The sequence below is a fragment of the Eschrichtius robustus genome, chromosome 5, assembly GCF_028021215.1.
Source record: "Eschrichtius robustus isolate mEscRob2 chromosome 5, mEscRob2.pri, whole genome shotgun sequence".
In the NCBI taxonomy this organism is placed as follows: Eukaryota; Metazoa; Chordata; class Mammalia; order Artiodactyla; family Eschrichtiidae; genus Eschrichtius; species Eschrichtius robustus.
In genome coordinates this window covers 50,786,056-50,858,144 of record NC_090828.1, presented here as the reverse complement: position 1 = coordinate 50,858,144, position 72,089 = coordinate 50,786,056, and the positions used below count along the sequence as shown (strand labels likewise).

At 36.5% G+C, this 72,089-nt stretch overlaps 2 protein-coding genes across 4 annotated transcripts in view; both read left to right on the top strand.

Moving 5' to 3' along the window:
• DUSP19 (dual specificity phosphatase 19) overlaps window positions 1-4,950 on the top strand; it is an 18,981-nt gene extending 14,031 nt beyond the window's left edge. The window contains exon 4 of the mRNA XM_068543873.1: window positions 3,900-4,950. Coding sequence (XP_068399974.1) covers window positions 3,900-4,157 — 258 coding nt within the window. The 3' untranslated portion in view covers window positions 4,158-4,950. The remainder of the gene's footprint in view (window positions 1-3,899) is intronic.
• A 20,120-nt stretch (window positions 4,951-25,070) lies between these two features.
• On the top strand, window positions 25,071-60,850 carry NUP35 (nucleoporin 35). 3 transcript variants are annotated; one of them, XM_068543870.1, is made up of 10 exons: window positions 25,081-25,155; window positions 27,022-27,127; window positions 28,253-28,423; window positions 30,184-30,311; window positions 32,855-32,915; window positions 54,335-54,476; window positions 57,080-57,149; window positions 57,909-58,037; window positions 59,100-59,264; window positions 60,237-60,850. In XM_068543870.1, the coding sequence occupies exons 3-10, from the start codon at window positions 28,264-28,266 to the stop codon at window positions 60,312-60,314; spliced, it is 933 nt and encodes a 310-aa protein (XP_068399971.1). In that variant the 5' UTR covers window positions 25,081-25,155; window positions 27,022-27,127; window positions 28,253-28,263; the 3' UTR covers window positions 60,315-60,850. The 3 variants fall into 3 exon arrangements, with proteins under 3 accessions (XP_068399970.1, XP_068399971.1, XP_068399972.1); XM_068543871.1 differs by lacking the exon at window positions 25,081-25,155 and adding an exon at window positions 25,366-25,486; XM_068543869.1 differs by lacking the exon at window positions 27,022-27,127 and having other exon boundaries at window positions 25,071-25,155.
• Window positions 60,851-72,089: the final 11,239 nt, after the last annotated feature.

Here is a 72,089-nt window from a genome sequence, read left to right as displayed (position 1 = left end):
AGCTGATGCTTCATTTGAGAGGTGCAATCCCTAGGCAGTGAGAGTGAGAAGAAAGGGAAGTGACTCAGGTAAGGATGAGAAGCAATGTAAGATGATGTGTTTACCTTGCTGAGCACAACTTCACAATGAGTTGACAGTGAAATAGCTGGGTACTTGGTAGGGTGGTGCCCAAGACATCCCCAGGCAGGGAGTCCAAAGAAACTGCACCTCAGTACAGATTTTGGGAGGGAGGGAAGAGAGAGAATTTATCTGCCTGGCCATCTGTCAGCTCCTATTTCCCATTGGTCAAAGTTTACCCATGGAGAGGTAACCAACCTCACAATTCCAGGTTGTAGCACCCCACCCCTTCAGCGGCCACCTTGAAGCCAAACCCAGTGCCCTGTGCTGTGACTTGCCATCCAAGTTCAGAAGCAGCAAGAGAATGCAGAACTCAGGGTGTACCTGTCTATGCAGAGACTGCCCTCGGGGAAGAGCCAGGTTTCTTAGGCAAGCAAAACTTAATAGGCTTCAAGGCACAATAGGCAGTCAGCCACAGAGGTTGTAGTTGAGGTGGAGCAAGCTGAGGGTGAGATGATGGCATTAAAGGAATCCGAAAAGATGCATAAAATGTTTCTGCTACAAGATGTATTTGAATTCTGTAATAGGTTCTAATTTCTCAAGCCTTATGTTTTTTACTGAAATCTTAGCCTCAGCCAATATTTCCTTACCCTGAAAACTCTTTATTGTTTAGATAAATACATATTTAGTTTTAGCAACAGAATTCTTGAATTTTCTTCATTCATGTTTTTCTAGAAGAGATCTCTTCATGATTTTGCCTATTGTATATGCAAGTATTATTAAATGTGATTACTCAGTGAATTGCATATTTCAAAACTACCTTTCTAGGTCCTAGTTTGTTGTTTTCATCATTTTACATACAGCTGCCAGATGGAATGTCTTCCATTTTCCCACGTCTTTCCTCATTTCTCTATGTACTTATAAAACCCTGTTTGTTTGGTTTCTCTGTCCTTCCTCTATCTCTGCCTAATGCATTACTTGTCAAGTTTATGCCCAAAGGGACAGAAATACACATGAGAGGGAAGTAGTAAGGTAACCTCCATAGCCTCAAGAGTTCTCTTAGGAATATTTACTTGACCCCCTTTTTTTATGTGCAAAAGGTTTTGTTTGTTAGTATGAAAATGTGTATTTGATATTCCATGTTTACTTTATTATTTATAAGATGTGATTTTAAAAACATGTAATTTATAACATTGTAGAAAAATTGGAAAATATAGATAGGTAAAAATTAAGGTCACCCACTTCCACCATATAGATATAACCACTGTTAGTATTTTAATATATTTTTCTATATATCAAAACACCTGAACTTGACTCAGTTCATCTGTCAAAAAATATGAATTACTTACTCTGAGAAGATACAAGGGATGTATATTGCTGCCCTTAAGGAGCTGGCAATCTAATTGAAAGGCTATTCATGACAACACGGGAACAAAGCAAGCTGCATAAAATGGAAATACTATAACATAATTCCTATCTGCCCATAGCAAAATGGTGATTTGATTTTTTTAAGAGAATGTTTTCTCAGAAATGCAGAACAAAATTAATTTGTTTGCTTAGCAAACATTTTTGGAATACCTGCTATGTGCCCAAAATTGTACTAAGTATTAGGCATGCAAAGATGGCTTGGATATTCCTCCTGCCCTCCTCTCATGCAGAGAGAGACAGCCTTCTTAGAACAGAAGCCAAAGTTAGCTGGACCAAGAGAGGAGCAAAGGCCTTTCAAGCAGAGGACAACAGCAAGTGCAAAAGAAAAAAATTGCTTTATAAATTATTTAATTGTCACTACTTTGAGTTCTGGAAAGGGGATATGAAGCTAGTAGTTTGTTTGGAAATACTTTCAAGGGCAATATGACACCCAAGGAATAATAAAAGGTAAATAGGTAAATTCAAAGGCTGTGGAAACTAACAGAAAAGTAGCTGTTATATAAAGAATGTAAGAGGGGAGAAAATGCTAACATTATTAAACATTAGCTAAAACTGATTGCACAGTGTATGAGATTGAAAATAAAGCTAGTTTCATTTTCAAAATTGTATGTATGGATCATAAAATAGAGATAACTAGTATACAGTCAGGAAACATTAAAAATGACATGAGGGCACCTCTTATTAAGCCTATGATTCCAAGTTTCTTTGGAATATCTAATTTGTTTTGAGTTAAAAGAAGTTCATTAATAGTTTTCATTGGTTACTGTAATATGATTTTAAAATGTCTTAAGTCTCATAAAAAAGCCATTGTACAAAGTGAGAAAAATTCTGTATATGTAGAGTGAATATTTGAGTTTTGCTTTTCTTGTACAGAAAGTTAATATCTGGAAATGGCTCTGAAATATATAAATAGACAATCTTATTTACAAAGCAGAAATAGAGACAGACGCAGAGAACAAACGTATGGATACCAAGGGGGAAACGGGGGGTGGGATGAATTGGGAGATTGGTATTGGCATATATACACTATTGATACTATGTATAAAATAGATAACTAATGAGAACCTACTGTATAGCACAGGGAACTCTACTCAGTGCTCTGTGGTGACCTAAATGTGAAGGAAATCCAAAAAAGAGGGGATGTATGTATACATATAGCTGATTCACTTTGCTGTGCAGTAGAAACTAACACAACACTGTAAAGCAACTATACTCCAATAAAATTTTTTTTAAAAAAGGAAAAAAGAAAAAAATATATATATAAACAATTGAAATTGTCTTTTTGATATGAGGATTTAAAATATTAACTAATTTTCTTGTGAATCATCTGTGTTTCTTGAAATGAGTTACGCTTGCAAACTTGTTACAATAGACCTAGGAAAGGAATTTTGCAATAGATTTATGCACCTAAGAAAACTGCCTTGTAAAAGTAAAATAATCCAATAAGCCATAAACATAGCATTGTTAATGTGTGCTTTGGGCAGAAAATTTTCAGTTGTAAGGTTTTTTCCCTGTTCCCATCTTTCCTGTGTTGTAAGAAAAGAAGAATCAAGAAATGAAGTAATTAAAATGTCTGGTTCTGTTGGGTGTGCTCACTGTTCACTACGTTTCATTTAGATCATTAACTTTTTAAAGGCCTGAGATAAACTAACCTGTATCAATGCTGATCCATCAGATCTATCACATTCATTATTAATGCAATATTACCCCCATCAGCATTGGCCTTGCACTGTGTCCCTTTTCACTTGTAAAGTATCATTTGCAAGTTACCTGAAACGTTTTTCATTTATTGACCTCATGCTGGTGTCTGATTACCTTTTCCACTTTACATTGTCGTGAGCTATTTGTGTCATCATTTTACTACCTCATAAGTTTAACTATGTTTTAAGTCACTTCCCTCCAGAATAAAATATATCCAAGGGAAGAAAATTTTTTTCTTTACTGATCATTTTACACATAGATTTCTAAGCCAGTGATACTAGTTTCTTCATGGGAGCGCTATGTGTACCTAGAATGTCCCGAGCTTTCTGTTTAGTTTATGATTATGGTTTTATTTATATTTCTACATATATTTCCCGTGATTTTTCTCTTATTTATAGACTTGTGGCTACTAAGTTACTAGGCTTTTATGTGTACTTTACTAGATTACTTCAGCTTAATAAAAGGTAGCTTCAGAATTCCAAATATATCATCACAGCATTTCAATTCTGGGAGGTGGGAAGAGAAGGTGTTGGTTAATTGATTGATTTTTTCCCATTCATTCCCTACAATGAATTGTATTTTGATGATTGAATAGATGGAATCAAATAAAGCAATAAAGTGAATATTTTTATTTTATAATCTTAAGTAGTATAAGATTATGTTATGGTCTTTCTTAAAGGAATAATGAAGATTTTTGTTTGGTTTTATTATAGGATGGAGTGGTTCTTGTTCACTGTAATGCAGGAGTTTCCAGGGCTGCTGCAATTATGATAGGCTTCCTAATGAATTCTGAAGAAATTTCATTTACCAGTGCTTTTTCTTTGGTGAAAAATTCAAGACCGTCCATATGTCCAAATGCTGGTTTTGTGAAGCAGCTTCGTACATATCAAGAGGGCAAAGAAAGCAATAAGGGCGACAAAATACAGGAATTAGAAGAAACAACAGTTCCTGAGTTACATTCTAGCTGTTGATGGACAACTGTAATTTCTGAGTTGGTCTCTAGAGCCACCTTTCCCCTTTTTGAGAGTAAACTAACAGAAACTTCCTTTTCTCATGCTTTTTTCAAGTGGAAATAGAGGTCAATTGATTGTCCTAAGTTAGGGTATAAACAAATTTTTTAAAATTATATCATGTTTTCTTTAGTATTATAATGTGTGATTAAATGCTTCTTTGATTTGCTAAGGGAAAATAACAATGTATTACCAATAATTGATTTCTGTAGAAAGAAAAGGTTTAAATTTAAAATCTATATCAAAGCATGAAAGATTAAATTAGTTGATTAAAACTTTTGGTAGTTTTCTCTTCCAGCAACTGTTTCCATGAAGGAAAAATCTTGAAGTGCTACTTGACTTACTATTTCAGAGGGAGGTAAATTTCTTTGTGAAGAATTTAAGATTAAAAAACAATACCTTAAACCTCCCAAAAGAGTTAACCAAAATCTGAAGGTTTACACAATATTTATGTAGTAGTTACGATATTCACAAAATTTTTATGTCCTTTTATGAAAATGTACCCACTTTTCATTTTGATTCTTTAATTTAACTGTATTCCCTGTGTTTATTATTTTTAAAGTTTTTTGTATAGCTACTCTCTCTTACTGTATTGTGAGCTTATGGTTCTTTTATTAGGTGATCTGGTCTCTTACATTGTATGCTTTTTATTCTGGGTCCCTAGCACTCTGTTTTTGGGTCTGACGTCATAATTTTCTGATCTCCTTGGATCTGTGGGAAAGTGTTTTATATTAAAAAAATCACTTTTAAAATGCGGTTTGATTAATGATCTGTTTTCTAGTTCAGTATTCTACTAGGGAACATATTTTTAAGGAAAGAACAGTTATGGTTTTGTAAGAAATTTTACATACATTTTTAAAAAGCCCAAAATCATTTACAATTTTATTTCTGGCCAGAGGCTTTGATTAGTTTTTGTTTTTTTTTTTTATTAAGTCTCCATATTAGCAAGGCTGAACTCTGTACATTATGAATTTGCTTAAAGATATTCTTTTAATTATTCAAAATAAAACGTACTTAAAATTAATTTTAATAATTAAGATAGAATTTATTTAATAGCTTTCAAGTAGACTTTCAAGACTTAGAAAATATCATTGCCCTCTAGATTTTTATTAAGAAAGTCCTGAGCTCTTCTTAATTGCACATTATAGAGAGCAAGCATTTCCCTATACATAATTTGGAAAGTGCACACTGAGCACATCTGTGCATTTGAGAAAGGAGGCTTTCTTAATGCTGCCAGGAGCAAAAAGTGGAGGTGATAAATGCAAATTATGTTTCAGGATTGCTTATAGCCTGACAAGATGCCATCATATGCAAAGCTATGAACTTTGCTTCTATTAAGAAGCAGCATAAATGTAATCAACCTTCTGTGAGCTGTTTGAAGCCTAACAAGGCAGACAGAATCCTCTTAAATATGAGACTGGTGTATAATACTGTCTTTATGGTCAATATTGCTGAGGGTTTGCTGGGTGAACCTTTCCCTTCACATGAAAGCATTTATTTAAATACATTTTCCTTTGTTATTGCTATTTGGTTTTCAGCCATTAAATGTTGTAAATATGAAGCCTTAAATTGAACTTATTCCTTATGGATAGTTTATTATTTTTGTCTGTAGTTTGTGTAGTTTTTTCCTGTAGTGATCTGGTTACGGTGCAAACATGTATCTTCTGTATCATCTACAGAAGTGCTTTGAGCATCAATTTTGTTTTGTCTTAAATGATAATAGTTTGCTGTATGCAAAATAAGTCAGTAAAGGTAATTCAGTCTTTTAAATTAGGGGTACTATGTAAGGCAATGATGGGTCATACATGGAGCATGTTTATTGGGCTTCTCATGGATATGTCACTGTGTCATGCCTAGTTATTTATAAAAAGGAACTTTATCATTATGATTCTCTGTCTCACATATTATAAACAGATCTCGAATATACATCTGTTTCAAGGGAGTGGAAAAAGTATTTCAAGGATTTTTGGCCTCTATTTTAAAATAGATTTTCCTATTTTAGGAAGTCCCCCTCAAAGGTAATTTCTCCAAAGATTCTGGAATGTAACAAGTGTAAATCAGAGTATTGTCTTAAAACCTTACCCAGTGAATTAACTCAATGAACTAGCACCTTTATAAGCAAAACCACAATACATTAAAAAAACAAACAAACAAAGGTAGCACAGTGAATTAATTGATTTTGCCAGGTGACTTTAACTAGTTGCTTTTTCTGCCCAAAGCATCCCGAACATATTTAGTCACCCTGTAGTTACTTAAGAATTTAAACAATAAGATTTTAAAGTTTTATATTCTTGTGATACATACAATGGCATTTTATGATTAACACATTTATGGTTCGTTTCCTTTGATATACTTTTTAAAAAGCTTATAGTTAAGCTTTTCTACTTCAAGTGGAACTTTGACTTACCGTTTTGTATCCATATTTATAACGTGCCCCTTATTGTTTCTAGGTGTTGATATACTTTAATAAAAATAATAAATTTACTATTTCTCCCATTAATATCTTTAATTCTTTGAGGTTATTTGTTTTAAAAGACTTAACAATTATTTGCTGTCAAATCCTGGATTAAACAAATCTGTTGGCAAAACACAAAATTATACATTTTGGAACATAAATTAGTTTAAGGTCTGTGGAGATTTGATCCTCAGCCACCTCAAGAAGTGAAAAGCTAAAGTCAGATCGTGTAATTGGCATTACTGTGGATAAATTGGCAGTGAAAATTCAATAGAATATTCTAGTAGTTTAAGTCAAGAGATACTGAATTACTCTCAGATTAAACTGAGATTTACTATCTTAGTAAAGCCTTCCCTGACCACCTTATTTCAAATTGCTCCCATCCCTAACACTTACATCTACCTTTCCTGTTTTATTTACTGCATATCCCTAATTATCACCAAAATTATATATTTTATTTATTTTGTTGCTGTTCCCATCAAAACTTGGGCTCCCCATGAGGGCAGAGATTTTTACTATGTTGTTTATCTATACTAGTGTGTACCCCATAACAGGCATTCAAAAATTGCTTGTTAGAAGGAAGGGAGGGAGGGGGGAAGGAAGGGAAAAACATTGATGCATGTTGTGCCAGCTTAATGGTACCTACTGCAGTTCACAGTTCATGCTTCAGCAAATGAACCACAACGTACATCTGTAGCCATGTCTGACAGTGCATGAGGGTGACAGCAGTGAATGTTAGGTCTGAAACAGGATCCACATAGGACCCTACGCAGCAGAAAACATGAGTACCCTTTTTAATTTCTGAATAATTTTCTTCCTTCCTTCCTCCTTCCTTCCATCCTTCCTTCCTTTCTTACTTCTTTCTTTTTTTTTTTTTTTTGTAACACCGCACAGCTTGCAGGATCTTAGTTCCCTGACTAGGGATTGAACCTGTGCCCCTGGCAGTGGAAGCGTGGAGTCCTAACCACTGCACCACTAGGGAAGTCCCTCTGAATAATTTTCTACCAGAATTATTTCAAAATTAAAAAGCTGATCAAACAACCAGCAAGAGTATTCAGCATACGGTATTTTGCTTTCACTCAAGATATGAAAGAATAATGGCTTATGTGCCAATTATCCATTCATTGTCTCAGCTCCAAATCCACTCTTCGTTGTGTCTATGAAAAGGAAGATGGGCCATTTAAATATCTTTCCTTCAACAGCCGGTGTGATGTTGAGCTTTGTCAGTAGGAGGCGCTGTGTGTTGGAGAGCCCTTTCAGGAGGCAGAAGCATTTCCACCGGCTTGGTGTGCTCTCGAGGCAGGCTCCTGCAGTTCAGACCGCCTCCTACAGTGCTCACAGCTTCTCCCACCACCTAGTCCTGGGAGCCAGGCTTCTTCAGCACTTGGCTCCTATAGCGCCCAGTGGGAGCAGCTTTCCTGGATAATGCCCTGGGGTGGTTTTATAGCAGAATGCCTATGGTGAGACACCTCCCTGTCAACAGTTTTGCCTGGCATCCTAGAGGGTGGATTTCCAGCAAGTTCTTCCATATCTCTGCCATTCAGTGAGCCATAGCTTCACTCTGCAACAAGATCCAGATTTCAACCCTGGGAGTCTCCTTCCCTGAACACTCATCCCCAGGAGTGGTGTGCTCTTTATATCTGCTATTCCTATGTTGTTTACTTCTTCCTTTCTTACCAATCCCTCATTACTCCAATCCTATTATGGTTAATAAACTTTTATATCAAGCTTTTCCGGCCCAAGTTTTTGTGTGGTTTATCTCTCCTGATGGACCCAGACTGTCTAGCCTATAATTTACAGTCAGATTTTTTAATAATTGTCCTTGTGGAGTGTTTCTGATAGCAGGTCAAGCTGTGTTACAACCATGTAGATTATATAATAAAAGCTGAAATGGCAACTAATGTTGTAGGTATATTTTTTGAGAGTCTAATTCTATCAATATAAACAGTGTTCAGTGTAAAGTATAAACACAATGACCTGATTTTGTTAGTGCTTCTTGTCTACAGAGTGATGAATTCTTCAAAGTTAAATAAAAAGCACACAAATAGTGCAATTTGCTATTGCTCTTATGTTTTCACCCACTCTTCCCATTTGTATATCATACCAGCAGGAGAGGAAATTGCTTTCATTGCTTGCAAGGAGTTCCCACTCCCCTCTTTCCACAGTTCAGTTATTCTACTAAATTTGTGAATCTACTAAATAATAGTTGTAATTACTGCTAATGCAATTTCATGAACTCTGGGGGGTAAATGAAGACAGCTAATGTCTCACCACTAGAGATTTGTTTATACATACCTTTTATAAAAGCAAATGCAAGCTTTTATAAGTGCTCACAAACAAAAAGTTCCGTATGTTTTCCCCAGGATTGGCATACAGCTTGCTGTGTATAATTTATAGCATTCTCCCTTTCCCCTTTAACAATTCTGGTATAATAATTGCTCATCTTCGGTTTTATGACACATAAGCATATCTTAAATATGACTGATCTTGCTTTGGGGATATCATTAGCAGTTTTTCTCAGTATTTCTTCAACGCATAAAAAGAACTTTTTTTCACACTCAGGGGCTCCCCTGAAGACTCTACTTTTTATGCAACAACTATTTTTTTTTTAACATCTTTATTGGAGTATAACTGCTTTACAATGGTGTGTTAGTTTCTGCTGTATGACAAAGTGAATCAGCTATACATATACATATATCCCCATATCTCCTCCCTCTTGCGTCTCCCTCCCACCCTCCCTATCCCACCCCTCTAGGTGGTCACAAATATGCAACAACTATTTATTGATCATCTACTACATGTCAGACACTGTGCTAGGTGCTGGGGATATGATGATAAACAAAACAGTCAAAAATCCCTGCCCCCATGGATCTTGCATTCAAAGTAACACCACCGTGTAATAACCAGACATATCTGCATTGCTCTCTCAGTCTTCTGCTGGTTAGATTTTCCCCTGTTTTAAAATGTCTGAACCATGGAGGTCTTTCTTAGGAGAGGTGGGCAAATGACCAAGGGCAGGGTTTTCTAAGGATCTCCCAACACGACTGCTCCTGGTCCTACTGAAGTAAATAGCAGCTGTAAGAAGTACAAAAACTCCTCCTCACTAGCGTCTACCTACAATGATAACATTAATTAACAATAAATACCAAAGTTTAAAGAAAACAATTTCCTAGAAATCACTAGAAAAAAGTTGTCTACAGATACCAATTGTGTATTCTTTTTGTTATAAGACAGAGCCCTAAAATTATATTTCAAAAACTTCCTTCCCCAACGTGCAGCCTATTTTTTTTTTTTTTTTAGTTTTCATCAAGCTACACACACACACACACACACACACACACACATTCCTTTAGGCAGTGAATGTGTTTTATAAGTGATTTTCAAAAGACCTTTATTCTTTTTTTTTTCTTTTTGGCCGCGCCACGTGGCATGTGGGATCTTAGTTCCCCAACCAGGGATTGAACCTGTGCCCCCTGCATTGGAAGCACAGAGTCTTAACCACTGGACCACCAGGGAAGTCCCAAAAGACCTTTATACTTTAAAAATATTAATCAAGCTGATATTTAAGGAAATAATTGATACTCTTTTCTGTTCTGTCAAGGTATAGAGTCCTTGGATAACTGTATCTGTATGGGTAAACTGTTAACTGTCCTCACAAGAAAGTTGAAAGAATTAGCAATAGAATGTTTATAAACTTTTTTGTTTCTTTGAAAGTTGTTGCAATTATTATTACAATAGGATTAAGTTGCAAACATTGAAGAAGTTACAGTGATAGCACCTAGCTTAATAGTGGGCACTTGATTTAAATAAAAAATTGATGTACATTTCCAAATGATGAGTAGCTTAGGGATGAAATTTTCTCACTATATAGTCCATATCCTTGGAATAGGTTAAGCACTTATTTGTATTTCAAGAAGATTCTTTTTTTTTTTTTTTTCGGTAAGTACTAATATATTCTACAATTCTCATTAATTCCAGACAAAAGAAGCATTCATTGAAACTTTACTTAAGTAAATTTCCTTTTCAGTAGAGTTAAGAAATTGGGAAATCACTAGAATTCAATTCTGTGATCTCTTTCCATTCAGCAAGGATGGACAGCTGTGGACCTTGTTCACAAATAATACAACAAGCTGGCCAAATGCCACAAGTGTATGGCTCCTTGACATTGCAAATTCATGGTCAAGTTGAGGCTCAACTCCACTCAGACCAGTCAACGATTGGTCTTCCCATTGCAATACTTTGGTCAGAGGAACCTGGAGCAATTAAAATCATTCTCTTTTATTATCTGTTAACTTGATATCATCTCCCCTAATCAATGGCTCTACAACTGAATTGTATGAAAATGTGTTTTCTAAAACTGTAAAGTGCTATACTACTAATATTATTATTTTGTTATTCTAAATTGATCAGGAAAAACCTTTTAGTCATTCTGTACATACTTCAGAAACTTCTCTGCTTTTGTAAAATATATGTTGACAGCACAGGATATGTTAGTCCTCCCCTGTAACACAGAATGTACCAGCCTCTCCTGATTCTGTAGCAGAGTGTACTAGGTCTCTCCTAGCCCATAGCACAGGGTGTACCAGTCTTCCCTCAGTCTATAGCATGGAGTATTCTAATCCTCCCCCAGTCTATAGGATAGTCCCTTGAATTATCTTTACTTTAAATAATAAAGTGTTAAATTATATAATATAATTCATAGTTAATGAACATGCAGATATTCCAAACAACAAAAAAGTTTTTTTTTATTAGTGTTAGAATTTTATTGTAATTTATAGAACCTCATACAATGCAACCCAAAGTAGACTTAGAACTAATGCTCTTAACAAATGCTCTTAATAAATATTGGGCTTCTTAGGACTATTGGGTTATGCTTAGTACTACATACATACTATTTGAATGGATCTCAAGTAGGATAAACTGAAAGAAATACACACCAGGACACATCATAATTAATCTTCTGAAAACTAAAGGCAAAGAAAAATCCTTGAAAGCAGAGAGAGAAAACACCTTCGCTATAAAAGGAAAGCAATTTGAATGACAACAGATTTTTCTTCACAAGTCATGGAGGCCAGAAGGACATGGTATCATATTTTTCAAAAGCTGAAAGAGAAAAACTGTCAACCTCAAATTCCATGCCCACCAAAAACATCCTCTAGGAATCAAGAGAAAATCAAGACATTCTCAGATGAAGGAAAACTAAGAATTTTTGGCCGACTGAACTACCCTAAAAGATTGGCTTAAAATAATTTCTCTGAACAGAAACAAAATGATAAAAGAAGAAACCTCAGGAAAAAAGAATATGATAAAAATATGAGTGAATACAATAAACTTTCCTTCTCCTCTTGAGTTTCTACATTATATTTCATGGTCGAAGACAAAATTATATCAAAATCTGATATGCTTCTAAATATATGTAGAGAAACAATTTAAAACAATTATATTATAAATGGGTGAGGGTAATATTAGCTACTTTTGCCTGATAAAATGGTGGACTTTACTGATTGATTTTCAAATGTTGAGCCAAGGCCTAAAGGTTTCTATAGTTCATTTGAAATGGTATATTATGACAAAATTTAACACCCATTTAGCATAATCCCAGAAAAATAAGAAAAAGAGAAAACATTCTCAACTTGATAAAGAGCAGCCATAAAAAAAAACCTATGTCTAACATTATACTTAATGGTGAAGGACTAAATGCTTTCCTGCTAAGATTGGTAACAAGGCAAGGATGTGCATTCTCACTATTTCTTCAACATATTGCTGCAATTTCTAGCCAGAGCAGTAAATCAAAAAAAAAAAAAAAAAGGAAATTAAAGGTATACAGATCAGAGAGGAAGAAGTAAAAGTGTTCCTTTTGCAGACAGCACTATTGTCTACATAGAAAGTTCCTAGGAATCTACAAAAATCTATAATTAATAAGTGAGTTCAGGAAGGTTGCAGGATACCAGATACATATAGTAAAGTCAATTATGTTTCTACATACTAGCAATGAACACTTGGTCACCAAAATTAAAAATACAATATTAGCTACAATCACTCCAGGGTGGAGAGAGAGAGAGAGAGAGAGAGAGGGAGAGAGAGAGAGAGAGGGAGGGAGATAGAGGAGAAGTACTTAGTTGTAAATGTAACAAAACATACATAGGACTTATATGCCAAAAACTATAGAATGCTGATGAAAGAAATCAAAGATCTAAATAAATGGAGAAATATACTGTCTTCGTGAATTGAAAACTCACCATAGTAAAGATGCCAATTTTCCCCAAGTTAATATACAGTTTAATGCAATTCCTATCAAAATTCCAGGAAGAATTTTTATAGATATAGGTAAGATTATTCTAAAATGTATATGGAAAGGCAAAGAACAAGAATAGCTACAACAATTTTGAAAAAGAAGAATAAAGTATACTTTATATAAAGTACTAGCTATAGTAGTATTTATGGCATAGCTAAGAGATATTATACAGCTACAGTGATCAAGACTGTGTAATACTGGCAGAGAGATAGACACATTGATCAATGGAACAGAATAGAGAACCCAGTACTATACTCATGCAAACACTCTAATTTTTAACACAAGTTCAAAAGCAATTCAATGGAGGAAAGATAGCCTTTCAACAAATGCTGCTGGAGCAATTGGACACCTGGATTTCTGTAGGAAAAGAAAAAAAAAAAAGAACCTTGATGTAATCTCATACCTTCAACAAAAATTAACTCAAAATGGAGTATACACTTAAATGTAAAAGTATAAAACGTCTAGAAAAACATAGGAGGACATGTTTGGGCTCCAGGGCTAGGCAAAAAGTTCTTAGACTTGACACCAAACTCGTGATCCATAAAAGGAAAAATTGGACTTAATCAAAATTAAAAATTCTGCTCTATGAAAGCCCTTGTTAAGAGGATGAAAAGATAAGCTAGAGAGTGGAAGAAAATATCTGCAAACCACATATCCAAAAAAAAGACTAGTATATAGAACATATTAAAAACCTCTCAAAACTCAATAGTTAAAAATCCATCTAGGGGCTTCCCTGGTGGCGCAGTGGTTGAGAATCTGCCTGCCAATGCAGGGGACACGGGTTCGAGCCCTGGTCTGGGAAAATCCCACATGCCGCGGAGCGACTGGGCCAGTGAGCCACAACTGCTGAGCCTGCGCGTCTGGAACCTGTGCTCCGCAACAAGAGAGGCCGCGATAGTGAGAGGCCCACGCACTGCGATGAAGAGTGGCCCCCGCTTGCCGCAACTGGAGAAAGCCCTCGCACAGAAACGAAGACCCAACACCGCCAAAAATAAATAAATAAAAAATAAAGAATTAAAAAAAAAATCCATCTAATTAGAAAACGGACAGAAGACATGAAGAGATATTTTACAGAAAAGGATACACATATGGCAAATAAGCACAGGATAAGATGTTCAACATCATTAGCCATCAGAGAAGTGCAAGTTAAAATCACAACCAGATATCACTACATACCTATCGGAATGGGGTTTTTTTGCTTGTTTTGTTTCATTTTTAGAAAATTGTTTCCATAACTTATTTTATTGTATTTTTTATTATTTTTTGGCTGTGTTGGGTCTTCATTGCTGCGCGCGGCCTTTCTCTAGTTGGGGTGATCGGGGGCTTCTCTTGTTGTGGAGCATGGGCTCTAGGTGCGGGGCTTCCGTAGTTGCAACACGCGGGCTCAGTATTCACAGTGCACGGGCTCTAGGACACGTGGCCTTCAGTAGTTGTGGTGCGCGGGCTCTAGAGCACAGGCTCAGTAGTTGTGGCGCACATACTCCGCGGCATGTGGGATCTTCCCAGACCAGGGATCAAACCCGTGTCCCATTGATAGGCGGATTCTTAACCACTGCACCACTAGGGAAGTCCTTGGAATGGTTAAAATGAAAAATTGTGACCACACCAAATGTTGGTAAGGATGTGGAGAAACTGAATCACTTATATGTTGCTGGTAGGATTTTAAAATGGTACAGCCACTCTGGAAAACAGTTTGGCAGTTTCTTTAAAAAGTAACCATGCAGGGCTTCCCTGGTGGCGCAGTGGTTGAGAGTCTGCCTGCTAATGCAGGGGACACGGGTTCGAGCCCTGGTCTGGGAGGATCCCACACGCCGCGGAGCGGCTGGGCCCGTGAGCCACAACTACTGAGCCTGCGCGTCTGGAGCCTGTGCCCCGCAACGGGAGGGGCCGCGATAGTGAAAGGCCGGCGCACCGCGATGAACAGTGGCCCCCGCTTGCTGCAAATGGAGAAAGCCCTCGCACGAAACGAAGACCCAACACAGCCAAACATAAATAAATCAATAAATAAAGTAGTTATTAATTAAAAAAAAAAAAAAGTAACCATGCAACAACCATATGACCAAGTAACTGAAATCCTGGGCATTTTCCCCAGGAAACAGATGATGTATATTAATACAAAAACCTGTGAATCGATATTAATAGCAGTTTTATTTGTAGTATCCCAAACCGGAAACAACCCAGATGTTCTTCCATGGAGGTATGTTTAACCAAACTGTGGTGCATCCATACCATGGAATATTTATTACTCAGCAATAAAAAGGAATGAACTATTGATACCTGCAAAAGCCTGGATGAATCTCCAGAAAATTATGCTGAGTGAAAAAGCCAATCCCCAAATATTAACACTGTGTTATTCCATTAATACAGCATTCTGATATGTTGTATTACATATGTATCTACAAAATTATAGAAATGGAGAACAGATTAGTGGTTGTCAGGGGTTAAGAAGGTGGTTGCAACAGAGAGGAAGTGGGCGTGGTTATAAAAAGGCAACAGGAGAGATCCTTGTGAAAATAGAAATATCCTGTATCTTGATGTATCAATATTCAGTATCCTGGTTGTGACATTGTACTATATAGTTTGGCAAGATGGTACCACTTGGGGAAAGCCAGGTAAGGGGTATATAGCATCTCTCTGCATTATCTTTTACTTCTTGTGAATCTACAAATATCTCAAGATAACAAAGTTTAATTTAATAAAAACCTTAACAAAAACCTCCAAGTACCTGACTTCATGAAGCTTACAAGCAGGGGGGGATAGATAATAATTTTAAAATTACAGAAGTATATAATTCAAATAGTAACCTTGTCTAGTTATAAGGGAAAACTTTCCTGACTTTTGAGTGACGTTTGAGATCAGTGCTGAAAGATAAGTAGGAGTTAACTAAGCATGGGGGAGTGGGTTGTTGAAGATCTTCCAGAACTGAGGGAAGAACACATGTAAAGACCCAGGGGTGGGAAAGAGCATGACACGTTGGGAGTAATGGGAAGAAGGCTGAGAGGCTGGAGCAGTGAACAAGAGGATGTGAGGTGGTGTCAGATGAGACTGAGTGGTTAGTCCAGATCAAGCAAAGGCTTGTGGGCAGTTTCAGGATTTTGGTCTTTTAGAGCAGTGGAAGAAATGGAAAGATTTTAAGCAGGAGAGCAATTTGCTCAGAATGTTATTTTTAAAGGATAACTCTAGCTATGCTTTGGGGCGTGGATTAGGGAGGGGGAGTAAGACTAACCAGGAAGCTAATTCCGGGTATCAGATGGTAAAGCTGGGATTTGGTTAAAGCAGTAAAAGTGGAAAGAAGTGGACGCACTTGAAAGGTATTTAGGAGGTAGAATTCACAGGACTGGATTGCTGTTGAAAGAAGGTTTTAAAGACCATTTCAAGATTTCATTCTTTAAAAGCTAGATAGCTGGTGGTGCCATTCTCTGAGATAAATATTCAGGTTTTACATAAAAGACCACAAGTTTGGCTTTTTATATTTGATTTTGAAGTGCCTTTGAGATATCCAAGTGGAGATGTCCCATAGACAATTGGATATATAAATTTGGACGTCAGAGAATGATTTGGGTTGGTGGTACGAATTGAGAGTCATTAGGGCAATGGATGTAAATGCCATCATATAGAGAAAGAGTTTAGAGTAAGACCAGATCATAAGACTAAGCCTTGGGAACAACATTTCTAGGCTAGGTAGGGGAAGACAAGCCAAGAAAAGAGACTTAGCCACATGGTCAGAGAGGTAGGAGGGAAACCAAGAGAATCAAAGAAATTAGGGAGAATTTCAAAGAGTATTTACTGTGAACTAATGCTACTGTGAACTAATGCTGAAAATCTTGGATTTAGCCTTATGGAGGTCTTTGATGACCTTGGCAAGAGCTGTCTGGTGAATTAATTGGGGAAGAAGACAAGTCAGTTTGTTAAAAGCTATGTAGTAAGCTGAATGACATATAGGAGCATTAGGATAAGTTTCAGTTATTGAATATATATTATATATAATATATATCACTGGGTGAATAAGTCAATGCATTGTAGCTGCTATTATTTCCGCTATTTGGATTAAAAAACTAAGTCCTAGAGATGTTAATGTCATATAACTATTAAGTATTTAAAGTCAAGATTTGCACCTGTCCTCAGCAAAATGCTACTTCTCTAAATGAAGACATTATCAAGTAAGAAAAGATGAATTTTTTCATTGATTTTTCACTCTCCTTTTTTCACATAAGCTGGGACAGAATGTATGACCTTTGAATACCCTAGAATTTAGGCTTATTGATTTAAAAAAAGAATTTAATTATGGAAAATGTCAAAATACACAAAATTATAAAGAATACCATAATCAATTAGCCATCAACAATTATCAATTCATGGCTTTTCTTGTTTAAAGGATACCCTCAGCTATCATGCTCCTCCCCTGCTCCTGCCCTCCCTTATCCCAGTAGATTATTTCAAGGAAAAGAAGAAATAATCTTCTTTCTTTAGAAAAAGACAAAGCTTTTTCTAAAGTCAATCCTATTTTTTTTTCAGTGTTGCCCATTTTTCCTGCTGAAACTTCCATGGGGCTTTCAAATATCCGATTAAGCCTATCTGATAGTTCAAATATAAAAGCAGAAAATAAAATTTTATATAACATATTTATACTCACAAAATATAATATAGAACACCTGAAAGTTATGTTTTTTAGAGCAGTTTTACATTCATAGCAAAATTGAACAATAGGTACAGAGATTTCCCATAAACCTCTGCCCCCACACGTGGTTAGCCTCCTCCTTTATCAACAAACAATGGTGCACTTGTTACAAGTGGTGAAACTGAAATATCATTATCACCCCAAATCCGTAGTTTACATTAGTTTGTATTCACTCTTGGTGTTCTACATTCTATGGGTTGGAACAAATTTATAATGACATGTATCCACCATTATAGTATCATACAGAATAGTCTCACTTCCCTAAAAATCCTCCATGTTCTGCCTATTCATCCCTCCCTTCCAAAGTTATGCAAGTTGTGATGTTACCTTTTTACTTCCAACCGGTGATAAAAACCATTTAATTGATTAAAAGACAACAAGTGAGTCAGCTAAACTGACGTATCTTATGATGTTTCATATACCCTTTCTGCCAGCTGTTTATTGTAATGAAGTGATCAGAAAAAACTCATAAGTTTCCAAATGTATTATTTATTTTAATTTATAAAGACACAGCTTTGGTCATCACTACTTATAGCGGTGAGATAATGCTAATAACAAACAATGTATTTGTATTTTTCTGGGTATAATCCCTACATCTTAAACACCACGAAGCTCTTTTGGAGATCACTTGTCCGTGGGCCCTAGGAAATCATGGTTCCTCTGTGTGCTTTGTGTGACATCACAGTCTATGTGATGGACAGCCCATGCTACACCAGCTGCCAAAGGCTGAAATGATCAGAACATGAGTGAGAAGATGTGGCTCTCCTCGCTCTCTTTACAAAGGTGACAAACTCTATTCTTTCTCTAAATTCTTACCAAAAGTGGATACCGTTTTTCTTCACTTCAATTAAAAAAATTCTTTGCTTTTATTTTTAAAATAGTCTAGGAGTGGGATTTAAGAATTTAGGTTTATATACAAATACTGCATATTAATAGACATTTATAAATAGGTTGATGAGTATTCAGTATGTATGATAGATATACAGCGGTTTGACTGAAAACATATCAAATATATTGAAAATAAATAAATTTTGAGATTTCACATATTTCTTACTTTTAAAAAATTTGTTTTGTGTTTAGAAGAAAGTTGAAATATATATAGCCCAGAGCTAATTTTCAGGTTGGACTCTCTATAGCCCTAGGTACTTTACCCAAGTGTTTCAGGGGTTACTTGGAGGCGACAGTCGACAGTTTGGGGGTAAGAACACTGAATTAGTGGGGCTTGCATTTTTCCTGTTTTTCTCCCCCCAGCCAGAGTGGTTCTATTGTATGTATTAAGTATCTGCGCAATACCTTGTTAAGTGAAAGCGTTCTCCATCTAAGCTTGAAAATCAGTGGTCTACAAAAATAGCACTTTGATGGAATCATATGTCACTGGAAGGCAGCATTCAGGGAACCACAAATCCAGAATAGAAATAGGGAACAGGTGTTCCACTTTATGTGACATTTTATTTACTATGTTCAGAAAAGAAAGTAGGAAAACAAGTATTGCAGTTAAGACAATAATATTCATGTACAGAAGACTATGATGAACGTGCAATATTTCTAAAGAGTGTAGTTTAACAAGAAACACAAAAAAGTAAAATGGTGCCATACAATGTTACTCAGTCAAGATAATCCAAGTTATAAAAATCTCATTTTACCAGAAAAAGGATAAACAGAACTACAAATAGGTCTTCATTTTATAATATATATAATAAGCCCTTCTAATAGAATTAATGTGCAAAATTGTTATTTTAAACATCTGAAAACATGCAACATTGCATCAAATATGTTATATCAGATAATTACATTTTATTCAATGTTTATTATTATTTATTTAGACCTTATCATTAATTTGTTCATTTATTTACTTTTTCAACATAGATTTATTGTAAAGTGATAGAAATACAGAATAGAAAAAGTTATGATCCTGTCCTCAAGAAAATTCATCTAACGGGGCTGAAAAGAAAACTTACAAAACAAATATCTTGGAGCAAATGAGTTGCAGAAATGTGTTGTACATTTTGAAATGAAATGATGATTGAGGGCTGGCAGGGCTGGGGGAAGTTTCATGGTGGAAGAGAGCTGCTACTTGTGAGAAGGACAGGGATTTGCAAATTGTGGTGGAAAGCAAAGTGATGCTAGGCAGGGAGATTGCTGTGAGCAAGGAATACAATGTGAAGATCTTTCACAAGAGGCTGAAGGCTTGCAAGGGGGAATGATGGGAGAATTGATTGGAGCAGAAGGTTAGGGTGAGAGGGTGAAGAGACTATTTTCGAAGCCATGGTTCTCAACCTCCCTTGGTGAAGGCAGGGTGACAATGTATATTCCTTTTAGGATGCCTATTGAAATCACTAAAAAAGATGCTCCTACCCTCCTGTCTCAGTTTGTTTGGGCTGTTATAACAGAATGCCATAGACTGGGGGACTTATAAACAACAGAAATTTATTTCTTCACAGTTCTGGGAGCTGGGAAGTTCAAGATCGAGGCACCAGCAGATTTGGTGTCTGGTGAGAGCCTGCTTCCCGGCTTACAGACAGCATCTTCTTGCTATATCCTCACATGGCCAAAGGGGATGGGGAGCTCTCTGGGAACTCCTTTTTTAAAAAAATTTATTTATTTATTTATTTTTGGCTGCGTTGGGTCTTCGTTGCTGCACGCAGGCTTTCTCTAGTTGTGGCGAGCGGGGGCTACTCTTCGTTGTGGTGCATGGGCTTCTCATTGCGGTGGCTTCTCTTGTGGAGTATGGGCTCTAGGCGCGTGGGCTTCAGTAGTTGTGGCATGCGGGCTCAGTAGTGTGGCTCACGGGGTCTAGAGCACAAGCTCAGTAGCTGTGGCGAACGGGGTTAGTTGCTCCGCAGCATGTGGGATCTTCCCGGACCAGGGCTTGAACTCGTGTTCCCTCCATTGGCAGGAGGATCCTTAACCACTGTGCCACCAGGGAAGCCCATGGGAACTCTTTTATAAGGGCACTAATATCATTCATGAGGACTCCACCCTCATGACCTAACCACTTCCCAAAGTCCCCACCCCCAAATAACATCATACTGGGGGTTAGGATTTCCAACCTATGAACTTTGGGGGACACAAATATTCAGTCTATAGCACTTTCCACCCCAAGAGATTCTTTATTTTTAAAAAAAAATTTTTTTGGCTGCAGCCGGTCTTAGTTGTGGCACATGGGATCTTCGTTGAGGCATGGAGGATCTTTCATTGAAGCACGTGGGCTCTTGGTTGCAGCGCCCGGGCTTCTCTCTGGTTGTGGTGTGTGGGTTTTTCTTTCTCTATTTGTGGCGTGCGGGCTCCAGGGCGCCTGGGCTCTGTAGTTTGTGGCACTCAGGCTCTCTCGTTGAGGCATGCGAGCTCAGTAGTTGTGGCATGCCAGCTCAGTTGCCCCGCGCGCGGCATGTGGGATCTTAGTTCCCTGACCAGGGATCGAACCTGCATCCCCTGCGTTGGAAGGCGGATTCTTTATCACTGGACCACCGGGTAAGTCCTCCCATCCCCACCCCCAAGAGATTCTGATTTTCCTCTTCCGTTGCTGCCTGGGTGAGAATGTATATAGTGTAATGGAGGACACTATTGGTTGGCATGTGCTGCACACGTGAAGTTTGTGGCATTGAAGAAAATGAGGCTGCTGTAGGGAATAGGAAGACAGTGAGGGTTTTGGACAGCTGACTAATGTGTACAAGGAGGGGAGCATTGGTTAGTGGTGTGTTAGATTTGGTGGGAGAGACTGAAGGCAGGGAGATGTTAAGAGTTGACTGCAATTGTCTAGGCATTGAGGAGAGAGAAAGAATAGGACTTGGTATTTGAATGTTTGATGGAAGGGAAGGTGGAAGCCAGGAAAAGCAAAGTGGACCAGGCACTGTACTAAGCATAACTACCTTTCAAAGTAGGTATTGTTTCTATTTTACACAAAATAAAATCTATAGAGATGTAATACAAATTGAAGTAATACAGGATTTAAGTGGGAAAGTCAGGCTTTGAATTCAGGTCCGTCTTACTTTAGATTCTGCTCTAACATACTGTGCTTTTAATTTTGGATTTCTGAGACTAATGGAAAAAGGGACAACTGGAATGGGGCTGATTTTAAGGATAAGATGAGTTTGTTTTTGAGGTTTGATGTGCTGGTAGATTGTTCATCAAGCATCTGGAAAAGTATCATTTGGTTTAGAGACAGCTGGGGCATACAATATTGGGGATTTTTTTCATAGATGTGACAATTGATGAGGACTCCAAGAGAGCCTATAAAGAATTGAAGAAGAGAGAGAGGACAAAGACTTGACTACTAATAATTAATGTGTCCAGGTTAGAATGAAGTAGGATCAGGTATAGAAAAGCCAGAAAAAGAATAGAAAGTTATGAGGTGAAACAGGAAGTGTAGTACCACCAAAAACAAGGAAAACACTCTATAGAGGAAAAGACTGTCAAAGCTGTTGAATACTGCAGATGTCAAGGAGACAGGCTTAATCTAGCCATTAGGAGAAAAATAGTTGGGGTCAGTAGTTTCAGAAGAGGATTCACACAGGAGCCAGTGTGTAATGAATTCAACAATAAGATGGTGAAGTTAGGGAAATAGACCATCTACTAAAGTCTGTAGTCTCTTATTTTGAGATCTTGAGAAAAAGAGAGAAAATGTGAGAGGAATTAGTGTATGGTCACTAGAAAAAAGAGCAGTGTCTAGGGAAGGTTTTTTGATAGGGAAAACTGGGCATCTTTATAACTTGGTAAAGAAAGAGACAATTGAAAGAGTAGAAGTTTGAAAGGCAAGTGAAGAGAGGAAAATGACTTTCTTAAAGAAAAAAATGTTTTAATTTGAAGAATACTAAAAATAGTAACTCCTATAATCAACCACTAAAAATTATATAAGGTAAATTGAAGGCCCTTCTTAAGTCCTCTAATTTACAAACCCCTCTCCAATTTTACCTTCCCTGTTAATAGTTTGGCAGAAATGTATTCTAGGCTTTTCCTTTATTTAAACAAGCATCTCTCTTTCTCTTTGCATCTGTTCCCAAAAGTATACTTTTTGTTAAATTAAAATAGAATGATGCTGTATAATGTTTTCAAATTGCTTCTTTCATATCAATCATGGAGATTTTTCTAGGTCAATACACACAGTCACATATCAAATCCATCTTATTCTTTTTAACAGGTGCATAATGCTCTTTTGTTTGGCTAGACCATAATTTATATCAAAATCCCTTCATTGATGAACATTTTTTGGTACATTATTTCTAGAAAGCGGGTTGCTGGGTGTGGTGGGCTGAATGGAGCCTCCAAAGATATCCACACTCTAATCTCAGGAATCTATGAATGTTACTTTGCAGATGTGATTATTAACTTAATCACTGCAACTGGATATTGCAGTGGGGAGATTATCCTGGATTATTTGCGTAGGTCCTAAATGTAATTACAAATGTCCTTATAAGAGGGAGGCAGAGGGAGATTTTACTATAGAAGAAAAAGGCCATGTAATGACAGAATCAGAGAGAAGCAGTGTCAGAGAGATAGAAGATACTATGCCACTGGCTTTGAAGCAGGAGGAAAAGAACAAAAGCCAAGTAATATAGTTAGCTTTCGGAAGTTAGAAAAGGCAAGGAAACAGATTCTCCCCGGAGCCTCCCGAAGAAACCAGCCTTGCTGAAACCTTGATTTTAGTCCTATAATACTCATTTCAGATTTCTGGCCACCAGAGCTATAAAAGATAAATTTGTGTTGGTTTAAGCCACCAATTTTGTAGTAATTCAGTATGACTTCATGTGAACTTGATTACATCTGCAAAGACCCTATTTCCAAATAAGGTCATATTCATATGTATTGGAGGTTAGGACTTTAACATATATTTGGGGGGACACAGTTCAACCCATACACCTGTTAAAAAAAAAGTCACTTCATCTGTAAGTGGTTTTACATTTTGATTTCTGGGAACTTGTCATTTAAAGCTGGAATTATTATTGCCTCACAGAAATTACAAAATTCTTGGCTGGATTTGGGATTTCAGGAAATCCCACAGGGAATAGGGAGGATGGGTGGGTATTTTGAGGATAATGAGTTTGGTATGGATCAGAGAGCGTCTCAGAATATATACATGTAGCACATCACTTTTATAAAATTAGTGAGCAAAACAAAACAACATTTTTTTTCCTTTCATTTATTCTTGTTTGTTTTTTTAATTTTTATTCTATATTGGAGTATAGTTGATTAACAATGTTGTGTTAGTTTCAGGTGTACAGCAAAGTGATTCAGTTATACATATACATGTATAAATTCTTTTTCAAATTCTTTTCCCATTTAGGTTATTACAGAGTACTGAGCAGAGTTCCCTGTGCTATACAGTAGGTCCTTGTTGGTTATCGATTTTGTTTTATTTTATTTTATTTTTGGCCACCCCACACAGCTTGTGGGATCTTAATTGCCCGACCAGGGATTGAACCTGCGCCCTCTGCAGTGAAAGCGCAGAGTCCTAACCACTGGACCGCTCGGGAATTCCCTATCTATTTTAAACATAGCAGTGTGTACATGTCAATCCCAAATTCCCAGTCTATCCCTGCCCCGCACCCTTTACCCCACGGTAACCATAAATTTGTTCTCTAAGCCTGTTTCTGTTTTTTAAATAAGTTCATTTTTATCATTTTTTTTTTTGATTCTGCATATAAGTGATATCATATGATACTTGTCTTTCTCTGTCTGATTTACTTCGCTTAGTATGATAATCTTCAGGTCCATCCATGTTGCTGCAAATGGTGAAATGACATATTTTCACACACACATATATAGAATATGTGTGTGATATTTGAATACGCTCTAAAGAAAAGCAGCAAAATAGGGGGAGGAGGACAGCAGGGATGGCAGAGGGAGGAACACAGAGGATTCTGCAGTGTGGTGAGTTCACGGGTGTTTATTATTAGCCTTCATTATTTAATACCTTTTGCATGTATTAATATATAATAAAACAGCAAGTATGTTACGCTTTAATGTAAAATTGTGCGTATGTAACACAAAATTTTAAAAAATGGCATAGAGATGGTAGAAAATATGTTTTGAGAATTGAGTTTCATGCAACTAAGGCCGGAAATCTACATTGGAAAGCGGCCCCCTCTGTTTCTTCAGGCCAACTTTTCCAGGTGGTACTTGGAAAAGCTGACGGATGACAGAGCACTGGGTAAACTCACGCTAATTATGAAATCGTGAGTAAAATAACTTGTGCTTCTATAAAACTCAAGCACCAACAAATCAGGAGGCTCACAAGGTGAGCAGAAGAATTCCTAGAACCGCAGTTTCCACATTGTTTCACCACCCTACCAGTAAAGACCCTCTCTGAGACGTTGCATCTCCGAAAAGACTGTTTTCCCATTCCAAAATGGCGGCTCCGGCGCCACAACTTAGGTATAGCGCATGTCCGGAAGTTACGCAACACCATAAGGTAGCGCGCCCCTACCCGTGGGGAGAATTTCCGCCATTTTTGAAAATCGGGGAGGTGTGGGGCTAAGCGTCGCCGCTGCTGGGATGGCAGCCTTTGCCGTGGAACCCCAGGTGCCCACGTTAGGTGAGTAAAAAACTGCTTTTCCTCCCTAGCACTGCGATGCACACCGTAATCTTGGAAGCGGGCAAGCCTGAAAGGCAGTAGTCATAGGGCTCTCGTCTGCTAATTTCAGCCGCAGAGGGGCAGGCTCTGGCTCGTACCCAACTTCTTAGTGCGCCCCCTACTCGAGGAGTCTCCACCCAGCCGCTACCAAGGCGGCTCCGGGAAAATGCGGGCCCCGAGGAGGACGAAGAAACGGCGGTCTTGTGGTGACTAAGCTGTTTTGTGCCCCCATACGCCGGAGCCAGACCTATCCATACCTGGGATTCCGCCAGCGCGGGAGACGCGATGCTAGGTTCAGGGATCCGGGGAAGCGTTGGTGGGAAGGAACTCACCTGTGAACACCTGGGTGGGCAGTGCCCTGGGGTGTGGTTACCTTTCACCTCTGTTTGGTCACCTAGGCTTTTAGTTCCTGTTTGATTCCTTCCTTCTCTCGGGCTTTGCAGAAGAAATCTGTTTTTGAAGGAAGCTTGAATCGTGCGACATTTAATTAACCAGGTGATGGCAGCCATTGAGGTATTAGCCTTAATAGGAAGCCAGGAGTTCGCTCGATTTCCCCTGCCTTTATCTTGGGAAAATGACTAAGTATTGTAGGAGGTCTTTTCCTCTAATCGGTCACGTCATGATTTTTTTTAAAAAATTCATTACCATTATTTAATGGGGAGGGGCATTGCTGAGATGTGTTGTCTTCAGAAAATCTTGCCAAGTTAGCAGGATGTCGATTTTGTGTGTGTGTGTCTGCTGAGTTTTGGGATTTGTGAGAACCGTCGAATATCTTAGAACAGAAAATAAATCGTCTACTGTCATAGAGATGTATTTGAAAGTTCGGTTACAACTTTGAGTTTGAAAGGAGAGCAAACAGGATATGTATCTGTAGAATGAGTTTTATTAGAGTTGAAGGATATATAATGCTTGCCATGTTTTGTGCAAAATAAGCTTCTTTTGAGAATAGAGTAACTTGTTTTAGCATTAGTTATAAAAAACTAAATGCATAATATCAACAGAGATACTCAGCTACATTTAAAGTTGGTCTAGGTATTATGTCTTGTATTATTTTAGAGGTCAAAAACTTTTCATTCCAGTTCCAAAGTTTTCTACTCAACAAAAACATTTTGGAGTGTATGTTTTTTGGGGTTACAAATATGAATAAACCTCTGGTCAGAAATCTGACATTAGTTGTATTAATTGTTCAAGTCCACATATTGCAGATATTCCAGATGAGGAATAAACATTTTCCCAGCACCTAATGGTATTGTAAAACTAATGGTTACTTCAACAAACAGTGCTAGCCGAGTAAGACACCGTACTTAACATGTTAGGAGTACAAGACTGAAATGGAATTTAAGACTTGCCAGATCCATTGGTATAGCTCTCTAAGTGAAAGGGTTGGGTGGTAACTGACAGTTCAGTTAAGAGCCCTTTGTGCCCTTCTCACTCTGCTGCTTTCTACTCTATCACAATATACATTCGGATGTGTCAGAAATTTTCGTGACTTCATTATTACTATACTTGCCATATATGTTTTTTTTTTTTTCTTTTGGGGCTGGGAGAGTGAAGGTAGTTGGTGGTACCTAAAGCTTTGTAATACATTTATTACTGTGGGTTTATAAATATATGTTCATAATATGCTTTTATTTAGACTTTTGGTTTGATTTTAGTGTTATGTTCTTTGGAAATATGTAATAGTACTGTGGTAACATCGTAACTAGCACTTTGAAGTAATTACAATGTAATATAGCTCTTCACACCTTATTTCAGTATTTGCTTTATTCTTTTCCTGAATTTCTTTTCCTTTTTCCTTTTTTTATGTGTTTGCATTTTAATATCTAGGTCTACTATGATTAGAAATAAGAGGAAGAGTAAATAATTGACAGCATTTGGATAGCAAGAAACACATTTTTGAGGCTGTTTAGAAGTTAAGGAATAGTTAATAAAGGTAATATAAATAACATACCAAATGTTTGACCTGTCTGAGTGCCATGAATCACATTCAGGCTTGTCAGATAGTTGAAAAATTAAATTTTCGTAAGCAGAAATTGCAAATTCTACATATACACATCAGTCCCTCAGTTTTGGCTATTGTAAGATACTATTAGAATAATAATAATAACTAATATTTGGTGAATACTTACTGTATATTAGGCACTTGAGGTAAGTGCTTTACTTGCTGTTAAGTCTAATCAAAGCTCTGTGGGTGGGTGCTACAATTATGTCCATTTTGCTGAGACTGGAACCGAGGTCTCTTCACTCCAGAGCCCATGTTTTCCTTACTGGGCTATTTTGTCCTGAAATTAGAGGAAGTTATAGCTTCCTTATTTTCATAGTTGGAATAATAATAATACCTACCCTATAAATTGTGAAAAATAATTTTGAATTGATGATCCTGAAGTATCAGTTCTTAAATTGGTTTTTTGTTAGGGAGACTTTTATTGGTTATTCCTCACTTTAAAATGAATGGTTTTAAAAAATGACCCAAAAGATAACCTTTCCAAATCTTTTCAATATAATTGTTAGTTGGTATGCTAATCATCACATTATTTCATATGTGCTTTAATGTGTGCATGATTACACTTTTATTACAAAAATGACTGACAGTTGTATATGGGGAAAGAAAAGCGGGACATACAGCACGCTAAACCTATTGTGTTTGATTTGCTTAGACTTTGTGTAACTAGTGCACCTTGTTCTTGCTTTCGGTTGTTACATAGTAGAAGCTGATCCAGAAATGGAAAGAAATTATTCTGTATGTATTAGGGATTTTTTTTTTAGACAATAAGCTAAAATGTAAAAATTTTAAAATAAATGTTCATTCTTAAATCTATGAAGTAATGTAAACAAAAACAGCTGTCAAATATTATTTGGTTAATACAAAATATTTCACATTTTTCTAGAAATAATTTTTATTGTTTTTTAAAATAATAAAATTAACTATGGTTCTGTAATACTTAACAGTTTTGATGAAATTCTCAAAATTGTTTATGCTGGATTCTTGCATCTTTTTGTTAGATATTGTTACATTAAAGTCCTTTCTTTGTATTATTTTATTTTCTGATTCATTTAGGATCTGAACCAATGATGCTGGGTTCACCCACGTCTCCAAAGCCAGGGGTTAATGCCCAGTTCCTACCTGGATTTTTAATGGGGGATTTGCCAGCTCCAGTGACTCCACAACCTCGATCAATTAGTGGCCCTTCAGTAGGAGTAATGGAAATGAGATCACCTTTACTTGCAGGTAGGTAAATTGCTTAAAATAGTTTTATAGTACTATCAATACATGTACTAGAATTTTAAAAAGGGTAGTGGTGCAACGTTCACCCTCAAACCACATTTATTTAAAAAAATTAAGCAGTGTCTCTATTTTTTATTTTAAGATTATTGGAATAGCGGTGTAAGCAATATAAGTTACTATAATTCCAAGAACCACTCACTAAAAATATGTATACTACATTTTATTCAATCTAAGAGGCCATTGATTGTAAAACTCACCATTATTTTAAGTACCACTAAGAAAGAAAAACACTAAATATGATAGAACACCATTTGCCAATTTTTGTAAATTATCCGTTTCAGAGATGTTAAAGTGTGTGTGGGTGGGGGGAGGGGAATATGGTCGTTTAACTTCAGCTGAATTCAATTTAAATAATTCATCTTAAATATAATAATAGCAAATAGTCAAAAGAAGTGTAATTTGAAAATCTGTAGATATGAATTCTACTTCTAGTCATAGTGAATTAAGAGTCTCACTTATAGTGTGTTTAGTGAAAGGACTTACTCCACAAACTATGATTTGCAGTTGCCAGCCCAAAATGTTATGTAAATGAAACGTATCTTTTACAGGACTCTTTTAGCAAACAGATATTTTAAAAGATAACTTGAAAGTTTTGACTGTGACTAGTGAGAGCTACAAAAATGGTTGAATTCCAGATGTGAGCTAATATCCTTTTAATAGATGTTTAAATGAAAATTCTTCTTACTTTAATTGTCCTTAAGGTATTATTTCGGTTAAAGTGGTTTATTATCTTTTTTTTTTTTTTTTTTTTTTTAGGGTTGATCAGGGAGAATTATAAGTTATATTCTGGACAGATTTTTGTTTTTTACATATTTCAAGTGTATTATTTTATTACTGTAGCTACCATATATTGAGTGTTTATGAGCCAGGCAATATGCTAAGCATTTTATATGTTATTTTCATTCTTTTGTCAGTCCTAAAGGGTGGTTAGTAGTATCCTCCATAAGAGGAAACTGAGGCTAAATGCAGTATAGAACTTGCTGAAGCTCACTGGTTAGTGACAGCAGGAGGTTAAAGCCCAGGTCAGTCTTGTTCTATAGCCTGTGCTCTAATCTAAATACCTTATGCCGTACTGTCTAGGCTCAGACATTAGTCTTACAGAGGGCCTGGACTGCTTCGCTACTTGGCATTGTTGATTCTCTGACTTAACGAAGATCCCTTTGTATCCCCCAATGTTGGTCCTTTTCCTGTATGTTTATTATGTACTTAAATATATTTCTACTGTGAGAAACACGAATAGGAATTTGACAGTCAAATTCCACATTAGGAGATTATATTCAAGTGTATACAAACTGCAGCTGTTTAATACCTACTTTCAAGTGAGAAATAGGATCAAATTTTGTATTGAAATGTTAAGCATCTTGTAGAGAAAACAAAAGTTGCATGTGTTTACTAAAAACTAAAATTTCTATTTACTTATTCTGGAACCTTTTATTCAAAGTGCAGTCTATGGATCACCAACATTGGCATCACTGGGAGCTTGTTAGAAATTCATAGTCTCAGGCTCCATCTCACATGATCTGAGACATAACCTGAATTTTAACAAGATGCCTAGGTGATTCTTATGTGTATTGAGGTTTGAGAAGCGCTGGGAGACAGGAGTTGAAGTCATTATTTTAAAAATATTAATTTAAAAGATCTTACCAGAAAGATGGAGGATTTCTTTATTTTCTCATCTGTCTATATTTTTTGTACATTGTTAGGTGGGTCACCACCACAGCCAGTTGTACCAGCTCATAAAGATAAAAGTGGAGCTCCACCAGTTAGAAGTATATATGATGACATTTCCAGCCCAGGACTTGGATCAACACCTTTAACTTCAAGAAGACAGGTGATATACATATCCTCATTCATGACTATACATATCCTCGTTCATGACCATACATATCCTTATTTCATGTTTTTATGTGGTTATACAGGGAGGGTCAGTAATTTGAAGTGTTTGCCTGAGGTCTGTTTTAGTGTAAGTTTATTGCACAGAATAAGCATTAGGGACAGTTATCATAGAGTCTAATTAAATTGTGTTTATCATGAAATGTACTTAAAAATGTAATAGAACTTAGATAATTGTCTCGTATAGGTAATTCTGTGGCTTTTAAAGGTGTGCCTCTTCACCTGTCCATGCCCCCAACCTCATTAATAAACATGTAGAAATGATTATCATTTAAATTGTTCATTGTTTAAAAAGTTCAATATTTATACATAATTTTGTGAAAGAACAAGTGAAGATTCAGGGTTTATCCAGATCTAAGGCACCTTGTAATGATTTGAGGTCTTTATTTTAGGGATAGTTTTATTAATATAAGGCCAATATCCTTTTAGAGCTGTGTTCACTGTTTACTTATTTTACTAAAAACGCTTCCTCCTGCATGTTTATGAGCTGATGGTTTAGTGTGTTCCTGGTGTAGGTGTTCTGATGGTGATGTTAAGTTTTGGTTGGTGTAGATGTAGGTGTTCTGATGGTGTTATTTTCAGTCAGATTATACAAGTTAGGGATTCTCTGTTTTAATGGTACTGATAGCACAAAAAAGTATGTAATACTTATGAAGTACCTACAGTGTACATGGCCTAATCTTATAACTTCTCATGTATTGTCTCATTTAATCCTCACAATGAATCTGTGAGGTAGCCCTTACAAGCTTTATTTTATCATTGAGGAAACTAGGACACCGAAAGCCTAAGTAATTTGTCAAGGGTAAGTCAGCTAGTCTAGTAGAGCCAGATTTTAAACCTAGCAATCTTGAATCTAGAGCCAGTGTTTACAAGAGCAGTGTTCTGCTAATACATACTACTGTGATTACTCTTGATTGTCAGTTGAAAGGTAGTGTGGATTTTTCTTTTATGTTGGAAGTTTAGTAGCTTTTATAGTCAAAAGTTTTCTCTCCTATTACTATTATGCCTAGAAGGATATATAAACAAAGTGTATCAGCTAAACTGGTAAGTTCTTTATATAACAACATTTCTGCTGTTTGATTTGGAGAAATATTTTATGGCCTTTCCCTAAATCAAATATAGCATGCTTGTTGGCAAGTTTAAGAAAAGTAGAAAAATCTTTCAGTAAACTTTGATTATAGGCTTGATATGCATGGCATACTAGGCCTGTTTGTCAAGGCAAAATTAATTCATTGTGTTAAACAGATTACTTTCTTTTTCCAACACTTCTACACGTGCCCTCCTGTCAAGTGTAGCAGCTACTAGCCAAGTGTGGCTGTTGACACTTGAAATGTGGCTAGTCCTATACTGAATTGAGATATACATGCGTACTAGAAAATTAACAACTACTTGTGTGGTTTGTGTTATATGTGGACAGTGGTGTTATAAACTTAACTATGTCCAGAATATTCTGGTCTGGAGTATTTTTCTAGAGGTTGATAGATATATCTGATGTTTAGTTTGATATGAGGATCTCTGGCTTATAAGTTTATGCCAGTTTTCATTACTTCTCTCATAATACATGAAAAGAAAGGTAGTTTATAGTTATTGCTATGTTCAAAATGTCTAAAAATCTTGTGGGTCATAATTTGTAGAGAAAATTTTTGATTTGGAAGTTGGTAAGAATATTATTAAAGTCCAAATTAGTTTTGCCGCCTGACACTTCAGTCAACCTCTCTCTAATCAGGAAAGAAGTTATCATTAAGAATTGAACAATGCATTTTGTATCACTTCTAACAATCTCTCAGCATTTGGTCTGGTTGCTGGATAATAGCCAGATTTTAGATTTTCTTAGTTTAGTCAGAATCTGTTAAAAAAGTTTCTCTCTATATGTTTACTTCTAGAGAAAGAGTCTGTTTCTCATTCTGGATTAGATATTTTTGTTTTTGTTTATAGAAGGACTTTTAACTACTTTAATCTCTAGTTTTCTCACATTTAAAGGAATTAGTCTTTGTTACTTTCTACTAGTAAAGGCAGAGATATGCTGTCTTTTACTGTGTAGACTGATTTGAATCTATAGTATTTCATGGTTTGTAAATGTCAATTTAGAAATATAGTTTTGCCATCTTTCTATTTTTCAATGTGAACTTGATGATTTGAGGAATCACCATTATCTCTGTTATTTCAAATATTGTATCTTAGGAACTAAAAACAAATAGCAGTGTTACTGTTTACTAAAAATAATGTCTTTTTACCTAATGCAACTTTTCTTATATTAAACATATAATATGCTAACAAGTCTGGCATTTTAGATTAATACTGTTCAGCTTAAAAAAAAAACAAAACTTAGAGAGTACTCTTCAATTGTGAGCTAATAGGCATTTCCAATACCTAGTAGACATTCAGTTGTCTGTTGAATGTAGTTTTTCAACACTTATTGTGTTTGTGTTTTGGTTAGAACTTTGCATTTTTACTTTAACACTTTCTTCTGTTTTCATGTAGGCAAACATTTCAGTAATGCAGAGTCCTCTTGTCGGAGTTATGACAACTACTCCTGGAACAGGTAAGCAATGCCTTTTAACACCAATGACTATTCTTTACTCTTTGAATGAAGATAATATAAGACCTTTGTTGGTCATTGCCAAAATTTTGTCTTTTATATTTCAAACTTGGAGACTTTCTCAAATGTCAGTAACTTCCTTCAGCAAGGAAATATTTATCTGTATAGTATTCTTTTCTGAACTTATAGATAAGATGTGATATTTTACTGAAAAATATTAAGAATTTTAAAAATTATGTATTTAATAGTGTCTCCTGAATTGTTAAAAACTGTAATTTTAAAAAAAGTGGTTGCAATTGAGAAGAAGAAGAATACAGAGACTGAATAATAAAGATGTTTTGAGAGATATTAGTGCATAGCTATAAATCTAAATGTCATTGACTACAAACAGCCACTGATTATATCTCATTTTTCTTTAAGATTAATGGTTTTTTTTATCACGGTTAGCATCATCATAAGCACAGCTCTTCTAACATATTTGTATATTTATAATTTATCAAATGTTCACTCAGTAAATACTTGAGCATGTAACCAAGTATCAGGCCTTGGGAAACTGAACAAAATAGATAATCTTTGCCTTTATGGAGCTTACATTTATTTATAGAATTCACATTTATAAATAAAATAGTTTGTTAGAAGGTAATATATTTTATGGATGAAAATTAAGCAGCAAAGGGAAGTAGGGAGTGAGGGCTTATATTAACTAAGGTAGTGTATTAGTTTTCTTTTGCTGCCATAACGTATTACCACAAACTTAAAAATGGTTTAAACAGTTCAGTGTACTGTTTTACAGTTCTGGAGGTGGGAAATCTGAAATGGGTCTCAATGGGCTAAAATCAGGGCATTGGTAGGCTGTATTAATTTATGGAGGCTCTAGGGGAGAATCTGTTTTCTGCCTTTTCCATCTTCTAGAGACTGCCCACATTTGTTTGTGGTCCCCTTCCTCCATCTTTAAAGCCAGCAACATTGTATCTCTGACCATTCTTCTGCAGTCAAGTCTCCCTCTCTCTCTTTTAAGGACTCTTGTGAATACTTGGAGCCCTTCTGGATAATCCAGGATAATCTCCCTATTTTAAGGTCAGCTGATTAGCAATCTTAACATCTGCAACGTTAATTCTCCTTTGCCATGTAATATAACACTCCCAGGTTCCAGGGATAAGGACATGGACATCTGGGGGTGAGGGGAAGCATTATTCTGCTTACTACAAATAGTTATAGGAAAAGTAACATTTGCTCAAAAACATGTAGGGCAAGTTTTCTAAACAGAGGAAATAGCAAGTACAAAGGCACTGAGGTGGGATTGTGTCTGGGGTGTTCAAACAAGTATAAAGAAGTTACTGTGAAATGGAGTGAGTGAGGGGGCGAATAATAGGAGATGAGGTCAGAGAGATAATGTGGGCTGATGCAACAAGGCCTTGTAGGTCATCGTAACAGTCGGTCTTTACCCAGAAAAGGTGGAAAAAAATAGGATGAGACTGGTCCTGTGATGTGAATAGACTTTGAAATAAGGAACAGGGTGGAAGCAAGGAGACCATACAGTTGGCTACTGCATTAGTCCAGGTGAGAGATGGTGGTGGCTTAGACATAAAGGAAGGCAGGAAAGAAGGAAAGGAGGAACAACAGCAAACACAGACGGAACAAAAGAAACAGTAGCAAGACAGTAGGGTTAAATGAACCAAATGGACAATTATATAAAACGAAATGTGCTAAACACTCCTGTTTAAAGGCAAGCTGGTAACAAAAGTAATATCCGATGACAAGTTAGATCTTTTTATCTTCCAAATCTTGATTTCTTCAAGCAGTCTGAGTCATCATGGCAGTGTTCTTAAAGTCTAGATTTCTACTACTGGTTTGTTCAAGGCTATTTCTATTATGTTCCTCAAGTTTCTTCCAGCCTCCACCCACCGCCCTATTCGAAAGTCATTTCCACACTTTCAGGTATTTGTTACAGCAGCATCCCTTTTGGTACCAAAATCTGTATTAGTTTTAAATTGTTGCCATAACAAATTACCACAAACTTAGTGGCTTAAAGCAACACACATTTACTACATCATAGTTTCTAAAGGTCAGATGTCGGGGCACAGCTTGGTTCTTTGCTTTAGAGGTCAGGTGTTAGCAGGGCTCTGTTCTTTTCTGGAAGCTCTGTGAATGAATCTGCATTCAGGTCGTTGGCCAAATTCAGTTCCATGTCATTGTAGGAATGAGGTCTCTGTTTCTTTGCTGGCTGTCACCTGTAGGTTGTTTTCAGCTTCTAGAGGCTGCCCTCATTCCTTGGCTTATGGTTCCCCGTCTGTCTTCAAAGACAGCAATGGCAGATCAAATCCTTTTCTATGATTTGAATCTCTCTGATCTCTCTCTTCTATTGTATCTCTGATTTGACTTTTCTGCCATCTGCTGCTGTTAAGAGCTCATTTGATTACTTTGGGCTCACTGGAATAATCCAGGGTAATTCTTTAAGATCAGCTGATAAATAACCTAATTCTGTCTGTAAAGTCCCTTCACAGCAATACCTGGCTTAGAGTTTGATTGAATTACCAATCAATCAAACCAGGGGACAGAAGATTTGGGGTGATGTCTTTAGATTTCTGTCTGCCACATATATATAATGGTGAAAAATCTAGGATGTCACCTCTGTCTCAGTTACATACTTGAGGCGAAATATTCTAGGGGAATTAGTTCAGGTTTTAACAATCCTAATTTGATCAAATAGGCAGATGACAGTGCTTTGTTATGTGATAATGCTTTGCTACGTGGCTATTTGTTATAATATTGACTATTCGGTTGAGTCAGTAAGTGATCCCAGAGACATTGAAGATGCAAAAGCACATAATGTTAAGTAATGTATTTTATGCTTTAAAGGATCTCTTAGTTGCCTGAAAAGCATGCATTGTAATATTCTGATTGCTGTCAAGTGGAAGAGTACAGGATTAAAGTTAATTAAACCTCCTTTTGTTAATTTATTTTTTCTAATACTGTAACTTCTATGAGGTTCTTGTAATTTTAGAAATCATATGTGAAAATATAAGAACTATGATAGCAAAAGATAACTGTCATAAATTGGCCACTGGGAGCCACTGCTGCTTCTTATTTGAGTTTAAGGAATTTATGTAAAGTCTTAATGGGGCATAAGTGAAAAAGAATACTTTCTTTTTTTTAAGAATACTTTTGAAAAGATGTGATAGACAAGAGGACTGTCATGCATGGTCAATACTAAAGAAGACATGGAAGAAAGGAGTTGAGAAAATTGAGGTGGAAAATGAAGACTTTTCACTTACAGCTATTTTTTAAACTCTTATATTTAGTGTTAAGTAAATGAAAATTTCTTGTATGATTTGTAAATTTTAACTTTCTGAGATTGGCACCTTTTGTAAAGAGACGTCACGGGATTTAATGGCATGAATTGCTATTTTATGCTTAGGTCCTTGTATCCAAAGGTGACTTTGGTTAGTTTTTAAGTCTGAAACTGAGGTTAAAAATCTCTTTTAGAATCTTATTTCTGGTGTAGAAAAACCTTGGTCATATAACAAAGTGGGAAATCTAGATTAAAGAATTTCAAAAACTTTTTTCAACCATTATGGCTTCTGATAAACAATACTGAATGTTTGCCCTCTCTGATAAACAATACTCAATGTTTGCCCTCTCTTTCCCCATCCTCACCCCTCAATTTTCTTCTGTTACTATTTAAATATTCCTCTACTTTTCATCCTATTTTTATTTTAAAAAATTTATGTTTATTTTTTTCTTTAGGATTTTTTTTTTAAACATCTTTACTGGAGTATAATTGCTTTACAATGTTGTGTTAGTTTCTGCTGTATAACAAAGTGAATCAGCTATACGTATACATATATCCCCATATCCCTCCCTCTTGCATCTCCCTCCCATCCTCCCTATCCCACCCCTCTAAGTGGTCACAAAGCACCGAGCTGATCGCCCTGTGCGATGCAGCTGCTTCCCACTAGCTATCTGTTTGCCACTCTCTCACTTCATCCCAGCTTACCCTCCCCCACCCCCGTGTCCTCAAATCCATTCTCTGTGTCTGCATCTCTATTCCACTCTTGCCCCTAGGTTCATCAGAAACATTTTTTTTTCTTTTTAGATTCCATATATATGTGTTGGCATACGGTATTTGTTTTTCTCTTTCTGACTTACTTCACTCTGTATGACAGACTCTAGGTCCATCCACCTCATTACAAATAACTCCATTTTGTTTCTTTTTATGGCTGAGTAATATTCCATCATATATATGTGCCATATCTTCTTTATCCACTCATCTGTTGATGGACACTTAGGTTGCTTCCATGTCCTGGCTATTGTAAATAGTGCTTCAGTGAACATTTTGGTACATGTCTCTTTTTGAATTACAGTTTTCTCAGGGTATATGCCCAGTAGTGGGATTGCTGGGTCACATGGTAGTTTAATTTTAGTTTATTTTTTTTTTTTTTTTTAAACATCTTTATTGGAGTATAATTGCTTTACAATGGTGTGTTAGTTTCTGCTTTATAACAAAGTGAATCAGTTATACATATACATATGTTCCCATATCTCTTCCCTCTTGCATCTCCCTCCCTCCCACCCTCCCTATCCTACCCCTCTAGGTGGTCACAAAGCACCGAGCTGATCTCCTTGTGCTATGCGGCTGCTTCCCACTAGCTATCTATTTTACATTTGGTAGTGTATATATGTCCATGACACTCTCTCACCCTGTCACATCTTACCCCTCCCCCTCCCCATATCCTCAAGTCCATTCTCTAGTAGGTCTGTGTCTTTATTCCCGTCTTGCCACTAGGTTCTTCATGACCTTTTTTTCCCTTAGATTCCATATATATGTGTTAGCATACTGTATTTGTTTTTCTCTTTCTGACTTACTTCACTCTGTATGACAGACTCTAACTCCATCCACCTCACTACAAATACCTCCATTTCATTTCTTTTTATGGCTGAGTAATATTCCATTGTATATATGTGCCACATCTTCTTTATCCATTCATCCGATGATGGACACTTAGGTTGCTTCCATGTCCTAGCTATTGTAAATAGAGCTGCAATGAACATTTTGGTACATGACTCTTTTTGAATTATGGTTTTCTCAGGGTATATGCCCAGTAGTGGGATTGCTGGGTCGTATGGTAGTTCTATTTGTAGTTTTTTAAGGAACCTCCATACTGTTCTCCATAGTGGCTGTATCAATTTACATTCCCACCCACAGTGCAAGAGGGTTCCCTTTTCTCCACACCCTCTCCAGCATTTATTGTTTGCAGATTTTTTGATGATGGCCATTCTGACAGGTGTGAGGTGATACCTCATTTTAGTTTTGATCTGCATTTCTCTAATGATTAGTGATGTTGAGCATCCTTTCATGTGTTTGTTGGCAGTCTGTATATTTAATTTGGAGAAAAGTCTATTTAGATCTTCTGCCCATCTTTGGACTGGGTTGTTTGTTTTTTTGATATTGAGCTGCATGAGCTGCTTGTATATTTTGGAGATTAATCCTTTGTCAGTTGCTTCATTTGCAGATATTTTCTCCCATTCTGAGGGTTGTCTTTTCGTCTTGTTTATGGTTTACTTTGCTCTGCAAAAGCTTTTAAGTTTCATTAAGTCCCATTTGTTTATTTTTGTTTTTATTTCCATTTCTCTAGGAGGTGGGTCAAAAAGGATCTTGCTGTGATTTATGTCAAAGAGTGTTCTTCCTATGTTTTCCTCTAAGAGTTTTATGTGTCTGACCTTACATTTAGGTCTTTAATCCATTTTGAGGTTTTTTTTGTGTATGGTGTTAGGAAGTGTTCTAATTTCATTCTTTTACATGTAGCTGTCCAGTTTTCCCAGCACCACTTATTGAAGAGGCTGTCTTTTTTCCATTGTATATTCTTGCCTCCTTTATCAAAGATAAGGTGACCATGTGTGTGTGGGTTTATCTCTGGGCTTTCTATCCTGTTCCATTGATCTATATTTGTTTTTGTGCCCATACCATATTGTCTTGATTATTGTAGCTTTGTAGTGTAGTCTCAATAACAGAGCCTGATTCCTCCAGCTCCGTTTTTTCTTTCTCAAGATTGCTTTGGCTATTGAGGGTCTTTTGTGTTTCCATACACATTGTGAAATTTTTTGTTCTAGTTCTGTGAAAAATGCCATTGGTAGTTTGATAGGGATTGCATTGAATATGTAGATTGCTTTGGGTAGTATAGTCATTTTCAAAATGTTGATTCTTCCAACCCAAGAACATGATATATCTCTCCATCTATTTGTATCATCTTTCATTTCTTTCATCAGTGTCTTATAGTTTTCTGCATACAGGTGTTCTGTCTCCTTAAGTAGGTTTATTCCTAGGTATTTTATTCTTTTTGTTACAGTGGTAAATGGGAGTGTTTCCTTAATTTCTCTTTCAGATTTTTCATCATTAGTGTATAGGAATGCAAGAGATTTCTGTGCATTGATTTTGTACCCTGCAACTTTACCAAATTCATTGATTAGCTCTAGTAGTTTTCTAGTACCATCTTTAGGATTCTCTATGTATAGTATCATGTCACCTGCAAACAGTGACAGCTTTACTTCTTTTCTGATTTGGTCTCCTTTTATTTCTTTTTCTTCTCTGATTGCTGTGGCTAAAACTTCCAAAACTATGTTGAATAATAGTGGTGAGAGTGGGCATCCTTGTCTTGTTCCTGATTTTAGAGGAAATGGTTTCAGTTTTTCACCATTGAGAACCATGCTGTCTGTGGGTTTGTCATATATGGCCTTTATTATGTTGAGGTAAGTACCCTATGTGCCTAGTTTCTGAAGAGTTTTTATCATAAATGGGTGTTGAATTTTGTCAAAAGCTTTTTCTGCATCTATTGAGATTATCATATGGTTTTTATCTTTCAGTTTGTTAATATGGTGTATCACATTGATTTACGTATATTGAAGAATGCTTACATTCCTAGGATAAACTCCACTTGATCATGGTGTATGATCTTTTTAATGTACTGTTGGATTCTGTTTGCTACTGTTTTGTTGAGGATTTTTGCATCTGTGTTCATCAGTGATATTGGTCTGTAGTGGTTTTGGTATCAGGGTGATGGTGGCCTCATAGAATGAGTTTGAGAGTGTTCCTCCTTCTGCTATATTTTTTAAGAGTTTCAGAAGGATAAGTGTTAGCTCTTCTCTAAATGTGTGATAGAATTTGCCTGTGAAGCCATCTGGTCCTGGCCTTTTGTTTGTGGGAAGATTTTTAATCAGTTTCCATTTCAGTGCTTGTGATTGGTCTGTTTATATTTTCTGTTTCTTCCAGGTTCAGCCTCGGAAGGTTGTGCTTTTCTAAGAATTTGTCCATTTCTTCCAGGTTGTCCATTTTATTGGCATATAGTTGCTTGTAATCTCTCATGATCCTTTGTATTTCTGCAGTGTCAGTTGTTACTTCTACTTTTTCATTTCTAATTCTGTTGAATCTATTTGAGTCTTCTCTTTTTTTTTTTCTTGATGAGTCTGGCTAGTGGTTTATCAATTTTGTGTATCTTCTCAAAGAACCAGCTTTTAGTTTTATTGATCTTTGCTATTGTTTCCTTCATTTCTTTTTCATTTATTTCTGATCTGATCTTTATGATTTCTTTCCTCCTGCTGACTTTGGGTTTTTTTTGTTCTTCTTTCTCTAATTGCTTTAAGTGTAAGGTTAGGTTATTTATTTGAGATGTTTCTTGTTTCTTGAGGTAGGATTGTATTGCTATAAACTTCCCTCTTAAAACTGCTTTTGCTGTATCCCATAGGTTTTGGGTCGTCGTGTTTTCATTGTCATTTGTTTTTAGGTATTTTTTGATTTCCTCTTTGATTTCTTCAGTGATCTCTTGGTTATTTAGTAGTGTATTGTTTAGTCTCCATGTGTTTGTACTTCTAATAGTTTTCTTCCTGTAATTGATATCTAGTCTCATAGCGTTGTGGTCGGAAAAGATACTTGATACGATTTCAATTTTCTTGAATTTACCTAGGCTTGATTTGTGACCCAAGATATGATCTATCCTGGTGAATGTTCCATGAGCACTTGAGAAGAAAGTGTGTTCTGTTGTTTTTGGATGGAATGTCCTATAAATATCAATTAAGTCCATCTTGTTTAATGTGTCATTTAAAGCTTGTGTTTCCTTATTTATTTTCATTTTGTATTATCTGTCTATTGGTGAAAGTGGGGTGTTAAAGTTCCCTACTATGATTGTGTTACTGTCGATTTCCCCTTTATGGCTGTTAGCGTTTGCCTTATGTATTGTGGTGCTCCTATGTTGGGTGCATAAATATTTACAATTATAATATCTTCTTCTTGGATTGATCCTTTGGTCATTATGTAGTGCCATTCTTTGTCTCTTGTAATAGTCTTTATTTTAAAGTCTATTTTGTCAGATATGAGAATTGCTACTCCAGGTCTGTTTTGATTTCCATTTGCGTGGAATACTTTTTCCATTCCCTCACTTTCAGTCTGTATATGTCCCTAGGTCTGAAGTGGGTCTCTTGTAGACAGCATATATATGGGTCTTGTTTTTGTATCCATTCAGCCAGTCTATGTCTTTTGGTTGGAGCACTTAATCCATTTACATTTAAGGTAATTATTGATATGTATGTTCCTATTACCATTTTCTTAATTGTTTTGGGTTTGTTATTGTAGGTCTTTTCCTTCTCTTGTGTTTCCTGCCTAGAGAAGTTTCTTTAGCATTTTTTGTAAAGCTGGTTTGGTGATGCTGGATTCTCTTAGCTTTTGCTTGTCTGTAAAGGTTTTAGTGTCTCCATCGAATCTGAATGAGATCCTTGCTGGGTAGAGTAATCTTGGTTGTAGGTTTTTCCCTTTTATCACTTTAAATATGTCCTGCCACTCCGTTCTGGCTTGCAGAGTTTCTGCTGAAAGATCAGCTGTTAACCTTATGGGGATTCCCTTGTATGTTATTTTTTGCTTTTCCCTTGCTGCTTTTAGTATTTTTTCTTTGTATTTAATTTTTGATAGTTTGATTAATATGTGTCTTGGCATGTTTTTCCTTGGATTTATCCTGTATGGAACTCTCTGCACTTCCTGGAGTTGATTGACTATTTCCTTTCCCATGTTAGGGAAGTTTTCAATTATAATCTCTTCAAATATTTTCTCAGTCCGTTTCTTTTTCTCTTCTTCTTCTGGGACCCCTATAATTCGAATGTTGGTGCATTTAATGTTCCAGAGATCTCTGAGACTGTCCTCAATTCTTTTCATTCTTTTTTCTTTATTCTGCTCTGCAGTAGTTATTTCCACTATTTTATCTTCCAGGTCACTTATCCGTTCTTCTGCCTCAGTTATTCTGCTATTGATTCCTTCTAAAGAATTTTAAATTTCATTTATTGTGTTGTTCATCATTGTCTGTTTGCTCTTTAGTTCTTCTAGGTCCTTGTTAAACGTTTCTTGTAATTTCTCTGTTCTGTGTCCAAGATTTTGGATCATCTTTTCTATCATTACTCTGAATTCTTTTCCAGGTAGACTGCCTATTTCCTGTTTATATGTTTGGTCTCGTGGGTTTTTACCTTGCTCCTTAATCTGCTGCATATTTCTCTGTCTTCCCATTTTGCTTAACTTTCTGTGCTTGGGGTCTCCTTTTCGCAGGCTGTAGGTTCATAGTTCCCGTTTCTGGTGTCTGCCCCCAGTGGGTAAGGTTGGGTCAGTGGCTTGTGTAGGCTTCCTGGTGGAGGGGACTGGTGCCTGTGTTCTGGTGGGTGGGGATGGATCTTGTCTTTCTGGTGGGCAGGACTGCGTCCGGTGGTGTGTTTTGGGATGTCTGTGACCTTATTATGATTTTAGGCAGCCTCTCTGCTAATGGGTGGGGGGTTGTGTTCCTGTCTTGCTAGTTGTTTGTCATGGGGTGTCCAGCGCTGGAGCTTGCTGGCCGTTGGGTGGAGCTGGGTCTTAGTGTTGAGACGGAGAGCTCTGGGAGAACTCTTGCCAATTGATATTACATGGGGCCGGGAGGTCTCTGGTGGTCCAGTATCCTGAACTTGCCTCTCCCACCTCAGAGGCTCAGGTCTGACACCAGGCTGGAGCACCAAGACCCTGTCAGCCACATGGCTCAGAAGAAAAGGGAGAAAAAGAGAAAGAAAATAAATGAATAAATAAATATGTAAATAAAATAAAGTAATTAAAATAAAAAATTTTTTAAAAAGTATTAAAATAAAAAAGTAATTAAAAAAAAGAAGAGAGCAACCAAAGCAATAAAGAAATCCACTAATGATAACAAGAAGTAAAAACTATACTAAGATAAACATAAAAATCAGAAACAAGTCAGTCGCAGACAGCAAACCCCAAGGGTACAGCTGCTCCTGAAGTCCACTGCCTCAATTTTGGGTTGATTCGTTGCCTCTTCAGGTATTCCCCAGATGCAGGGTACCTCAAGTTGATTGTGGGGATTTAATCTGCTGCTCCTGAGGCTGCTGGGAGAAATTTCCCTTTCTCTTCTTTGTTTGCACAGCTCCTGGGCTTCAGCTTTGGTTTTGGCCCCACCTCTGTGTGTAGGTTGCCCTCAGGCTTCTGTTCCTCCTCAGACAGGACAGGGTTAAAGCAGGGGCTGATTAGGGGGCTGTTGCTCATTCAGGCCGGGGTCAGGGGATGTAGGGGTAAGGTAGTTAGTAACAGAGGCCGTAACATTGCCACAGCCTGAGGCGCGCCATGTGTTCTCCGAGGGAAGTTGTCCCTGGATCATGGGACCCTGGTAGCGGCGGGCTGCACAGGCTTCCGAGGGGGTGTGGGTAGTGACCTGTGCTTGCACGCAGGCTTCTTGGTGGCTGCAGCAGCAGCATTAGCATTTCATGCCCGTCTCTGGTGTCTGCTCTGATAGCTGTGGCTCATGCAGTCTCTGGAGCTCATTTACGCGGTGCTCTGAATCCCCTCTCCTTGCAGGCTCCATAACAATGGTCTTTTGCCTCTTAGGCAGCTCCAGACTTTTCCCAGACTCCCTCCCGGCTAGCAGTGGCTCACTGGCCCCCTTCAGGCTGTGTTCACGCAGCCAACCGCAGCCCTCTCCCTGGGATCTGACCTCCCAAGCCCGAGCCCCAGCTCCCAGCCCCCACCCACCCTGGCTGGTGAGCAGACAAGCCTCTCGGGCTGGTCCGCACCGATCTTCTGTGTGGGAACCTCTCCACTTTGCCCTCTGCACCCCTGTTGCCGCGCTCTCCTCCGTGGCTCTGAAACTCCCCTCCACTGCAGTCTCCGCCAGTGAAGGAGCTTCCTAGTGTGTGGAAACCTTTCCTCCTTCACAGCTCCCTCCCACTGGTGCAGGTCCCATCCCTATTCTTTTGTCTCTGTTTTTTCTTTTTTCTTTTGCCCTACCCAGGTACGTGGGGAGTTTCTTGCCTTTTGGGAGGTCTGAGGTCTTCTGCCAGCGTTCAGTAGGTGTTCTGTAGGAGTTGTTCCACATGTAGATGTATTTTTGATATATTTGTGGGGAGGAAGGTGATCTCCACATCTTACTCCTCTGCCATCTTGAAGGTCCACCTTTCATCGTATTTTTAATTAAAAATTTTATTTTCTTGAGAAGTTCTTTCATTTATCTATCAGCTCTCTTCTCAGGTGGTATACCACTTATATGTACTGAACTAGAATCCTTATTTGTGTTAGCATATTATTAATGGGGTAAGTGTGATATTTAGATTATAGCAGTTTTTGGCTGCTTTTGTTGATGCCAGGAACTCAGAATTCTGATAGTGTTCCCAGAAGGCGGATAAAGAACTAATTTATCTGTGAGGAACCTTTCCCTGACACTTCTTTTTCTGATCTGGGTTAGCTGTTCCTTGTATGTGCTCCTATAAAGTTCTCTCTGCTAGGTTCTTATCTTTCTCCATTACTGGGTTATGATCTAAAGGGCAGAGATTCCTTCTGTATATCTTCATTGTTTACCTGTGACAGAGCTGGGTATAAAGGGACCTCAGTAAATGTTGGTTGACTGAACAGATTGATGGATGTAAGTTGTGAGTTGAATGGTGGCCCCCAAAATGATATGTTCACATTCTAACTCCTGGAACCTTGAATATTGCTTATGTGGCCAAAACATGATTAAGTTAGGGATCTTGAGAAGGGTAGCTCAAGAAGTTTAGTGAGTTAAGGAGAGAGGAAAAGAGGGGAAGATAATCCTGGTAATTACCTGGATGGGCCCTAAATCCAATCACAAGTGTTCTTAGAGGCACAGGGAAATTTGACACAAACAGGAAAGACACAGAAGAGAAGGTGATATGAAGTGAGGCAAGCTTTGGTGTAGTAGCCATAAGCCAATGAACACTAAAACTTACCAGTGTCACCAGAAGCTACAGGGGCCAGCAATGAATTATTTCTTAGTGCCTTCAACAGGCGTTTGACTCTGCTGAAAACTTATTCTTGGACTTCTGGCCTCCAGCACTGTGGGAGAATAAATTTCTGTTGTTTTAAGCCACCCAGTTTGTGGTAGTTTGTCACAACCGACAGAGGAAACTCATGTATGTATATTGTGTTTTGAGGCAATGACATCCCAAAACCAAATGACGATTGGAATATTTGTGTCCAACTTGGCATGGCGTAGTTTTTCTTTGATAATATTGAGTCACCACTGGCCTTAATCTAGATTATATTGGTTTCTTATTGCTGCTGAAACAAATTATCACAGATTATAGTGGCTTAAAACAACTCAAATTTATTATCTTAAAATTCTGGAAGCTAGAAGTCTGGAATGGGTCTCAGTGGGCTAAAATCAAGGTATTAGTAGGGCTTCATTCTTTTCTGGAGGCTCTACGGGAGAATCTTGGGTTTTTTTCCTCTTTTCCAGCTTCTAGAAGCTGCCCATATTTCTTGGCTCCTGGCTCCCTACCATCTTCAATGCCTGCGATGGCTAATTGAGTCTTTATTTCACATCATTCTTTTCCCTCCCCATTTATGGATCCTTGTGATTGTGTTGGGTTCACTCTGTGAATCCAGCATAATCTTCTTGTTTAAGATGAGATGATTAGCAATCTTAATTCCATAGCATCCTTAATTCTTCTTTACCATGTAATGTAACGTATTCACAGCTTCTGGGTATTAGGACATGGACATCTTTGGGGGACCATTTTCTGCCTACCACATAAAGTTTTTAAAATTAGTCACCAAAATTTATTTAGTTTCATGCCAGACTAGCCATAGTGCCATTTATTGGTCTCTGATTTTGGTGGGATAATATTTTATATTTTAGTCAAAAGAATAAATGCAGATTGTTTTAAAAAATCAAATAGTACTTAAATACTTATAATGAAATGCAGCAGTCTTTAGCTTTAGTCCTCACAACTAGCCAGTCCAGATCTTAGAGCTATTCCTTTTGGAATTTACCTCCACTTAACTAAATGAGATGCTGTATTAGCTTTCTGTTGTCACTGTGACATATTACCATGAATTTAGTGGCTTAAAACAACTCGGATTTATTCTCTTATAGTTCTAGAAGTCAGAAGTCCAAAATCAATTTCACTGGGCTAAAGTCAGGTGTTGATAAGACTGGTTCCTTCTGGAGGCCCTAGAGAGAATCCATTTCCCTGCTGTTTTTTGTTTTGTTTTTTCCAGTTTCTAGTGGCTACCTATATTCTTTGGTTTGTGGCCCCTTCTTTCATCTTCAAAGTATATTGAATCACTCCAGTCTCTTTCCATCATCACATCACCTCTCTTGTAAGGACAGTAGTGGATATCTTGGGGGTCCACCTGAATAATCCTGGTTAATCTTCCCATCTCAGGATCCTTAATCATAAATGCAAAATCTCTTTTGCTATATAAGGTAATATTTATAGGTTCCAGGGATTAGGATGTAGTCATCTTGGAGGGCCATTACTTAGTCAGCTGTATATGATTATATTGCTAATTCTTTTTTTTTTTTTTTTGGTGTTTTTTAAAAAAAATTATTTATTTTTGGCTGCGTTGGGTCTTCGTTGCTGCACGTGGGCTTTCTCTAGTTGTGGTGATCGGGGGCTACTCTTCATTGTGGTGCGAAGTCTTCTCATTGTGGTGGCTTCTCTTGTTGCAGAGCACGGGCTCTAGGCACGTGGGCTCAGTAGTTGTGGCTCACAGGCTCTAGAGCGCAGGCTCAGTAGTTGTGGCACACGGGCTTAGTGGCTCTGCAGCATGTGGGATCTTCCCGGACCAGGGCTTGAATCCATGTCCCTTGCATTGGCAGGCGGATTCTTAACCACTGAGCCACCAGGGAAGTCCTATTGCTAATTCTTTATTTTCATTTTTAATATTGCTATATTTATCTTAATGTAGGGGAGATAAGATATAATTATCTTCAATTACCTTATCTGAATATAATTAAAATATATCAAACTTTATTCCTTTGTCAGTGTATTATTATGATTATGTAAGCACTGTTTAGTTTTGCACCAAGTAGTATTATTATAATTTATTCTTCCTGTAAAATTTTAATTTTTTGTTAGTTAATAATTGTTTCTTTTTTCCATTTGTCTAATTTTTCTGTGTGCCATTTGCTCATATTTTAAGCAAATATTCTGCTGCTATGATACATATCTATCTTTTTAAAAATGCTCAAACATAGTTTCAAACACATCTTTGTTTTGTTTTAAACTGAGAACTTCTCATTCTCAGCTTCTTTTTTGGCTGTTTCCTATATCAGCATGATGTACAGCTATCATCTTAGGACTTGCCTTAGCAAGTTTCTAGAGTTGAGATGTTTTTCCTAGTTAACATGTTTTCTTCTTAGTTTATTTCCTGATTTTGGTGAAGAACATATATGAGTAGCTTTCTGAGAAAGCTTGCATGGGAAATTAAATTTAAGACCTTAAGTTTGAAATGCTTTTTATCTCCCTTAAAATGGATTGCTAGTTTAACCAAGTGTAGAGTTCTAGGTTGGAATTTTGGAGGCATTATTTCTTTGCCTTCTAGCTTCTAGTGTTCTGCAGAAGTCATCTGTAGTGATGATTCCTGGGTTGTTGTATGGGAATTGGTTTCAGAAAATTTAAGATCTCTGTAGGGTTAGTGTTTTCAGTTTCACAAATGTGCCTTGTTCTGGGACTTCCATATATTTTTCTGGGGAATTGGTGGATCCTTTAAATCAAGACACTTACCCTGAGTTCTGGGAACCTTCCCTGTATTTGATAATAGCTTTCCCTCTGTTTTGTCTGTTCCCTCTTTCTGGAATTTCTTCTGTTTGTGAGCACTGCAAAGATTTCTAAATTTCTACTTTTTCTCTGTGAGAGTGCCTTTTATATCTGTATTCTACTTTCTGAAAGATGTCCACAATCTCAATTTCAAACACATCTAATAATTTATTTTATTTTAATTTCCAGTAACCTTTTTTGTTGTTGCTCTCTTAATGTACTTAAAATGTAGCATCCTTTTCTTGTTTAATGGGTAAAATAACTTACCAGTGAGGTTCATGTGGTCTTTTATTCCTGCTCATATTGTCTGTTTCCTTCTAGTTCTTTTTTTTTTTCTCTCTCTTTTTTTTTTTTTTTCACCTCTTCTGCCTTTCTTGGTGAAATGGGGCACTAAAAAGCTACTTGGAATCCGTGTGTGTATGTGTATTAACAATGGTAGGAAGGGGGAAATTGGTGGAGAGAGGCTGTTTTGTCTCTTTTTGGGCTTCACTGTAGGAGGATTGGACAGTTAGGTAGATTTTTTGTTTGGAAAAATCTCTGATTTTAGCATATATAGGTCTTTCTCTTAAGTTTCCCAAAGAAGAATTCTGTAATATTCAGTCTTAATGTCTAAGCTGGTGTTCTGAATATAGAAAGGGAGAAGTCTTCTTTTTTTTTTTTTAATTTTTAAAATTAAAAAAATTTTTTTAATCTTTATTGGAGTATAGTTGCTTTACAATGTTGTGTTAGTTTCTGCTGTGCAGCAAAGTGAATCAGTTATACGTATACATATATCCACTCTTTTTTAGATTTCTTTCCCATTTAGGTCACCACAGAGCACTAAGTAGAGTTCCCTGTGCTATACAGTAGGTTCTCATTAGTTATCTATTTTATACGTAGTAGTGTGTATATGTCAATCCCAATCTTCCAATTCATACCACTCCCCCCATTCTCCCCTTGGTAACCATAAGTTTGTTCTCTACATCTGTGACTCTATTTCTGCTTTGCAAATAAGTTCATCTGTACCATTTTTCTAGATTGTAAATGTAAGTGTAAGTGATATTATACAATATTTGTTTTTCTCTTTCTGACTTACTTCACTTTGTATGACAATCTCTGGGTCCATCCACGTCTCTGTAAATGGCACTATTTCATTCCTTTTTATGGCTGCGTAATATTCCATTGTATATATGTACCACATCTTTTTTATCCATTCCTCTGTCAGTGGGCATTTAGGTTGCTTCCATGTCTTGGCTATTGTAAATAGTGCTGCAAGGAACATTGGGGTGCATGCATCCTTTTGAATTCTGGGTTTCTCTGGATATATGCCTAAGGGTGGAATTGCTGTGTCATATGGTAACTCTATTTTTAGTTTTTTAAGGAACCTTCATACTTTTCTCCATAGTGGCTGTACCAGTTTACATTCCCACCAACAGTGTAGGAGGGTTCCCTTTTTTCCACACCCTAGGAGAAGTCTTCTTTTCACTATGCAGATTTTCACTTATTCTCTTACATAGTTTTTCTCCACTGTGACTGGGACCCACTGAGTCCTGAGCCATTGAGATTCCTTTTCCTCAGGGACTAAAGCCTTGGTCTCTTGGGGGTGGAGCGGCTGGGTAAGATGAGGAAGGGCTTGCCATTTCATCCCATATTATACACTCTTAAACTAGTTTTCCTTGATTTCAACCAGGAGCCTCTTTCACACCTTTCACAGTTTCTGTGGTCTCCAAAACCTGGGACTTTCTAGATTGACTGTCATTAGGTGTCTGACAGGGATTAGAGATGAATACAAGTGTTCAGTTCGCCATATTGTTTTGGTTATTGTTGTATTCATTGTTCAATATTATTCTGGGTACAAAGAGTTTGTCAAACTGAAGAGTCTAAGGAAACAGTCCCTACAAGATTGCTCTCTCTTCAGGTGCCAGCTGCAAGTTTGGGGGTCCCCAGGACCACCCTCACTTCAGACCTGCTGGCTGCAAATTCAAGCTTTCCCAAGCCCACTCTAAGGTTAGGTAATTCACTGGAAAGACTCAGGACCCACTGAAAGTGCTATACTTATGGTTACAGTTTTATTATAGAGAAAGCAGACAAATTAGAACCACCTAAAGAAAGAGATACGTAGGCTGAAAACAAGAACTTCCGTGACATGTTACCCTCCTGGCATTGATATATGGCACTACGCACAGCGTATTGGCAAGTAGGGAGCTCACTGGAGCCTCCATGTCCTGAGTTTTCATTGGCATTTCATGACATACAAATGACTGATTGAATCACTGATCAAGTGGCTAAACTCAGTCTCCATCCCTTCTGCTCAGAGGTGACCTTTTTTATAACATGGATGGTCTTCATGGTTGGTCTTTATGGCGTGACCTACCCTCACCAGGAGTCATCTTGTTATCATAAACTATCAGGTGCTCTTGAGGTTGAGGGGGTCTGCCACGAGTAATGAAAACACTCCTGTTGCTGGGGAAATTCCTAGGGTTTAGAGGTTGTCTCCCAGGAACCTGACAAAGGCCAGACATCTCTCTGGGCTGAGGCCAAGTTCTTTATTATACATTGTGCTACATTGTTTCATGGTAAGAAGGTAACAACACTGCCAGGAACCTCTTTTTCTCCCAAGTTTCATATGCCATGTATCTGTTTAAAATTCCTACTCTTTTTATCTCTTTTATTTTCATTTAGGTTAGTTTTCTATTTTGAAATAATTGAATCTGGTCTTTAATTGAAGACATTTTCATAAAGGGTAATAAGTTCTTTTGCCCTCTGCTTCAGTCTGATCTTAAGAAGACTGAGTAGTGATTTACAAAGGGAGACACATTACAGTTCAATTTGATGTGGTTTGCTAGGCACACTTTATTTTCATCTTATAAAGCATTGCATGTGAGTACCAGAAGTCTGATTGAAAGGAAGTAAAATCAGTGGAGCAATGAAACATTAACAAGGTGGGGGGCAATTATGCTAAAGGTATGTAAATAGTTTTAGATTATGTATAAGTAATTATGTTTTTCAGAGTAGTTGACAGGGCAAAAATTAGATTGCTTATTCGTTTGAGACTTAAGTTTGATTTGTTTTATTTTTAAAAGTCATAATGGTAGTCTCATTTTGAGACTTCCATTTAATTACTTGCTTGAAGGTTATTACATGATGTAGCAGAACTAAACTGTACCTTCTTAATGGTAATGCAGGACATAAAAATTTTGAATTGGCTTTAGGTTTTATACTAGAATGCCTTTTACTATCTTTTTGTGTTAAAGGCATGTCTTTGTAGTAAGAACTAAACTTATTTAAGCTTATCTTTTGCGTGCTTCTCCTTATTTCCTAAAGGGGTAGTTGATAAGTTGGTTGATTAGCAGACACTTGTCAAAGTGGGGTGTTTCATTTTAAATCAGCCTCATTTTAGAAATGTTTTGTACCTATTAAATGCATCCGTGGTGATGAGGAAAAGAAGAACTGCTAGGAAAAAGAAAAATTGCTAGATGTATTATAGCATGTATGCAGTTTGACATTCTTTTCAGTTATTTACTTCGTATTGTCTCTTTTAAGCATGAGCTCAATTTTAAAATTAGATAAATCTATAAGACTGGGCCATGTAATGTACTAGGATTCCATGTCCTTCTTGTATATCTTTTTGTTTTCTCTAGAGTTAATAACTGTTACATACTTTATTTTGCTTGATTACTATTGTAAAAATATTTGAATATTTGTTTCTCATTGCTAAATTCTTTTTTGCCTGGTTACTCGACAACTGAACATAAGCAGTCAGTTTTGAGCATCTTTGTTTCCTAGTAGGGTCTAGGATAGTGTTTTGAATTAAATAGATTCTTTAATAAGCCTAGTAGATCTGAGGTGATCTGAAATGTTTTTTTTTTTTTTCCTTAAGGAAAGGCTACATTAATGGGTTAAATTAGATTAATTCTGGTCTCTAAATTTGACTCCAGATGAAGTAAAGGGATTCAAGTTGTATGGCATAAAGAATTAAGAATTTTGAAATCCTTAGATGACCCATATTTTTCCTCTTTAGTTAGACTCACATTGTTGCATTGTAGTTTTTACTTGATTGATGCCTTTGGCTTTTAATTCTGTTGAGGGTGTAGTTTTGGTTTGGTACTGTTCGGAGGCAAGAGAATGGACATCATTCCTGGAAGTCTTTTATTTTAGGTTTGACTGAATATATTTGTGCTGTTGATGCAAAAGAATAATTGTACCAAGTGCATCATTTATAGTATTGAAGTTATATATTAAAACAGTTAACTTTTGTGAGTTCTTGTCTACCTAAAGTTTCATTTGATTCTTGGAGTAACATGTAAGTCTTCTGTTACAGGTTAATTTATGGATATAATAAAGGGAAACTAACATTTATTAGAGTTAATGAGATATAATTGACATTGTGACATTGTGTAAGTTTAAAGTATACAGTGTGTTGATTTGATACACACTGTGGTCATTTTGATATTACAAAATGACCATAGTGTCTTAGCTGACATTTTTCATCATGTCACTTAATTACCATTTCTTTTCTTGTGGTGTGAACCTTTAGATCTACTCTCTTAGCAGCTTTTAAGTATATAATACAGTATTATTAGAGGTAATCACCATGCTGTACTTTAGATCCCCAGAACTTATTCATCTTATGACTGGACGTTTGTACCCTTTGACCAATAACTCCCCATATCCCCCAGCCTCCAGCCCCTGGTAGCCACAAGTCTACTCCTGTGAGTTCTGCCTTTTTTACATTCCACATATAAGTGAGGTGATAGAGTATTTGTCTTTTTCTGTCTGACTTCTTTCACTTATCATCATGAACATCATGCCCTCAACATCCATCCATACTGTAGGAAATGGCAGGACTTCCTTCTTTTTCATGGCTGAATAACATTCCATTGTATATACGTGCCACATCTTCTTTATCCATTCATCTATTAATGGACCTTTAGATTGTATCCATATCTTGGCTCTTGTGAATAGTGCTGCATTGAATATGGGAGTGCAGATATCTGAGATCCTGTTTTCATTTTCTTTGGATATATGCTCAGAAGTGGGATTGCTGGATCATATGGTAGCTCTGTTTTTAATGTTTTTGAGGAACCTCTGTACTATTTTCCATAGTGTGTGCAACAACTTTATAGTCCTATAGTCCCACCAACAGTGCACAAGGATTCCTTTTTCTCCAAATCCTCACCAACACTTATCTCTTCCTTTTGTTTTGATGATAGCTGTTGGTGAGGTGATATCTCATTTTGGTTTTGATTTGCATTTTCCTGATGATAGTGATACTGAGCACCTTTTTTTTGTACCTGTTGGCCATTTGTATGTCTTTGGAAAAAAGTGTATTTAGTTCCTCTGCCCAATTTTTTATTGGATTGATTTTGTTTTTTTTTTTGTTTGTTTTTTGCTATTGTATGAGTTTCTTATATATTTTGGATATTAACCCTTATGTATATACATGTTCCTTTTCACCCTTCTCTGCTTTGTTATTATTTTTTTCCTGTAAGATTTTCTGTTTTCTAACATACTAGGTATTGACTTGTCTTTCTTCCACTAGAATTTAAGCTCTATTAGAGATTTTTTCCCCCTTTGGTCTAACTTGTTCATTACTGTATCTTTAATACCTAGAATAATGCTTGGTGTACATTTAAGTGCTGAAAAAATATTTCTTGTATGTGAATCATTATTACTACTCCAAAGATGAAAAGAAATAGTCTCTGCTTCTCAGAAATGTGTGGTCTCAGTAGGACAGAGCCTCTGAGATAAAATGAACACGTAAAGTGTTTAGCTTGACATGTTGGACGTGAAGTACTCATTAATTGGTAATTATTGTTGAAGAATAAGAAAAGAAAGAACAGAATCAGACATTTCAGATAGAAATGACCTGAATAAAAGAAAACTGCGTTCACATCTTAGGGACTAGGGTAGATACTGTTTAGGGGTATATTGAAAAAATAAGGTTGGAACTATACTGTGGAGACCAACCAAGACATTTGGATTTTGTTTTGTGTGTAATGAGGAGTTACTGAATCTTTTTAAGGCAGAGGTGTCATAATGAAAGTGGTAGGTTTGGAATATGAGTCCAACAGAAGTCCTTTAGGTTGACTGGAGATCCTTCTGCTGTAGGCTTAACTGGAAATTAATAAAACATTTAGCAAATTTATAATAAATAATAAAACATTTGCAAAATCATAAATTATGCTCAAATTTTAATGACTTCCTCTCAAATTGTGTGGTAATGTATAATTATCATTTGATTATAGTGTGTATTTTGAATTATTTATGGAATTGCCAACTTTTAATATACTTTTCCATTTAAAACTAAAGCTTTGATATTTTAAATCAAGATGTTTATATTGGTAACTAACTTACTAAATATACTAATATAGGGCAAAGTATGTTTAGTCCAGCAAACATTGGTCAGCCACGAAAGACAACATTATCTCCTGCCCAGTTGGATCCTTTTTATACTCAAGGAGATTCTTTGACATCTGAAGATCACCTCGATGACACTTGGGTGACTGTGTTCGGGTAAGGTTTCTAGATTATTTACTTAAAAAAAAAAAAGCCCTAACATTTTCTAATGAGTATTATCAAACATATAAAAAAACTAAAACAATTGCACAGCAAACACCCATATATACCCATCACCTAGATTCTGCAGTTGTTAACAGTTAGCTACATTTGTTTTATCTACCATTAATTCATCTTTTTTGTTGTTGGTATATTTCAGAGTAAGTTGCAGACATCAGTACATAACTACCTTGACATTTCAGCATGTATATTATTAAGTAATGTTTGATTTTTAATAGTTTTTCCATCATTTATCTGTATGCCTCTTCTCAGATTATCTTCTCTTCAGCATATTTGCTGGATATTGGAAGAGGGTTGTCCCTTTAGACTTAGGAAGCTCCTTTCTCTCTTTGTTGTGACTGTGTCTATGCTTATACTGGGCTTAACCAGTTTTGAACTAACAGATTGAATTTCATTTGTATATATATGCATACTGTGTCACAGGGTTGATACTTTCTAGCTACAGAATATTGAATATTAATAGAAATTGTGCATGACAGTCCTAGATGCATTTGGATAGATTTTTAGATCTAATAAAGTACTTTAAAGCGTCTTAGAGATCATATTGCATCATTTACATATGAGAAACCTGAGGTATAGACAGATTAAGTGATTTACTCAGAGGCTTACATCTAGTTATTAGTAAAGCTTCATCAAAAACCCAGGTCTTTTATTTTCAGGCTGTGATTGTTTATACTGTACTACATAAGGTTGGTTTCTGAAAGTGTGGTGTCATACTGTTACTGGACCTTACTATATTTAGTTTTGGGGTTTAAAAAAATATAAAAACATATGAGTTCCTTGAAGGAAGAACAATGCACAGTAAATATTAGTGGACTTTATATATTCAATTTATTTAAAATTCAGAAGCATGTGTAAGAGTATGGTGAAAAGTTTTCTTTCCCACTTTTTCCCCCAGATAGTTTTTCTCCCTTGTAAGGCAGTAATTGACACCTGTTTTTTGTGTAACCTTTCAGAGAGATTCTTTGTTACTGATTCTGTTTAGGTAATAAGCAGGGTCATTGCTTTCCCTTGTTCTCCAGAAAGCCCATGCTCAGCCATATGTCCATAGCAGTTGGGCTGACTGCTGCTGCTTCTTTTTTTTTCTTCCCTTTTATGTGTTTAAATTTTTGTATTCTCTTGTGAAGTAAGTGGCTGTATGTTTTTGAATGTGTCTGTCCACTCTCAAGTGTTTTTCAGGTTCAGTAGTAATGGTGTCACTTTTAAGATTCCTCAGTAATTGGATAAATTACTTGAAGTACTTCTGTTAGCCCTTCATTTTTAAGATGTACACTTTCCCAGCTATTTATTTTCTGTTGGTTTTATGTTTCAGTAACCCTGCATATAAGTTTAATTGCAAGAACAGAAACATTTTCTTCTAAGGGATAAAATATTTTATTTTGATTATCTATAGGGAAGTACATCTAAAATACATTATATATCTTCCTTTGATAATTTAACTTTTTCCTGCTGACTCACGGTCATCATGAAATATCATTTATTGTTGTAGGGTGATTCTTTGACAGGATATTGGACTGCTTCTACTCAGAGTGGTCCTAGACTCTTGGAATTATGTTTTATTTCTCAAGTGCCTGCATCACTTGCAACCATTATTTCTCCCTTTCGTTTTAATTTTTTTTTAGTTCTGCTTTGTAGGCACCCTGACTCATTTGTTGTTTTTCTTCGGGATTAGAAATCTTATATCCAAATTTACGTAACATAAAATAAATTTCCAATCCTGAATGCAGTGAGTATTTTAGTCACATAGATTTTAACGTGTGGAGTTTCTCATTTATTTTTGTGACTTACATTTTTTCCTTTAGGGTTCTAATCCAAGCTCCAGATAACTGAAGTTACTGGTTAAGGAAACTCCAGATTTTCAAGCTGAAAATAGCTTTATTATTTGGACTATAAAAGTTATATCTCATTGTAATATTCAAAGCGTATAGAACTTTATAAAGAAGAAAGTAAAAATCACTTAAAATTTTCCCATACAGAGATATGTCTATTAAAATTTTGGTAACCATCCTTTTAATTGATTGTTTACCATTGATATTGGTTCTGACTTTATTTTTGTTTCAGGAATACATTTCTGAATTTTCAGGTAGTGCTCAATATATATTGATATGATTCTATATAATTTAAAGTTCTTTCCCCTTTAATAACCATAGCAGTATATCGCAACATTTCCCTTTCTCTCTCTCATGCATGTGCGCACACGCACGCACACACCCACACCCACCCATGTAAAATAAGTTATTTACAGAACTGTAACTTCATAGTACTTTTCTAAGGATTATGATAATGACAGTGAGAGTAGAAGGTGGAATTTGGGGATGGAGAAAAGTGGCTGAGTCAAAACTAATTTTAACATAATTTGCTTTTGGGTGATGGGCAAATGAATAGATTTAGCTAATATAGGGGAAAACAGGATGATCAGGGTCTCTTATTAATGTACTAGACAGTTACAGGGAGTTTATCGTGAAACACTTGTAAGGTAATTTGCATTTGTGTTATCGAAGTTGACTTTTCGGACAATTTTTTGTCCCCCCCAACCCCAGGTTTCCTCAAGCGTCTGCTTCCTATATATTATTACAATTTGCACAGTATGGAAATATCTTAAAACATGTGGTAAGTCTTAATTCTTTTCATTTCAAGATTTAGGCTGAGGAAAGATAACCTGTGAATTGAGGGAAAACTTTGCTGCTGAATGTTGTCTGGTTTTCTTCCAAACTTAAAAATTTTTCTTTTTTTTTTTTAAGGGTTTCATAGGATGTATCTATCTTTTGGAGTTTGGAAGGCTGGTAGTTGCATAGCATTTGATAAAAAGGGATAAAGAGAGAAGCAAGAGAGTGAGAGTTTTCAGGCTTCCCCCTTTTAAAAATATTTCACAGTCTCTTAAAAAAGATCGTGCCAAGTTTTCCAATTTGAGCTTGTTTTATTGGGGATAAAGCAACAGGGAGATGTTTCCGACTTAGAGTTCTTAGAGCTTTTTTAGCTTGCAAGTTATAAATAACAAATCTTTTTTCTATTAGTAGAAATTGACTTAACTCCTATACAAAATCAGATTGATGAATACAGTTTTTAAAAAATTTCATAACAAGTCTTGATAAGACCTTTTTATAAGAAACATTATCTTTTGAGAATTACTTTGCTTTCAGAGAATATTTGTCACATATTTTTTATATAAGAGATTTGAGAACTATTGAAATGTATTGAAATTGTTTAATAGGATTTTTGTTGAATCCTAGTATACAGCTTTTTACAGGGCATCAAATAAAAAGTGGAAGCAGATTTATTTCATATGTTTCTGTTTTCTAATAGAACTCATTAAGTTTAAATTTTATATACTTTGTATTTTAATTTAAGAGAAAACTTCATTTTTTTCAGATGTCTAACACAGGAAATTGGATGCATATTCGTTATCAATCTAAACTGCAGGCCCGGAAAGCTTTAAGCAAAGATGGGAGAATTTTTGGAGAGTCCATCATGATTGGTGTAAAACCATGTATAGATAAAGTAAGTTATTGCTGATGTAAGGAAAATAGTTTAATTTATATGCAGTGCACAAGTCTGAGTACTAACATTGGTGGTTATGTCACTTTGCTTCACTTTGCCTCTTATTTTTTAAAATGTGATGGATGATGTTACAGCACTCTTTTATGGTAAGTCAAAGATATTTAGTCACAAGACCTTAGAGGTAATACATCCCAACCCCTTCACTCTACAGATAAAGAGGCCAAGAGGAATTAGGTAACTTTCCCAGAGTTGTTAAGGTGAAGCCTGCATTCTAGGTCTTTTAACTTTTAACCCATTCCCTTTTTTGTGCAAAGCAACATCAAATTCTTTACCTCAAAGGCGTGGTGCTATTTCAGAATGAAATATTTTATATGAATGGTAACTAAGGGTTAACTTCTAGAAGCTGAAGCTTTTTATTAGTCATTTCTACCTTAAAATATTTAAATATTATTATATATTTGTATACTGATAAAATAATACTGGGCACAATTTAAACTTCGTGGCTTGTAAAATCATGATCATTCTTTAAGTAAATCTATGTGAACTTCTGCTACCTACCAGGCACTGTGCTTGGGACTTATGTATACACACTAGTGCACGAAGCAGACATGGCTCCTGTTATCATAATCTAGGATTACTGAGTAGTTGTGTAATTATTACGTTGTGCTGTAGCAGATGTTTGCAGAGGCTAGAGGAAAATTTGGGTTTACTGGATACTAAAAAGCACTGGACTTTGATGCCCCACACCCCTCAGTTTCCCTAAGAATTCTTTTTTTTTTCTTACTGATTTTCCGTAGTGTTTGTTAGGAGATTCTTACTCTTGATAGTCTGTAGTTTTCTTGAGGATATTTGAGGTCATTCAAGTGAGATTTCTGGTTGAGCATTAGATCTCATATGCTAGCTAAGAAGCACATATTGTTTTATCAAGCCTAAAGTTATTTGAAAGTTTAATTAAATAAAGTACGCTACTTTTAATGAAGTTTTCTTTGTAAGTAGGATGTAATAGTGGATGATATGTATTATGTTAATAAACAGAGAAGTTCTTTGTCTTTATTTCTCTAGAGCGTTATGGAAAACAGTGACAGGTGTGCTTTATCATCTCCATCTGTTGCCTTTACACCACCAATCAAAACCTTAGGTACACCAACCCAACCTGGAAGTACTGCTAGGATTTCTACCATGAGACCTCTTGCTACAGCATACAAAGCTTCTACTAGTGACTATCAGGTATTTTAAAGATTGGGTAAAAGAATATACTTTAAAGGCTGCAATGCTTAGCATGTTTAACTTTTTCATTGGATTGATTTGTATGCCATTAAATATTTCCTACTGAAGTTGATTGGCTTGATGAAACCTATAAACTTTGCATTTTTAAATTTCCTATTTTAAAAATTAGAATTTTAGCCAGTTGGAAATTTATCTTGAATTTTTAAAATAATTCTTTGCCATTTTAAAAAACATTTTGAGAGTTAATTAGTTTAGTTTTTTCTAAGGTATGTTGCATACATAAAAAGTTTCTCTTATGGATGTCTCTGGCATGAGGGAATGTTAAATCCCTATTAAACTGATAACTAAATTTGATGGTGTCGCAAATGAAGAACCTCTGGTTGGAAGTAGCTTTGGTTATCAAAAGAAAACATTGACCAGTCCCCATTTCAAAACTTCTCATTTCAAAAAAGCTTAAAGGAAAAGTTCATTATATTCATTGAAGAATGCTAGAAGTATTATGACTGTCATTCCGTATGTTATTGTCGCCTGCTTAATTAGCCAGGAGTTCTGAACTTGCCTAGCTGCAGACACAGGTCCTGAGATTAGCAGATAAAACACTTTAGTAAGGCAGTTTGACTTCCCTTGAAATTTGGGGATCATTCTAGAACTGGTTTAATTTTTCCCTTTAGTTTTTTTTTTTTATTAAAACCAGTATTTTAAAGTCCTTATCTCTTTTAGCTTTTGTGTTGTTTGTTCAGTTTACTAATTTAAGGAGCAGATGTAATTTGCCTTGCCAAAGGAATACAATTTTGTTATTCTTAAAAGCATAAGGATGTTCTAACTAAGCCTATATTTTAATTTTTAAATATACAATTTATTGCTGCAAATCCACTTTAGTGTTTGGCATTTTTAAATTAGCCGTTAACTGAAGAATTGACTGTGATACTAAAGAAACCATAACCTTACAATTGTGTGTGTTTTTTTTAATAGGTTATTTCTGACAGACAAACGCCAAAAAAAGATGAAAGTCTTGTATCCAAAGCAATGGAATACATGTTTGGCTGGTAATACAGTAAGAGCTAAGAACTCAGCTACAAAGGAGAAGGTTGCCACAATAAAACAGACTTAGCAGGGTACTGCTGGGTTTCCTTCGGTTAGTTATATAACCACTCTTGACAGTATCGTATAGCTGTCTCATACTTCCTTTGGAAGCCTTTTTCTTAAAGGATACAGCATATTTGTAACTCGCACTTTAAACGATGCTTGAGATACATTTTAAAGAAACAAAACATCCCTGTATATAAGATTTTGTGCTTTCTGTGACAGTGCATGCTTAAGTGCAAAAAACTCATTGATTATTGTAAATTATGTAATTGAGTTTGTAGTGAGGCTTTGTAGTCTTCATGAGTTGGTGAGGTGAATATCATGAAGGGTAACTGTACAGCTGATTCTAACAAGACACAAAGATTATAATTAACAATTTGAATTCTGGTCTTTTAATTTAGATGGTATTTAATATTTTAATTATCCTTGTTTATATTTGTCCTGTCATAGATTGTCATCTTTCAGTCTTGTAAAACCAACACAGCCTTTTAAAAAACCTACTGAAGTTTCTTGATAATAAACTTGTCAATTATATGTATTGAGCAGTTTTTGAAAGGGTGGTTTATTAATTAGTACAAGAAGTTTGAAGTCTTCGCAGAAATAGAGAAAATATGTCATGAACCTCCATCCACCTGTAATCCAGCTTTAATAACCATATAACAATCACTATTTTCTTAATTTCTATTATCCGGTCCTTTTAAAAATTTCCCAATTGTTTCCAAAATTTGTTGAATTTTATGTTTGGTTTGTTTGAGTCTCTATCGAGACTAGGTCTACACAGTGTATTTGGCTTTGTCTTGGAGTGTCTTGAAGTTTAAATTAGAGTTCCCCTGCTCTTCCCCACTGTTCAGTACACCATGATTTGTTGAAGGAACCATGTGAGTTGCCTCAAGAGTGTCCCACAGACTGAATTTGATCTAAACAAGAATAGCTTTCTTGTTTAACTAGTTCTGTCATTTGTCCCATATCCTAGAAGTTATATCTAGACAAGGTTAATTAGATTCTGCAATCTCATTTTTTTGAGCAAGAATACTTGATAGTAGTATGGTGTACTTTATGTTCAACCATGAGGCATTTAGTTCTGGTTGTCCCACTTTTAATGGTCCTCAGGTTGTTCATTGGGCATGCAGGCAAAAGCCAAACACCATCATTGGAAAGTTCCCCGTAAACTTTTTACATAATGTATTTAAAAGCATGCATTAATGATGCTTGCCTGAATCAGTTATTTCATTAAGATTTGCAAATTGAGGATTTTCCAAACCTATCATTCCTGTTGCATTTATTAGTTGGAATTCTTTCATATAGAAGAACCTTGTTCCATCCATGCATTAGGGCTATTTGGTTATCATGGAATACATTCATACCAGGATAGCAGGATAAATATTTAATTCGTTTCCTTTATCAGTTTTCAGAGTTATTTTTGGTGCCCTGGCAACCTCCACTGCTGTCCTGAGTTAAAATTTTTTTTCCTTTGGTATCACTATGCACTTACGGCTTTTTTTTTTTTTTTTAATTCACTGTTTCAGTGACTTGCAGTCATCACTCTTTTATTCAAATTATCCTCCTTGGCCAGTGAGAACCTCATCAAGCTGGCACTTGTATGAAAAGGAGGTTTTAATTGACATGATATTTCACCATAATACATGTACCTAGGTAATCTGCATCTTTCTTTATCTTTAATACATATTTATAAAGAATAACTAAAATAACACATTGTATAGAAGGTTTTGATATCCTTTTTAAATCACAGCAAACTACCATTGAAGACTTGTTTAGTTCTCTGAGATGAAGTGAAACTGAGGAATGTACTGGCATGGATGAAAATCCATTTATCATTACATTTATAGAGTATTTTTCATCTGAAACTTTTAAAGTTTTTTCCACCTTAAAATAGGAGTATATTTTATATCCTGTTTCCTTACATACAGAACTCAGTTATTCAAGGTAGATCTGGATACTTTTCCTATTAAACTGTTGGATTTGTATTTGAGTTATACACATTTTTGTAAAAGGGCTGTGGGTTTTATTTTTGAGAGGGCATTTTATTTCCGTAAACCTCTGTGGAGCATGAAGTTTGCTTTCTGGCTAAAAATATTTGTTCGCTATGTTTGGGTTCCTTATTTTTACCCAGTATTGTATCTTACCTGTCTTTTTATCCATCACATCCTTTATTTAAAAAGAACCAGGAAATACATAAATATATCAAACTAACACTTTGTATACCTCAGACTTATACAATGTTATATGTCAGTTGTATCTCAACTTAAAAAATACAATAAAACCAACAAAAATACAAAACAAAAGTAAAAGCCAGGAAAATCTGAGGAAACAAACTGCCACATTTTCCAGTACTATACAAAAACAGTAGAATCTGTGAAGCTGGAAAAGTTACCTTGAAACAAGCCTCATTTTAAAGTTCAGAAAAGCTGATTTCACACAAAAATAAGTAAGTAACGTAAAACTGTAGTCATGGGACTTCTCTGTGGTGACGCAGTGGTTAGGAAGCCGCCTGCCAGTGCAGGGGACACGGGTTTGAGCTCTGGTCTGGGAGGATCCCACATGCCGCGGAGCAACTAAGCCCATGGGCCACAACTACTGAGCCTGTGCTCTAGGGCCTGTGAGCCACAGCTACTGAAGCCCACATGCCTAGAGCCCATGCTCCGCAACAAGAGAAGCCACTGCAATGAGAAGCCCATGCACCGCAACCAAGAGCAGCCCCTGCTCGCTGCAACTAGAGAAAGCCCGTGTGCAGCAACAAACACCCAATGCAGCCAAAACTAACTAAATAAAAAAACCAAAAAAAAGTATAGTCATGCAAAGTTGTTTAAAAAAAATAAAGCAGATAACGAACAAAATTTCCCATAGACATTGAAAGCACACCAGAAAGGCATGCACATAAAATAGATCAAAATTATGACCTGTTATTTAAAAACAGGTTCTAAGATGTTTTGGAAATGCTGCAAAATATGAAAGTATACTAAAAATCAGAATTTGAAGAACTTGGGAAAATACTAGAAATAAAGGGAAAAAATTTAGAAATGAAGACTAAACGAGAATACACACAAAAGTAGATGAACAACAGATAATGCCTTATGGAAATACAATGTAAAAAAGGATGATGGCTTTAGAAATCAGAAAAGGTATAGAAAGGATTTATAGAAAAGTGACATTTTAGAGATTAAAAAAGTATATATACTGAACAAAACTATATGAAGAATGCTGAAAAAGAATATTTGGAGCTACATATTGAAAGAACATCTTGTCTACCTAAGAATATTTTCCCAGATACAAACTGGGTTTGGCTATCTAGATGAAAACAGTGACTTAGAAAAAGCAAGACTTAAATACAGTACTGTGCCAGGAGAAAATGATAACATTTAAGATATTTGTTGGAAAAAAATGTGAGCAGATTTTATATCTAAGAAAACTGATCTTTTAAAAAATTGAGGTAGCAGTGGTTTATAATCTATGTTTTATGTGTACAACATTGTAACTTGACTTCAGTATACACTACAGCATGCTCACCACCAAAAGTCTAGTTTCCATGCAATTGACCCCATTTACACATTTCCCTTTCCCCCACCCCCCTTTCCCCTGTGGTAACCACCAGTCTTTTCTCTGCATCTACATGTATGTTTTTGATGAAACTGATTTTTAAGTATAAAAGTCATTGCTCAGACAATATCAATATGCAAGAATTCAGGAAATATTTCCTTTGAGTGCTTCCTGAGAAGTGGACTAGAGAATGTGCTCAGACAAGCTAAATAACTAGGAAGATGTTGACATAACGTCTGTGGTGAGCATTAATTTTGACATCACATCACTAGACCAAAGTGCTGACCAGGTTTATTGCTTGAAGCTCAGCCCATTGGGTGGATTTTCCCCTCATCACTGTCATTCAAGTCCACTCTGAATCTAATATGGCAGCAGTCAGGGTTTGGCTTACAGCAACATATCAAGCTGATCTGTCTAAATCAAGCCTGGATTTTTTTCTCCTGTCAGCTGATGGTAGTGAACTCAAGTCATAGAATGTGAGTTGAGGGAGAGGTGTTCAATGTCTTGGAGGTAAGTGACATGGGCTTCTGGGTCACCTTGTCATGAAACTGGGAGCGTGTGGGCCTCATTGTGCCCCAACCTGAATGTGCCATGGGTTACTGTTATGCTGGCTCAGTCTCAGGGCTTCGTGGATCTGACAGTACCGAGCTTAATGAGGGACAGCTCTGGTCATGTATTTCATATGCTATGATGTAATTGATGATTAGGTGTTAAGTCACTTGTTCAGTGCCCTCTCTCACTCTGGGCTTCACTAAAATCTTCTAAGTAACCTGAGAAATGGGTTGAAGCACTTTCTCATTGATACTGGGTTGTCTCCAAAATCCAGAAGCCTACCAAAAAGAGATTTACCAAGTGCTGTGTCTCTTTTTTAACGGTAGGAGGAGCAAGGTGCAATAATTTATCCTTTAGGAAGAGGTGTCTTAGTGTGCCCCAGACCACTGGACTCGTAACTTCACCAATGTGGTAAACCTGAATTTTTGTGGTTTACCTTCTACCCTCTGGCATACGTGTACCTTACCAGAATGTCCAGAGTATTTGCCACTTATTTCTTGCAGGTTCAGTGAACGTGGTGCCATCAATGTAGTGGATCAACACAATGTTCAAATCATCAAGAGTTCTCTGACTATATATTGTGACTGGCCTACTGTGAGACAGACATGGGCTAAGGTTCTGTCACCTGGCTTCCTTATGACCCCACTTTAACAGGAACCATGAGAACATTTTGACTCATCAGGTCAACTAAGACCCTGAATTTAACAGCCCTTGGAAATATCACTGTATTCCTCTTCTTCAGTGCACTCTGAAAAATGAGGAAGACTTGCTGTGACACTGAAAATTACTTCCTCAGTTGGAGGTGAGAGAAACTAAAATACTTTCCGTATCTTTTTGAGTTTTCCTTCTTTTCACTCTCTTTTTCCTTTAAGTCTTTATTTCTTGTATTTATTCAGTCTTGTGTGCCTTCTGGTTTAGTCTTCATTTTGAAATGATTTTTCCTTTGGTTTTTGATTCTTTTCTGAATTCTGTACATCATTTTTAGGTTTCTAATTCTGATTTATGTTGTTATTTCATGCTTGTATCATTTTATTGATGTCTTTTAGCTCAGTTTGAAACAGAAGTTTATAGGTTTGATCTTTTTAGGCTTATGTCTTTCTGGCGTGCTTTCATTGTCTATAGGGATGTCATTCTTCTCTTTTTTTCTCATAATAACGTGTGGGATTTGACCTCACTACTTTGGTCTTGCTCATTTTTATATGAAATTAGTTTTCCTGAAATTTAAGAAAGGGTAAGGTTCTAGGAAGCCTTGCTAACTTCACAGTGGTTCCTTTTGTGTGTATGTGTGCAGAGTTGTTGGATGTTTTTGTAGATGAAGAACTATGGTTTTGTTGCCAACTATATTTTTTGGCGATTAGAGTGAAGAAATGTAGAAATGTTTTTAGGGGATGAAGTTCTGCAAAGAAACTGTTGTTGGCTAAAAAGATAGTAATTTCTAGCTTGAAAGTTTGTGGTTAAATTCCCTCATTCCCTTCTGAAATGTTGTTTTGCCTTTTCTCCAAAATGTCTTAATCAGGTTTTATAAAGTGTTGTAAATCTAAAGAGCACTTTTCCTTTCCATCCTTCTTCTTGCTGCCTGATCCTAACTCTTTTAAAGTTCTTATCATTCATTTGTCAAATGTTTATTTTGTCTTATTCATTATGCTAGTTGCTAGAGATTGAGCAGAAATAAGGCATGGGACTTTGATCTTTTTTCTGGGACTCAGGATGATTAATTTACTTAGTGTTCCCCTTATTCCCCTGACATTTTTTACTCTTGTTTACCCAGTTACCTTAGTCTCACTGCCTTTCTTGATTCTCCAGCCCCCATGTTTTCCCACACTATGAAAAAAGAATAATAGAAAAATAGAAAGATACTAGAAAAAAAAACTAAAAAACTTCCATTGCATTTTGATATTTAAAAGTTTAACTTTGATACACAGCTTTATTCATCTTCTAACATGCAAGTAAAGGAAAGTTTATGGCCATAAACAAATCTTGAGCTAGATGACATTGTGTTCTGACTGTATTTTTTTCAGCTTTGTGTTTTCCAGCTCATCTGTATCTCACATTTCCAGTGTAACTTTAATGGCAAATGCTCTGTATATTTCTTCCCTTCTATTCATAATACTGGATACTCTCATGTTATGATAGTAGGGAGAAAGGTGAGTCTCTGTTTCTCCAACTTCCTGTGAATTGGTTGGCAATAGCTCTGTGATTTAGGGCATGAAGACACTCCTGTGAATTACAAAGTTAGCCTTAAATATGAATACTCTTTTAAACCTCAAGTACTTTCCAATACATGTTTTTATCCCTATAGTAAGTAGGAATAGACTAAAAGTAAAATACACTAGTATATGTTGTGCAGACATTGTAGGTTCAGACAGGCTTGAAAAGGGCTGAGAATTCTATTTGATGTAGAAAGCTGATTGAAGTTAAAGTTCTTAATGAGCTTGTAAGACTGTTGGATGTTAATGAAGCAGAAGTGTAGGTATTGCGACTCAGATCCAGTTTTGGAAATTCACCTCACATTAGTAAATAAGTTGAATCAAAATTATTTTAACTTAAAAAATTTTGACTGGGTCATTAAAAGGAAATGACTCAAGGTGAAAATAATCCCTCTGACATAATTTTAAATAGCTTTCCAAAGTGGATATCTATCTGATACTCATTTTCTTGACTCAGTGTCCTTACATTAATTTTAGTAAGCATTCTGATATCCTATGCAGTTCAGATTACTGTACTACTAACTAGTTGATTAAAAGATAGTGGTTAGGGGCTTCCCTGATGGTTCAATGGTTAAGAATCCGCCTGCCAATGCAGGGGACGCGGGTTCAAGCCCTGGTCCGGGAAGATCCCACATGCCACGGAGCAACTAAGCCCGTGCATCACAACTACTGAGCCTGCGCTCTAGAGCCCACGAGCCACAACTACTGAGCCCACGAGCCACAACGACTGAAGCCTGCGCAGCTAAAGCCTCTGCTGTGCAACAGGAGAAGCCACCGCAATGAGAAGCCTGTGGACCGCAATGAAGAGTAGCCCCCGCTCGCCACAACTAGAGAAAGCCCACACACAGCAATGAAGACCCAATACAGCCAAAAATAAAATTAAAAAAAAAAATTTATATATTAAAAAGAAAGGTAGTGGTTAAAGTTACTGGAATCTTGGAATTTTCTTTTTATAAAGATTAAAAGCATAGATTTTGGACTGAGACTGTTTTTAAGTCCTGTCTGTCTGATAACTGTATAACCTTGGACAAGTTACTTAACCTTTTTGTGCCTCAGCCTCGTCATCTATAAAATGGTGATAATGATAGTATATTCTTTATAGGATTGTTAGGATTAAATGAATGAATACATATAAATCGCTAAGAATAGTGTCTGGCATGCACTAAGCATCCATTAAACATTATGTAGTTAATATGTTTGCTAATTACCCTTATTAAAAAAATGAGTATGGGATGGATTAAAGATGGGTGCAAACTTTTGACATTCCTCCCCATTGAGACGCAGGATCTATTTCTCCTTGTGTGTGTGTGTGTGTGTGTGTGTTTAACCAATATAGTACAGGGGAAGTGATGCTATGCCAGTTCCAGAACTAGCCTGTAAGAGGACGAGCAACTTCCACCTTGGTCTCGTGAAGTCCTGATCTGCCAGGTAAGCAGACCCATCACCCTGTGGGAGAAATATGGAAAGGGCCTGAGACTACATGGAATGGGAAAAGGACTTAGCTAAACTAAACCTTCTAGTTGACCAAGGAAGGCACCAAGTATGTGAGTGAGGCTGTCACAGACCCTTCCACAGAGCCCAGCTGCCAGCTCAATATCACTGGGAGTCCATTCATAACACGTGGAACAGAATTACCCAGCCAAAACTTGTGTGAATTCCTGATTCACAAGATTGTGAGATATAAAAATAAATGATGGTTGTTTCAAGCTACTGAGTTTTAGGGAGGTAGGTTATGGAGCAGTTGGAACAGAAGATAAGAACACAGAACACATGTCTTGCCTAAAATCACATAGATATATATACTGACAGCAACTGGACAGAAACCCAGATTCTTTAGAGTGCAGTGTTGTGGAATTATAGTGTATTTTCTTTAAAACTTAGGTTATTTGATTTTTAAATCATTTAATTAAGATGCACTGGAGTTGAGAAGTGTTTTAAGTCAATCTCCTGGGTTCTAATTGCAGCTCTAGAAATATCTACTGTGTAATAGACTATTTGAAAAGAAAATATTAAAAACAACATAAAGCAAATGAGTTATTTTTGGTCATATAAAGTTTCTTAAAAATTTACAATATACAAAGGATCATCTCAACATAAATCACTCACTGCACGTGTTTGTTAATTGTGAATATTTAAACATCATTAAAGTTTGATGAATTCCTCATATAAATATTTTTTATTTTGTTTGTGCCAGCACTTAATCTAGGTTTAGGCATAGGGAAATTCTTGGGACAAAAAGGCATCTCTGGCCCAGGACACATATGTATGCTTTAGCTCCAAGTCTCTGCAATCTGTGAGAAACCTTAGGGCAGTGTGTGCTGGAGCAGAGATATTGACACTGGGAAGGGACTTAGAACTTTTTTCTGAGGTGGGTCAGTGAAACAGGTGTCTTTGGAGCCTGTGGGTCGTATCTTAAATTAACAGGTTATTTCTTGATTAAGCAGTAGAGATGTTTTATAAATTTAAGCCATCTGTCTCTTCCTGGCTGTTTCTTGTAAGTTGCTGTTAAGTCTTGCAGAGGTAGTTTTTGAAGCGTAATTTCAAAGTGGAATTTAAGTAGTTAGATTTTTTTATTGTTGAAAACATCGTTTGTGTTCCTAATACTTCAGAAACATATTCAACTTAAACTACCTCCATCTTGTGGTGACTGTCAGAAGTGTCCAAAATGAAAAGGTTTTAGAGTAAACTTTAAAAACAGAACCTGGAAAATCTGAGATAAAAAGCCATTGCTGTACTTAAGATTTTGGAAATAAAGACAACTTCTTTTTCACATCTTTGTTTCTTTTTGCCTTTTTTTGAGGTTTGGTGTTAGTCTTACTGTACATCTTCGCTTTTATCACAAAGGATCAAAAATATTTTTTAGAGGGAATGGACAGGTATAAAGTCATTTTTTTTCAAAGTTTTCTTTTGAGCCAGAATAAAAGGAATATTGATCTTGATGAATTAAAATATGGAAACACTGAGTAATGTCATTGATTTAAAAAGGAGAAATTAGTAAGGATCAAGGAGATAATTCAGTATTTCAGGCACTCTATGGCAGTTTACATGACCTACAAAAAGAACGTAGAACGTATACGTGTAATCTCATCCATCAGTCAATATTTGGAAAACTTTGTTCAACAACCAATTCAAGTAATATTTATTGAGCTCCTAATGTGTACTACAGCCTTGGGATACATCCCAGGAATAAAGACACTCTTGTGGACCTAATATTCCAGCAGAAAGATACAGCAGGAAATAATCATAGTAAATAAGTTGTAGTGTAAGTTAAAGGGTAATAGGTGCTATGGGGAAAAAACAATCAGAAATACTGGAGTATCAAACAAGGCACTGATGGTAGGCCTCATTAAGAAGATGAGATCTGAGCAAAGACTTGATGGGGATGAAATTTTTAGAGTGGAATCTGGGGAAGAGCCTCTGGCAGAGGGAACAACAAGGACAAAGGCAGGAATTTGCCTGGTGTGTTCAGGGAACAGCATGGAGGAAACCAGGGCTGCGTGAGCAAGGGAAGTGTAGGAGGAAAAGAGATCAGAGGTAGTAGAGGCTCAGATCACACAGGATCTTCTAGACCTTTTAGGACTTTCCCTTTTCCTCTTTGTGGTAGACACAGTAATGGTCCCCAAAGGCGTCAGTGTCCTAATCCCCAGAACTTGTGCCTATGTTACATTACATGGCAAGGGGAACTATGCAGATGTTATAAGGGTATGGACCTTGACAACAGGTAAACATGAAAAGATGCTCAACATCACTAATCACCAGGGAAATGCAAATCAAAACCACAGTGAGATATCACCTCACACCTGTTACAATGGCTATTATCAAAAAGACAATAAATGACAAGTGTTGGCGAGGATGTGGAGAAAACAAAATCCGTGTGCATCATTGGTGGGAATGGAAATGGGTGCAGCCACTATGGAAAACAGTATGGAGGTCCCCCCAAAATTAAAAATAGAACTACCATATGATCCGGCAATTCCACTTACAGGTATTTATCCGAAGAAAACAAAAACACTAACTTGAGATATATGCACTCCTATATTTATTGCAACATTATTTACAATATCCATGATGTGGAAACAACCTAAGTGTCCATTGACAGATGAGTGGGTAAAAAAATCGTGGGGGATATATATATATATAATGGAATATTATTCAGCCATAAAAAGAATGAAATCTTGCCATTTGTGGCAACATGGATGGAACTTGAGGGCATTATGCTAAGTGAAATAAGTCAGATGGGGAAGACAAATACTGTATGATCTCACTTATATGTGGACTGTAAAAACAAACAAAAGAAAACAACAAAAAACCAAAACCAAGTTCATAGATTCAGAGAACAGATTGGTGGTTGCCAGAGGTTGGATGTGGGAGGGCAAAATGGGTGAAGAGGGTCAAAAGGTACAAACTTCCAGTTATAAATAAGTCATGGGGATGTAATGTACAACATGGAGACTACAGTTAATAATACTGTATTGCATATTTGAAAGTTGCTGAGGGCTTCCCTGGTGGCGCAGTGGTTGAGAATCTGCCTGCCAATGCAGGGAACACGGGTTTGAGCCCTGGTCTGGGAAGATCCCACATGCCGTGGAGCAACTAGGCCCGTGAGCCACAACTACTGAGCCTGCGCGTCTGGAGCCTGTGCTCCGCAACAAGAGAGGCCATGATAGTGAGAGGCCCGCGCACCGCGATGAAGAGTGGCCCCCGCTTCCCGCAACTAGAGAAAGCCCTAGCACAGAAACAAAGACCCAACATAGCAATCAATCAATCAATCAATAAATAAATCTTTAAAAAAAAAAAAGTTGCTGAAAGAGTAGATCTTAAAAGTTATTACAAGAAAGATAATTTTGTTTAACTGTGTGTGGTGATGGATGTTACCTAGGCTTACTAGTGTGAATCTTTCACAATAAATACATTATGTTATACACCTGAAACTAATACAATGTTATATGTCAATCATACCTCAATTAAAAAAAAAAAGCAACCAACCAACCAAACAAAAGGGTGTGGACCTTGAGATGGGAAGAATATCACTGATGGTTCAGGTGGGGCCAATCTAATCAATTAACCTTTAAGCTCAGAGGATCCCCTCCTTCTCCTAATTCCGAGATAGAGCCTCTGGAATCTGAGAGGAGCCCTCAGCTGACAGCCAGAAAGGAATGGAGACGTCAGTCCTACAACTACTGACTTCTGGCAACAACCTGAATGAGCAAGGAAACAGATTCTCTCCTAGAACCTTCCAAAAGGAGCACATCCCTTGATTTTTGGCCTTGGTAAGACTCTGAGAATCATCTGAGCTCACTGGACTTCTGACCTATTGGAACTGTAAGGTAATAAATTTCCGCTGTTTTAAGCCACTAAGTTCGTGATAATTTAATTATGTAAATTTCTGTGTTCTCTTGACAGCACAAGTGGTTTTTACGATTAA

Excerpts from the sequence above, each read along its gene's own strand:
- NUP35 (XM_068543869.1), top strand. The coding sequence starts at position 25,116 with ATGGCAGCCTTTGCCGTGGAACCCCAGGTGCCCACGTTAG. Across the intron at positions 54,477-57,079 it reads ACTTGGGTGACTGTGTTCGG|GTTTCCTCAAGCGTCTGCTT; the intron begins GTAAGGTTTCTA and ends CCCCAACCCCAG. Across the intron at positions 58,038-59,099 it reads TAAAACCATGTATAGATAAA|AGCGTTATGGAAAACAGTGA; the intron begins GTAAGTTATTGC and ends TTATTTCTCTAG.